This window comes from Adiantum capillus-veneris, chromosome 16, assembly GCF_014529385.1.
Source record: "Adiantum capillus-veneris isolate H3 chromosome 16, ASM1452938v2, whole genome shotgun sequence".
Classification (NCBI taxonomy): domain Eukaryota; kingdom Viridiplantae; phylum Streptophyta; class Polypodiopsida; order Polypodiales; family Pteridaceae; genus Adiantum; species Adiantum capillus-veneris.
In genome coordinates, this window is record NC_140946.1 from 84,617,351 (window position 1) to 84,689,439 (window position 72,089).

A 72,089-nucleotide genomic window follows, 5' to 3' on the forward strand; every position below is an offset into this window, starting at 1 on the left:
TCCTTATAGTTACCACTGTCAAACTTTGGTAGCGTCCATGTTGTCCTCGGTAAAGGTAGCTACTAGTCTGATAGGGGTTGCTACCAATCTTCCATGGTGTTCTTGGTAAATTTGATGGCTACCACATTCAACCTGCTAGTTTACAGTCTCATAGTCATGATAAGTTAGCCACCAGTCTAATAGCGCTTTCTACCAGATTGCCATGGTAGTATTGGTAGCTATTATTGTCAACTTGGTAGCTATCAGTATCCTAGTGCTAGCTAGAGCTATCACTCTGAGAGTAATAGCTTACAGTCTGCCATGCAATCCTGGTGGAAGCTACCACTCTACCATGGCAATCTTGGTGGAAGCTACCAGTTTTCCATGGCAATTCTGGTGGATTGGTAGCTATCACTGTCAACATGGTAGCTATCAATGTCAACTGGTAGCTACCCTTAGGTAGTCTGATAACAACCAGCCTTACAATGCTACTCATGGTAAAGGTAGCCACAAGTCTTAGAGTGCTTCCTACTATTAGACTCAGGCTCTTGTAACTTTTCTCCTTCTACTCATCACAAAATATTAGTTACCATTCTGAGAGTAATAGCTTACAGTCTGCCATGCAATCCTGGTGGAAGCTACCAGTCTGCCATGGAAATCTTGGTGGAAGCTACCGGTTTGCCATGGCAATCCTGGTGGATTGGTAGCTATCTTTGTCAACCTGGTAGCTGTCACTGTCAACCTGGTAGCTACCACTGATAACCTGGCAGCTACCCTTAGGTAGTCTTATAACAACCAGGTCTTAGAGTGCTTTCTACTATTAGACTCAGGCTCTTGTAACTTTTCTCCTTCCACTAATCACAAAAGTAGTAGTTACCATTCTTATACTAGCTTCCACCAGATTGATCTCAGTTTTGCATGTCAACAATAAGTTATGATTTTGCCAATAAGTGTACTGAATATCATTATTTAATGCAGGTAGAATTCTTTCTTGCCTTCAATCAGAGTCACCCAGAGGTACAAATTCACCAAAGGACATTTGAAAAGTTGAAACCTTATTTTGTACGCAGCTTCGAGATCGCTACAGCTACTGTTGCATCACTCATATTCAAATGTCATTCTTGAGGGATGTTGTAAACCACATAAGCAACATTTCTTATGGTGTGCATGGGAAAGTGTGTAGTTGTCAATGTGATATTTGTGGTGCAAATTTGAAATGTAGTGCTCAGACAAATCAGTGCCCTAGCCTTACAAAGCTTTGGGAGTCAGTTTTATGCTCGAAGGCTAGCGGGTCAAATTTTTTTGCACTGAAGTGTTTGATTGGTGAATGCTCTTTGTGTGGACCTTCAAAGAAGCTACCAATTTTCCCGATTGAAGAGTTAAATGGTGCACGCATGGTAACAATTACGATTTTTGAAGACCTTGAAGTTGGCGAAACAGATTTAGGAAAAAAGAAGAAAAGAAAGTTCTTTCTCATAAGGAGATGCAGTGCAGGCAGCTTTTCATACTGTTCAAGGATCATTTGAGTAAGTTTATAAAGCACAATTTTGTTTACAGATGGCAGGCCGAGCAGTGACAATCTTCGTTCACATTACATATGTGAGGATTGCAGGTAGTGTCCAAAAATACTATCATTTCTATATATCTGATGATAAAAGCCATGATACTCTTTTTGTCCAGCATTGCTTTATGCTCCATTATGGTTGGTTGAAAGAGGTAGGCATATCGCTCAAAGAACATTGGGTATGATCAGATGGAGCAGCCTCGTAGTGCAAAGCAAAGAGTCCTTTTTATTTTGTTGCTCAATATGGAACTATGACAAGTTTGAAAATGACACATCACTTTTCAGGTTCAAGTCATGCGAAGGGCGAACATGATGGTGCAAGTACTATTATTAAGAGGCATCTCACTCAGGAGCAGCTAAAGCCAGGACTGTGTGAAATTACAATGTGCAGCAGATGTGGTGCCATTTTTGAGAGAAACCATGTCCAATGGTGCTACAACCACGTATTCTTTGCAGGTACGACCAGTTACTCGACTGTTCTGGGAGGTCAAAGTAGGTGATGTGGATAGAAGCCAACATCGGGATTGTAAATCTGTCCCTAATGCATGTGGGTTACATTGTGTCAGCAGCTACTCCTTAACAAATGGAAAACTTGTTAGGTATCGGCAATTCTCATGCTTTTGTAGTGCTTGTTTGCAAGGCAGCTGGAGGAGGTGTTCGAACAAATCACACGTTTCTGCATGGAATTATGTTACCCTTGAACCTACAAATGATGTCGAAGATGATGATGAGATTGAAGAGTTTGCATATGAAGGACACCATGATGCGTTGAGTGATGCACTTCATGTTGGTGACAATTTTGCTGTTATAGCTCCTCATGACAATAAGGAGCTTGTGGATTTCTATGTCTTAAAATGTACAACAGAAAAGACTCAAACCAAAGCTTTGCTAAGAGATGCATGGGGGAATGTTTGCAATGCCGGCTCATTTTGTCAAAGGAGTTTGGTACGAACAAGCAAAAGAAAATCCCTATGAATTCAAGCTATTAAATTCTGAGCCTGAAGCCACCTTGCAATCCCACCTTGTACGAGCTATTAAGTTCCCAATGCAGAAAGTGGGACGTACAAGAAAATTCTTACTTTCCTCAGAAACATATGAGGCTATTTACAATAGCACTCCTTTTGATGCATAGCATTCCAAGTTCTAATCTAAGCTGCTTTTGATGGCCCTTCAACATCTTTTCTTTTTTTTTTCTTTGGGGGAATCTCTGTAATCTCTGTGCTGAGAATCACCCTATTTTGCAATTGCTCGAATCATGTCTAAAATGCCTACGTGATATCCTGAGGCAGATGGCATGAACAAACATAGAAAAATTAAACAAGTGTAGCTAAGTAGCTGCAAGGGTAGCTACTATGCAGATTGGTAGCTGCCCTTAACATTTCCTGGTATTGGAAGCGAAAACATAATGAACAACACGAAAACGTAAACAAGTGTACAAGTTAACAAAAAGCTGCTTTACTACAGTAGGCATTGGAAGCTGCTTTACTACATTGTGTCATCATTACAAGTGAGAAAAATACTCCATAAGTCAGTAAATGGTTGACTGTTTACATCGCTTATCATGGTTACATGTTAGGATAATATATCTAGTCAACACCTTGAATTATGTTCTTCACAATAAGAAATTAAGAACAAGTTTTCAAGTTACATGCAGGGTCAGCATGACAATAGAAGCTACCATGCAAGCACTAATAAGCTACCCGTACTACCAAATGATATCCTAGTAGCTACCTTGCCCCCTGCCATCATGGTAGCTACAGATGCTATCATGGTAGCTATCAATGTTATCCTAGTAGCTACCTTGTCACTTGCAGGACTTCCTTGGCAGAATGGTAGCTACCACTATTATATTGGTAGCCACCTTGTCAATTGCAAGACTTCCTTGGCAGAATGGCAGCTCATGGTAGAATGGTAGCTACCACTATTATACTGGTAGCTACCAGGGTTGATAGTGAGACTTCCTTGTCACCAGCAGGAGTTCCATGGTAAAACAATACTTGTAATTGTGCAACTGTGGAGGTGCAGTGATGAACAATGCGAAAACTTAAACAAGTGTACAAGTTAACAAAAAGCTGCTTTACTACATTGAGCATTGGAAGATCCATTACTACATTGTGTCATCATTACAAGTGAGCAAAATACTCCATAAGTCATAAGTCAGTAAATGGTTGACTGTTTACATCGCTTATCATGGTTACATGTCAGGATAATATATCTAGCCGTAATACTCTAGACGCCACTGCTTTGAGATCCTAACGCGTAGGTCATTGATCGGTCTTGGCAGTGCACAGTCCTCGGCATACTTGAGGCGATCTTCCGCACAAAGCCAAGCCGTGAGCCAAGATCTTACAGTTGTTGTAAGATATCCTTGAATCTCGATGGGAGTCTGATTTTCGATATTCTTCACAATGCAGAAAGTGCCTGGAGGATTCCACAATTGCTTGTAATGTGTGTCATCCACTAAAATTTTGAACATAGCAATGTATTGACCTCTTTTCTCCCAGAAGTCACTTAGCTTCTTGTAAAATACAGGCTTTCCACCAGTTATCTTGATTCTAGCATCTCTTACACAATCCCGCTCTGCAAGAATTTCCTTGAATTGGGGAAACTGATCAGGAAAGCAGACACTCAACAGGTTTCTTCTTTAGTCTTCATGCAACACGTCCACACAAATACATCAAAGTGCACAAGGCACCAATCCAACAATGCAGGTGCATCCCTTTATACCCAGCAAACACCCCTCCTATGTATACAATTTCTACATCACTCTAGTAGGCAGGCTTCCGTGAACGGTGCCTCTTGTCTAATGAAGTCAGCAGGACACTATTAATATCAAGGATTAGCGCTGGCTTACTCTTAAACAATATGTTCCCAGGATACTCCCATGGATGAGACACCGTCCCATCATTGTTCCTAACATAATCTACAACACCACCTGCACCTCCTCCATCCTTCCTTTGCCGAGACACCGTCCCATCATCGTGCCTTACATATTTTGTACCACCTGCACCAACTGCACTAGCTGCACAACCTGCATCACCAACTGCACAACCTGCATCACCACCTGCATCCCCAGATGCATCACCATCTTCCTGAGGTGGTTCAGACTTTTCATTGGTAATCTCCATGTCCTCACCTACACCAACTGCCCCACCTGCACAACTTGCTTCACCACCTGCATCCACAGATGCATCACCATCTTCCCAAGGTGATTTAGACTTTTCAATGATAATGTATGTGTCTTCACCTGCACTGCCTACACCAACTGCATCCAAAGATGCGTCACCATCTTCCCGAGGTGGTTCAGACTTATCAATTGTAATTTCCATGTCATCACCTACACCAACTACACAACTTGCATCACCACCTGCAACCACAAATGCATCACCATTTTCCCTTCCTGGTTCAGACTTTTTCATGATAATTTCCGTGTCCTCACCTGTACTGAGGACAAAAAAATCAGTGTTTTTATCCTCTTGGTCATCAATGCTGCTAGCACATAGGACTTGGCCCTCAACTCTAAATGAACCATCTACATCAGGAGGGTCTTCCATAGTAGACTGTGCTATCATACTTATTATGTGATAAAGATTGTCAATGTTGCTAGTGGCAGCATTTGAACATAAAAACAATAATGAGATAAAAATAATGATGGACAGGACCATTTTTTTTTTATTTTGGCTTTCTTAATTCATAGGAATTGGAGAATTGTTACAAAGCCCAAAAAGGTGACAGGATTTAGGAAAAGAGCCAAAAATGGGGATAGGCTACAAAGCGAAAATATCAAGACTATGTTTGGAGTCTTTTTCTGACTCTGGTTGCTGTAGCACCTTTTCTTCTAGATTCCATGTTACTGTTTTCTCCAGTCTCTATGGCTAATTGGTCCTTTGACGTCTTTGTTTGCCCTTCTGCATCCTCTGTAGGCTTTTTGGCAGCTCCATCTGCAAGAGAGAAGAAACAATCAACAAGAACGAACCTTAAACAATATTATCTACCTTTAGGAAGAAACAAAGCCAGAAATAACACCTATCATCTTTCTCTTTCTTTCCCTTTGCATCATTTTTATGGTCTGCAGGATGGAGGGACTGGTGTCTCTGGCTGACACTTCATTGTCCTTCATTGATGAAGGAGCATTTTCTGCTTGATCTCCATTGGAGGGACTTATGTCTCTGGCTGACACTTCTTTGTCCTTCATTGATGAAGAAGCACTTTCTTCTTGATCTCCATTCTCAGGACTATACTTCTCTAACACACCTTCCTTCTCAACTGTAGTCTCTGGCTCAGCCTCTACAGTTATGAAAAGTATTCAAGTTACATGTAGCTACAGCATGACAGTGGAAGCTACCACGCATGATAGTGGAAGCTACAAGGCAAGCAATGATAGCTACTAGCAGTATCCTGGTAGCTACCAATGCCATCGTGGTAGCTGGCTGACTGAGAGCTACCAAGATGACATAGGGGACACCAATGCTATCCTAGTAGTAAGCAATCTAACAGTGGTGGTTAACAGAATAAAAGCCTGGCAACAACCTTTATCTAAAACATCTTCCTTCTCAGCATGTACCAACACCTTGAATTCTGTTCTTCACAATAAGAAATTAAGAACAAGTTTTCAAGTTACATGCAGGGTCAGCATGACAATAGAAGCTACCAGGAAAGCACTAATAAGCTACCAGTACTACCAAATGCTATCCTAGTAGCTACCTTTCCCCCTGCCATCATGGTAGCTACAAATGCTATCATGGTAGCTACCAATGTTATCCTGGTAGCTACCTTGTCACTTGCAGGACTTCCTTGGCAGAATGGCAGCCCATGGCAGAATGGAAGCTACCAATGCAATCCTGGTAGCCACCTTGTCACTTGCAGGACTTCCTTGGCAGAATGGCAGCTCATGGCAGAATGGTAGCTACCACTATTACACTGGTAGCTACCAGGGTTGACAGTGAGAACTTCCTTGTCACCAACAGGAGTTCCATGGTAAAACAATAGCTAATGGAAGAATGGTAGCTACCTTGCCACCAGCAAGACTTCCATGGGAGAATAGTAGCTCATGGAAGAATGGTAGCCACAGCCATACTGGTAGCTAGCTGTACCAGGATTAGCATGACAACTGCCTCTATGAGAGTGGTAGCTACCAATATTGTACTAGTAGCTACCAGTCTTGTATTAGTAGCTACAATTAGCACGGTTCCCTTGATAACAGAAACACAAAAAAACAGATAAATTTAAGCTCAATGCTACAAAATGCAGCAGGGTGTATACCATGGTCCATGCTTAAGGGCACTGATGAGGGTTTGGTGTTTGATTGCACTCCTTGGAAATTGGGATTCGTATTGTCGAGGATCACCAAAGACTGCATGGTATGCGAAATCGGTTGCATGCATCCCATCTCCATGCATGTTTCTTTGCTTGCAACAAGATGGCCAAAACAGTACATGTGAAAGGCATGATTGCAGGGCAGCAAAAACATGCCAAGTGCATCGTCGTCGTACATAGTCAACCCACAAGCACTGCAAACTTTGTCCAAAGGCAAGGTGCCCATATCCACAGGTGGAACTTTTGGCGGAGGTGCAAACAACAAAACTGTACTTCTTTTGACCTCCATGGTCTTCACAAAATCCATCTGCACCTGTGCACACTCCTCCACTTCCTGTGTAAAATCTCTCTCCTTTAGAGCACTATCCACAACATCAAGTGGTGCCTTCTCCTCAACTACCACTTGCAATGTTTGGAGTGTTAGCGACAACCTGCCGACAGTATTTTTAAGCTGCTCCACCTTCATTGAATCCACAACATCGTCGCTACCTTCTACCTTTAGTAATGCAGCCTCTACATCTTTCAACTGGCCTCTGAGCTTTTCCACTAGGAGGTTGGCACCTTCATTTCGGTGCACATCAGCCTGAAGAAATTCCAGATTCTTAAAAGATTCATTATACTCTGACGATGCAAAAGAATGCTTGCTTACAACCATGTTGTAAACAGTATCTAACTTTGTAAGAGACGGTGGACCAAAAAATTCTTTTTCTGCACATCATCCACTGTATTGATCGGAGTTTCCTGGGGTGCCTCCAAATGATCTGGAGTCCTCGTCATTCACCGCGAGCTGTTAGGGACAGAGGAGGAATGGAAAGCTGCCCATCGCTGCTTCTTTGCATGTAATTTTCTTGGATCCATATTTGTGACAATACTTTCTGAAAACAAGGCCCAATCAACCTGTCCCTTCAATTGCTCATATAGAAAGCCTCTAGAAAATCCTTTAGTCACCTCCATACCATAATTTCCAGGAGGTTCTTGATACACGGATGTGAACAATACATAAAACCTGTTCCAGAGCTCTAGCTTCACATCTCTACATTTTACTTTACTGCCCCTCTTTGGCACCTCCTTAAAGCATTTCAACCAATCTTTATTGGTGAAATCTGCCTCAGTCAGAAGTCGAGCATCCACTCCAGAGTTGGGGAGGTCGTATACTTCATGTGCTTGACGCTTTGTCATGCAAAAAACTGTCTTCCTTTCAAATGGCACATACGGAGTGCACCAACGGCCTTAATTTGCCCTGTAAAATACAAGGAAAAACATAAGACCATAGTTGTTTCCATACGGCAAACACATACGGGTATGGAAGTATGATTGGAGTATGGTTCAACACTTAAGCTTGAAACATACACGGCCATAAATTTACTGAAAACTTAGATAACTTATTCATGGTGAGCATTTATAATATCACAATTTTACAGAAGTTTTCACATTAAACATCAATTGTTGCATTGAGCAGGAGAAGAAGCAGGCTGGGCATGTGCATGAATAGGTGGTACAACTACCTGTGTCCCAAACAGATAGATACCATGTAACTACCACCTTGGTATTTCTTTGCTAAATGAACTTTTTGATTGGTAGCTGGCTAACATAATGCTACCAACTTGTTATGTTTTTTGCAGAATGCTGAATGCTACAATCTTGATGATCTCTGATGCACTTTCCCTATATTAAATGAGTGTTGCAAGTGGTAGCTACCACACTGATAGAGTATCAATGATTCATGCTTCTTCATATCACTATGATTTGCAATCCATACGAGTACGGTCCCAACTATGGACAAGACATGAATGCATGTGCAGCCAGCCAATTGAAGTTCAATAAAAAATGCAATGTGCACAAATATATCTGCTTGAATGTATGCATGCATGCATGCCTCATGCATGCCTCTACATAGGTTTTCAATGAAAGATTGAATGCATGCATGCATGCCTCTACGTGGGTTTGAATGCAAGCTTGAATACATGCACATTAGCTTACGGAGCTTGAATGCATCTACAAACATCTGCCATTTTTGAATGTTTCTTTGCTATTGGAGTGCAGGCCTTTGGTGAAGGAGTCAAGACCTTCTTCTTCCTCTTTCCAGTAGGGGAGTCCGAGGGTGGATCAGGCGAGGGAGATGAATGACGGGCCCTCTTCCGCCTCCCAGTAAATTGTGGCTGATTTTGCTTCAGCTGCAGGAGATGCTTGGCCACCTGAGTCGCCCCCTCCCCCCCCCGCTGACGAGTAGGAGGTGTCATGATTGTGGTGTAAGGTGCCCCCCCCGGGGGGGGCACTACTTTCACACACACAATTGAAACTGAAAAGATAATTTTTGAAGTTTTTAAATCCAACTCGCTGCTCAAGCCTTTTGATGAACAATGTTCAAATAAAACCTTATAAAAGATTCTCAATGTTTACTCACCTAGCTACCAACCAGCCCACCCCCTTGCTACCACCCCCAAAAATGGGTAGCTAGTGTACCACCTATTCATGGATCCACCCTGTGGACGAGTGTGCCAATATGATGGGGAAATTGCTTCTAAAAGCGTATGTTTTTGCGAGAAGATCCAGGTATCCTTAATAGGGCTTGCTTGGCACAGATCACCGCAAAGAACGACATCCAACCCACCGAACGGTTTATCGTGAATGTGCTTGATTGCTCGCAAATGAGAGTCAGCCATGGAGAACACGCTTGAACCTATCAAGGAGACCTCATCGAAAACTACAAGTCTCAAGTCTTTATAAAGGAGAGAAAGCGCATTCAACTTTTCGGCACTCAATTTTGTTTGTGTAGAAGTAATTAGAAGCAAGTGAAGTGCTGAGTGGATTGTGGCGCCACCAATATTAAAAGCTGCCTTTCTTGTGTATGCCATTAGCAATGCTGTTGGAGATTCTGGACTTGGTGCGCTTCTCTGGTTGTAAAATCGTTGCAATGCTTCTACTAACAATAGTAATGTGAATGTTTTTCTTGTTCCTGTACCTCCTGTGAGAAAGAGGTGTATTTGTTTGTTGGGTTGAATTCGTTTTTTCAACATTATGTCGTCAAATATGTGTCGTTGTTGGTCATTTAATTTGTCAATGGCTGCATGGAAGTCATCATTTTTCATGGAGGTGTACTTGAAATGTTGCAAGTGGAAAGTATTTTTAGAGTGCATATTAATGTGCAAGTCATTAAGAATGTCTGCATCATGCGAGGCATGTGAGTCATTGTTGGTTGTACTAGTTGTGGTTGGGGAGGAAATGTAGTGCATTTGGTTTTTTTCTATCGGGCTTAGGTCTTTATTGAACTTGAGTTCATTTGATTTTATGGCTTGTATATGTTTATTATATACATCACTCCATGTACAGGATTCTGTCAAATGTGGGTCTTCGTTATTGGTCCAAGGAAGGTATAACAAGCATTGTTCTCTATAGTGGTCTTTTGGGTTTTTAAGAATGTTATATTTCACGAATCTTATGATCTTAGCTTTGCGCAATGGTTTGTCAGTCGTTCCATCTTGTTTAATTGTTGATGCATATTCAGCCAAGCATAGATGATGGAGACTTTGTGTTCTTTTAGCATATTTATCAATAATGTTTTGGAATAATATGTTTATGTCAGATGAGTGTAGTTTTTGTAGAGCTGCTTTCCTTTTGAGAACTAATGTACGTTGATCAGGAGGGTTAGTACTTATGTATACAAAGTCACGAGTTGTAGTATGGAGTGGTAACGATAGCGCTATGTAAGATGCTTGTTGTGCACTAATTTGTTGTGTGTTGAGAATAGTGTTGCCGACCTTACGTAGCCGCTCAATTGTTGTTGCGTTGTTGGCCACACAAATATCAAATTGAGATTTTATTGCTGATATCAATGTGTTGTCGATTTTTGTCATGTATGATGTGCAATAACTTGCTGCACCATGTGCGTTCAAGACGAATTGAATATCAGTGTTTGCGTCCCATAGTGTTGTAATTGTGGGGTTGAAATTGTTTGTATAAATGTCCTTCATGTTTCGTTTCAAGAAGATTGTTGCTGTGGATAGTGAGTTTGTTATTGCCAAAGTATATTCTTCGAATGTCAAATGCAGGCTTTGTAGCCATTCCTAAAAGGAAATGCTAGTTTCAGTGGGAAGTGTATCGAGGCTATTCTGAATGCATTTAAAAGTTTTCTTGCTTCTCATCCGGTTGTCGTAGTCATTGCTAGTCGGTCTGAGAATGATTGTGAATAGCATGGGGAACCTTGGGAAGGCAAAGCGACAAGATTTGTCTTTCTTGAGGCAAGTTTTTCTATGATGGTGCCCTGGGGGATTCACTCTATATACAAAATGGGATGCCACTTGCAAGCAGACAACTTTGATAAAACCCCTATATACGACTCATATTAGAGAATATGACCCTCCTTTCTACGCTTATACGATAATCAATGCAGAAAACTATCATACCACTATCTTACATATAAAATGTAGGTCTCACATGATCTAACTGAGTAAAACTAGTCAAAGAGCGTGTAGCATAGTGATTGGCAACGTACAAAGGAACCACTTCTGTTGATAACTAGATGTATCCTCAATGTGTCTTAATTTGACTTTCAAACTATGTGCCCGTTCAGCTTGCACTCTAGCTACTCGTCCAATTTGGATTTATATAAATTACTCAAAAATCATGGTTATAAAGTTGTGTTAGGTTCTCTGTGTAAATTTGCATCTATACAAGCTCTTTATAGCTTTCATCCCTCAACAAATGAACCATAATCACAAAACAAGCAATTGATACAAAACAATGCTAGTTCTTGCATGTATATTTGTAGCTATTGACTCACAAGTTTGAGGGAAGACTCTTTTGGGAAGCCATGATTTTGAAACACAAAAACTTCCTCTTATCCCCCCCCCAAAAAAAATAAAATAAAAATTTAAATGATATCCCTTCGCTTATTTTTAAGTTTGGGAGATAAATTATTAGGGGCCTTCCCCCTAACTTATACGCTTATGTAACTTGTAAAAAAACCCCCCTCCCCTGCACTTACGTGGTGCGGTAAGTTTTCCATGGTGAATCCCCCGGGGATGGTGCGTTTGTATTTCAGAAAGGTCTGATGAAAGCTTGGAGCTGTCTGTACTTATGTACCTGTCTACGAATGCCACAATAGCATTATCTGTGTCATGTTAAGTAGTATTCTTTTCATGGCCGTGAAACGATTAAGGTAAAAGCGAGTTGTTGTTATTGAATCTGCTCGCACCAAACGTCTACAAAAGGAGTTATTGCTTTCATCGCTATCTTATTTAAGCGGCACTATTTGTTCCAAGACATCAACAAGTTTTCTCCAACGTTTTTCAACTAAAAAAAATATCACAAAGAAAGTTGGTGGGCCCCTAGTTGTCGAATCATGCGAAAAACCTTTTTTTATTATTTTTCTTTGTAATCTGACGAGGTTCGAAGCGCTTCGAAGTCTTTGTATCCTAATTGTGACGAGTTCACTGCGTGGTCCGATGGCCGAGATTAAAGCTACGTCACGTCCCCAAATTTGAGCCCTAGATCCTCCCTGACTAGAGCCGTGCCATATTGTGACGAGGGTCTGTCTCCCTAATGTCATAGTACTTGAATGCACGTGACTTATCTATGGACATGAAGGGAATGGCAGTGTCAGCTGGCAAGTCATGAATACCCTAGGGAGCCACGTCGCCGCAGGTGTCATTTGTTCTTAATTTCTCAGCCACGTTCATTTAATTTGGTGAGGCTGGAGTAAATAATAAGGCGTTTGTTTTCTGTTGGAGACGTGACCGATGGTGTCGCTTGTAGATATGGAGGGCTTGTGGTGGGATATATGCTGCTAAAGGGGGGCATCAATCTGTGCTGATGATAGTGGCAGCTCTAGCAGTTGCGCTCCTGCTGGCATCTATCGGTGCAAAAAGCCGGAAACTATCAGCTGGACAGAAATTCCCAAAAGGCCCACCAGCATGGCCAATCCCGGGGCACCTGCCAGCCCTCCTGACAGGGAAGCCAACTCATCAGACCCTTGCAGATCTCGCCTGTGGGAAACATGGCTATGGCTTCATCATGGGGCTCCATCTGGGATGCCGGCCCACCATTGTACTCTCAGGTAAAGAGGCTGCCAAGGAGGTGCTTCTCACGCATGACAAGATCTTTGCCAACCGCCCTCATTTCCGACTAGCTGACGATCTCTTCTTTGGCTTCAACAACGCAGTGATTTTGAGCTCCTACACACCGCGCTTGGTATGGCTGCGCAAAGTTTACACGCAAGAGCTCTTCACAGCCAAGCGGTTGCAGCAGCTTTAGCACATTTGGCAACATGAAGTAAGGCGCCTGCTGGCAGCATTGCTTCAAGATTCGGGTGGCGGCAGGGAGGCTGTGGATGTAGGGAAATTGGTAGCAGAAAAACGACCGCACGGCTGCTGCACTCCTCGACACTTGCTGAAGCGGCGCCGGACTTGCCAGAGCTTAGTAACTCTAAGCTAGACACTGTTGGTGTCCCTACTATCGGTGATTTCATTCCCTGGCTTCGGTTTCTGGATGTGTTACAGGTGCAACGCATGCGAGCCCTCCATCGCCGGTATGATGAAATCATGGATTCCATCATTTCCAAAAGGAGAAAGCTTATGAAGAACACACCATCTGATGAGCTTCCCCATGACTTTCTACAGATAAATATGAGATGCATCAAATTTTACAGGTCCTTGATTTCAATGAAATTTAAATCCATTGTAAAGATGGTATGGTTCCCCTACCACTTTCTGCAGCATGTAGGTTTCGCTAGCTCTCAGAAGATTCAAAGCAACATCTCCTATGGAGGTGGTTGTGAGTGTTGTTGACGAAGGTTCCTTTAAATGTGAATGCTGAGAAGCATACATGAAGGATGCCTATTATTGCTACTCTTGCCACTGGTTCATTTACCATTGCTGCCTTTGTTGTTGAAGGTTTGGACTTGATTCTCTTTCTTGGTGTATCATATCAATATTGTCAGCATGCCATAGTGCATGTAGGTGCGTTTGCGCACGGACACGCACACATGCATGTGCTCGTGCTCTTGTACACACACACACACACACACACACACACACACACACACATCAAGTGGTCTAAATATTATTAGTTGTCTATCCCCTTAGAGATTCGACTCAACTTCCTTGACCTTCCTATGGTGCTGGTCATTTTTATGAGCCCCATTGTAACAAATGTGCCTTGGGCAGTTGATACACATGACCCTTGACTGGCTGCTAATGTGATCTGTGTCCAAATAGTAGTCATCCAAGTGGTAGGAGCAAAGTCTCGTCAAAGTCCAAGCCAAGGTATTGAGCAAAGCCCTTAGCCACAAGTCTTCCATTGTGCTTCTCAATGGAGCTGTATGCCTTGTACTTCTTCTTGAAGGTCAATATCGCCCTATCCTGTCCGACTCTCGATGTATGGCATGCGTCCAAGAGTCATGCTGAAGGGCTTCTTCCACTCATGAAGAAGGCTCACTAAGTGCAGCTTGAATATTTTGTGATGTGAGGGCGAAGTTAAGGAATTGGTTTCCCTCAAAATTACGCTTCTTGATTTTGAGCGGTTTACAGAGCCGTATCAGACTCAAGAGACAAGGCTGTCATGGGCTACATTCAAGTAGGTATGCCCTTTCCTTGAAGGGGTGCCACTGATGTATCCTCAAGAAACATCGTCAAAATCATCCTCTTAACTAGCATGCTTTGGTGAGTATATTGGCTGTCGTTTAAGTAAAGCCTATGCGGATGTCCAAGGTGTAGCAAGTGCAGTCGTCGAGCATGGAGTGAGGCGAGTGGCCAATTGTTGCTGAATGACGCACACCAGTGTGCAATCTCCTTGGAGGTGAACTCACCCCTCCTGTTTGTGTGCAGAGTGCCGACCTTGAGATCCTTCTCGTTCTTGACAATAATGTTCCAATTTTGAAAGCATGCAAAAGCTTTCAAAAGCTTTCGAGTTGAGTTTCGTGAAGAAAACCCAAATGTACTTGTTGAAATCATCCACAAGCACAAACATGTACAAGGACAAATCAAACGATGGGAGCGACCTATGTCCACACAAGTTCGCAAATGAGTGCTAGGGACTTTGAAGCTTGATTTTGTGTTGCTTGCCCAATGTAAGTGTTGCTGTCGGGTGCAATGGAAGGGTTTAAGGATTTTAACTTAGATCTAGTACTTTGCACAAAGACAAGGCTACTTTATTTCACTTGAAAGACAAACTGAACTGAAGAGAGATGACGTTGCATGTCGGGTCCCAACCATCCTCAAGGGTCCCTGTGCTAATTGCTAGAGCAAGAACTTGCTTTGATTCCTTGATACATGAATGGCTAAATGTTGAATACTGAATGCTTCATGCCGATGCTGATGTGGTGCAAAAACGTTAAGGCTGATTTGGTGGAAAAACACTGGGATGAATTGATGCATAAACAGTGGGCTGGATTGATGCAATCTTCAAATGCTAGGATACTAAGGTGTTGTGGCACTAGATCTGCTACCACTGATGGGACTTATTTGCTAAAGGCAAGCAGGAGGAGAGCGATTGCTGGCTTCTTGTAGGTGAGGGATTGATTTGTTGCCCAACGCCAAGGTATTGCCAGAACCACAAATGTATCCTACGGTATGTTGTCTGCAGTAGTATGTATAGTAATCCTACCAGTAGTAGTAGGGGATACCGGCTGGGGTAAATTGAAAAAACAAAGAGAATCAAGGGAGATGTGATCAGTGTGCCACACGGCAGGCAAACGTGAGCAACGGCAAGTCGGCAGGCAGAAGCACAAGAAGTTTTGGACAAATTCTCACAATATTTCTCACATTGTGATTTACCCTGCCCCCAATCGTACCTAGCTAGGTATGCGGCGCCTCCCTCACAGAAGCTCATGATGTTATGCATTGTATGAAAAACACTTAGAAAGACTCCGTTTTCCTACATGAGAAAATTTCTAAATCTTCTTGTGAAGAGAAGGGTGGGTGCGGAGGCTGAGAGTGGCGGTCATACGAGAAGGGGGACAGGGGAGGCAGGTGGACGGACGCAGAGAAGGAACCTCTCTCTCTCTCTCTCTCTCTCTCTCTCTCCCCCCACATGTAGTGAAGGCAGTAGCTGTGTCTCCAGATGCCTCGTTTTGTAACAGATAATTGCTCTTTTTAATTTGGGGCTTGTGTGTGTGTGTGTGTGTGTTTAACCCCTTTCTCTAAGAAATGTCTAATGTGTTGTCTATATGTAGTTTTATTGAAAGAAACAGCTGAAGATCCTCAGGAACGCCTCAGTGTGCAAGAGGTTAAAGGCATGATTGCTGTAAGTGTAATGGTTAATTGCGTCTTCAAGGACCTTATGTAATTGAGTGTGGATAGCAGCTGAAGATATATATTGATGGCAATTTTGGGTGATTTCAGGACATGTTTGGAGGAGGGATACACACATCAGCAGCAACAATAGAGTGGGGGATGACGGAGCTGCTACGGAAGCGAGTGTGCATGCGGAAGCTGCAAGAGGAGGTGGATGGAGTGATGAAGGGGAAGGAGGGGCAGCGGGTGATGGACTAGGAGGCGGCGACGATGCCTTATCTGGAGAAGGTAGTGAAAGAGATATTACAATTGCATCCGGTAATACCCATGTTACCACCGCGGATGAGCACCCAGGACTGTAAGGTGGGCGAGTACAGTATACCGAAGGGGACGCAGGCATTTGTGAATGTGTGGGCCATTGCCAGGGACCCTGCCTTGTGGGGGGACACAGCACAGGAGTTTATGCCAGAGAGGTTTGATGAGAAGCAGGTCGAGTTGAGTGGCGGCCAGCACTTTGAGCTGCTGCCTTTCGGCTCTGGTCGCCGCATTTGCCTGGGCCTCTGCCTTGGCCTTTCCATCGTGCATGTCACTATCGCTAACCTCGTGCATGCTTATGACTGAGTCCCCCTCCTTCCGCCCTCCTTGCAGCCTCCTCCCTCGATCTCTCTGAAAACCCCGCTGCAATAACTAATACCAAGGCCACTCCCTTGCTCGCTATTCCTACACCTCGCCACCCCCCTCCATCCCTCGTCAGCCTCATCTCAGCTGCCTAATCAAATGCTCTGTCTGCAAGCTAATTAATCTCTCTTTGTCAGTATAGTACTATGTACTATGGGTGCTTTCTCATCATCCGGTAATCATATCAGTAAGAAGTCTTCATGCACTTTCTCATCATCCCGTTCATATCGATCTCCTTTCCACATGTTGGGTGTGGCTGGCATATCTGGCGGCTCTCTATTCAGTGCTATGCATGGTCCAGACCAGTTCGAGAGAGAGAGAGAGAGAGAGAGAGAGGAAGAAGAAGAAGACGACGAGGGACGAGTCTTGAACTCGAGGCTTATTCCGGAATCGGCAGCTCTCTATCCAGTGCTATGCATGGTCTAGACCAGTCGTATGAGAGAGAGAGAGAGAGAGAGAGAGAGAAAAGCTGAAAAAGCAAGGGACGAGTTTTGAACACAAGATTTAATGCGTCAAAGGGAATTGGGATAACCAACACACATACTCACACACGGATGATATGCATGTTTAATTAAGGTCGATTCGGAGAGAATATGTTGTACGTGTAATAGAATAAATTAAGAAACGTACTAAATAAGAATCATGTGCAACAATAAATTAAAGCTATCACAAAAACAAGAGAGATGAGTGAGCTTTGTTCGCCACCGAACAATATCAAGCTTCACACACAATAATAGATACGTTGTTGAAGCTTCCAATATCAAAATTGACCCAAGATTTTGAAGATGAAAAATAAGAGAAGTGATTGAGACTTGTCGCAACAGTACCACTCAATTATTTATATAAAGGTTTGGTGTTTAAGGAACTTTGGACCTTTAAATGATATTTCTCCCTAAGTTACGGAGAGAATCTACTAACACAATATGGCGTTGGGGTTTCTTGGGCCACGTGTCGTGCACTGCGAGCTGAAGGCTTGCGACAAGGAAAAAGGGCGCTGGGCCACGACGGCTCTGCCAGTTCACACAGCGGCTCTGCAGGGCTTGGTACATGTGACGGCCGCCTTGCAGCAGTAGGACCCCACCCTCGCATTGGCTTCATGAAGTACAAACGAGAAAGAGAGAGTCCTCAGACTACTTGGACGTGAAGTACAAACGAGAGAGAGAGAGAGAGAGAGAGAGAGCGCAATAGAGAGAGAGAGACAGAGAAGAAGAAGGAGTGCGTACATCTCCTGCATGGTATTTTCCTGCTCTCTCTCGCAGTCCTCAGAGAAATGCCTCTCCTCTCTCTCTCTCTCTCTCCCTCTCTCGCCCTGAGCCTGCCGTCAACTTACATCCTGCAAGGTATTCTCCTGCTCTCTCTCTCGCAGTCCTCAGAGCAACACTTCAATTGCAATCATCTACTTCGAGCTCCGTTCGAAGTGCACTATGGGGATTGGCTATTGTCAGACTTCATCTGGTGCGAGCTGCGAGCTGGGAACTTGGGAAGGCTAAAATCCAAAGCAAACCTCGCAAAGTGTTAAAAGGGGTTTGGGTTTCGGGCTCCACCTCAGCGCATGGAGCAACATTCCCCCTCCCCCCCCCCCCCACCCCCCCCCCTCCCCTCTTCTCTCTCTCTCTCTCTCTCTCTCTCTCTCTCTCTCTCTCCCTCTCCTCCAGCTCACCTGCTTTGAATGGTCACTAATCTGAACCTTCGCTGAGCTTTCCGAAGACATGAAAGTGAACCTGAGATGCAAGGATCGAGGCATGGTGGAAGCAGGCGATCTTATTATCGCTATTCCTGATATAGCTCCATCAAGCCAATCATACATGCTCTGATCTATACAGGTGTGGAGGATCCCATGAGTTTAATATCTCAGCTTTGTAGGCCGTGTTGCTATAAATGAGAGTGTAGTCGACGCTTTGAATGTTGTCTTCTCAAAATCAAAATATGCTAAGTGGACATCATTTAGGCAAAGCTTCATGATAGCAGTCTTTGGAACGACCCATTTTCTCAGTTTGAAACAGTTTTGTTATTATGCCTTGCAATTTTCTTCTGCTGATAATACCGAGCTGTGTCAACTGTCCAATAAAGCTTCTTTCTTTATTGATGTGCACATATTGAGTTGCATCTGTAAATGTGCACATATTGAGTTGCATCTGTAAATGTTATTTAGTGCACATACATGAGAAGATTTTTGACTTTGTGAGGGGAAAAAGGGTTTTAAGAGTAGGTGGGTTATCTTGCTTTGCTCTTGAGTAAGAGATCTTGAGTTCAAGACTCGATAGATCTATGAGTTCTCTTGGGATTGTTGTGAGAGAGAGAGAGAGAGAGAGAGAGAGAGAGAGAGAGAGAGAGAAAAGATGGCATCTATGGCGGCACTGCAAAACTACGTTGGAGTTTATATCATCTAATTCTAATGATGAGAAGGGGGAGTATGCATGGAAGGTGGGGATGGAATCATGGTCTGCCTGTGTATGCTCGATTGAGCCCTGCAAAAGGGCAGTGTAAAGGGAGGTGTCGTTGGGCAGGGAGATGGAGAGGGAGCGAGATAGGGGGTAGGAGAGCAGGAGCTGGTAATCGGCGAAGTGGGCATCGAAGCCATACTACTGAAAGGCGGAGAGGACATACGAGGCGGTGGTGTAGAGGTTGTGTGCAAAGCCAGCCACATGGGGATGGCGCGTGAGGTGAAAGAGGTGGTGGGCGATGGTAATGCTACCCTTTGATTAGTGCAATCTCTTTTGGCTCTGTCTAAGAAGAGCTAATTCCTCCAAAGCAAACCATCTCTGACACTCTCATGGCCTGTTTAACCATTTCTGAGAAAGATAGGTTGGACCAAACCCTTTTTAATGCTTTTCATCTGCAAGTAGTGGAGGAGGGGAGCCCTGCCACCTGCCTTTCTCTCATAGTAGTTCTCTATGCTGCATTTGTCTCAAATTTGCTGTGTCTGGTTACAACTTGACAAAACAAGCCTTTAATATTAATAATCTTCTTTGTAGGGAAGGTTTGCAACCAAATTACTGTGTCCAAGGTAAGGAAACACATGTGACCAACAACAATGAGAGTCACATTGTCCAAAAGATTAGATGGCAGCTAAGCATTTCTGCATCAAAATACATAAATCCCTGCTCACTTGTCTACTAACATACTATGGCGGAGAGGGGTGCACTTTACACGTGGTGCAAACTGCGGCGTTCCAAAAGAGGGAGAGAGAAAGAGAGAGAGAGGTGCCCTCAGGCACGAGTGTGCTCTGCATCAACACTATGTATGTGTGTGTGTGTGTGTGTGAGAGAGAGAGAGAGAGAGAGAGAGAGAGAGAGAGAGAGAGAGAGAGAGGATTCAAAGTTCAACGGTTGCGTGCTCTTTTGTCACTACGTCGGAGCCTCTGCACCATCTTCCTCGCTATCAATGTTGCTGCTTGCCCACCCCACATGGAGAAGGTCACCCCCTCTTTCCCTATGCCACCATGGTACAGCTCATCAACCCCACCCAAAAAACTCCTCGCTTTCTTAACAGCTCTAATGCGGATGTCTCCTCTTCTATCCGAGCTCATGCCTCCAATAGCTCCCTTCTCTCCTCGCAGGATCATCAAAGCTCATCTCTCCGACAATGAAAAATCCTCCTCCCTCATCGGCAAAGCTCATCTCTCCGACAACGATACCCGCCCTCCCTCCACCAAACTTCACAGCTGCAATGGAGAGCTCAGATGAAGGAGTGGGGTACTTTGAATTGATGATCAAGGTGTGCTTCAAGGTAGTTTATTCCAAGTTTCCAGATGGCAGCTTGATGTCTCAGCATTTGGATTCATTTGAAGTGGGGGTAGGTGCTGTGGATGTGAAGGGACCATTGGGACACATTGATGAATACATGGGGAGTGTGCAATACCATATTGAAGGGAAACCCTCCTATATGAGGAAATGTGCAATGGTGGCAGGAGCGATAGGCATTGCGAACAGAACGGAGGAGGATAAAATGTTGAGGAAGGAGCTAGATGAGTGGGCAGTTATGCACAAAAGATTGTAATAAGTTGTCTATACTATACAGTGCAAGGGATTACTTCATTATTGTCAAGCATGTAAGGCATGCCCACCTATATGTAGTTCCGATCCCTCTCCTTCCTCAGCTTATCTGTGTGAGTGCAATGCGATGGCTAGCAGAGTTGTTGACATGAAGGAGTACCCCAATTCACAGCTGGCCTCAAATCCTCAGACATTAAGGTGATTGTGGAGAGTGGAAATCTGTTGCTACTCTCATGGGAGCGGAAGGACGAGGAGCAACCAGCAGATGTGAAGGTGAAGTACTTATTGCTGGAGCGGAAAACTCTCAAATACATGAGGAAATTCAATTTTCCAAGTAATGCAAATGTGGAGAACATCTCAGATGCATGCCCGCTCTCAAGGGAGTGGAAGGAGGAGGAGGAAGCAGCAGATGTGAAGGTGAAGTACTTATCGATGAAGCGGAGAACTCTCAAATTCATGAGGAAATTCACTTTGCCAGGTGATGCAAATGTGGAGAACATCTCAGTTGTGTGCCAGGATGGAGTCCTCACAATGATGACTGCCCCTAAAATCCTTGATGACTGCCCCTAAAATCCTTCCACCTGCTCCACGAGTCATTTCTATCAGTGTCAAGTAGTAGTTGTCTGACGGCCTCCTTTTATCAGCTTAAAACACCTAGAAGATGGCGTTTGTCTAGGCCTTTCAACTTTGTGGGTTCCTTTCACCAATGTTGCCTGGGCTGTTTTCAACTGATGCAAAGCGAGGGTGTCTCTCTAGATGCAACATTGTCTGATGGAGTGCATTGATTGGCAAATATGTCCAGCAGGGTCAGGTCAAGAAGAGAGTTGTTTTCAGATGATGCAAAGCGAGGTGTCTCTCTAGATGCAATGGAACATTTGCCAATGGGATCCTAGGACGTAGCTACATTCATGTGCGGACCACCTCCGTTAATTCAGTTTGCATGCTTGCCCAATCTCGACAAGATGAGCTCAGATCAAGAGGTGGGGTGCTCTGAACTGCTGATCAATGTGTAATATAGTGAAAAAAGCTCCAGAGAATTGGAAGTATAGGGTTGGATTTATAACAGAGAGCATTTTGAGGGAACATTTACCAATGGGATTGCCGGACGTAGCTGCATTCATGTGCTGACCACCTCCGATGATTAAGTTTGCATGCTTACCCAATCTCGACAAGAATGTTATGACAAGAGCCGATGCTATTAGTTTTGAGAATTTTTTTTGCCAAATTTCTAGACGATAGATTGGGGCTTCCAGATTCTTGACTTGCAATTTGAAGAGCTCTAGATTATAATAGAGACTGTGTATGTGGCATACGCTCATGTGGACCTTGCAATTATAGCCATGTGTGATGATATGGTCTCTTACAGTGTATGCACAAAAGACTGCAATAAGTTGTCTATACTAGACAGTGCAAGGGAATTACTTCATTATTGTCAAGCACGTGAGGCATGGCCGCCTATATGTAGTTCCGATCCCTCTCCTGCCCGAGCTTACCTACGCGAGCGCAATGTGATGGCTAGCATAGCTGTTGACATGAATGAGTACCCCAATTCATAGCTGGCCTCAAATCCTCATACATTAGGGTGACTGTGGAGAGTGAAAATGTGTTGCTGCTCTCATGCGAGCAGAAGGATGAGGAGGAACCAGCTGATGTGAAGGTGAAGTACTTATTGCTGGAGCAAAGAACTCTCAAATACATGAGGAAATGCAATTTGCCAAGTAATGAAAAGGTGGATAACATCTGAGGTGCATGTTTGCTCTCAAGGGAGCGGAAGGAGGAGGAAGAAGCAGCAGATGTGAAGGTGAAGTACTTATCGATGGAGCGGAAAACTCTCAAATTCATGAGGAAATTCACTTTGCTAGCGATGCAAATGTGGAGAACATCTCAAATGTGTGCCAGGATGGAGTCCTCAGGATGACTGTCCCTAAAATCCCTCCACCTGCTTCAGGAGTCATCTTTATTAATGTCAAGTAGTAGTTGTCTGATGGCCTCTTTCATTAGCTTAAACACCTAGAAGCTGGCGTTTTGTCTGGGCCTCTCAACTTTGTGGGTTCCTTTCACCAAAGTCATCTGGGCTGTTTTCAGCTGATGCAAAGTGAGGGTGTCTCTCTAGATGCAACGTTGTCTCATGGAGTGCGTTTATTGGCAGATATGTCCAACAGGGTCAAGTCAGGAAGAGAGTTGTTTTCAGTTGATGCAAAGCGAGGTGTCTCTCCAGATGAAACGGAACATCTGCCAATGGGATCCTAGGACGTAGCTCCATTCATGTGCGGACCACATACATTGACTCAGCTTACATGCTTGCGCAATCTCGACAAGATGAGCTCAGATCAAGAGGTGGGGTGCTTTGAACTGCAGGAGCGACAGGTATTGCCCCTATGTTCTTGAAAGAACGTCGTGCTTGGCTCTACCTTGCTGTACATGTATGCTATATGTGGGAACTTCTTTAAGTACAAAAGTGTTTGAGGAGCTCCCGTCCGGGGTGTGGTCTCTTGGAATGCACTGATTGTGAATATGCCCAACTTGGGAAGGGCCAAGAATCTCTGGGCTGTTTTTGGCGGATGCAAAGAGAGTATGTCTCTCCAAATGCAATCACATACACTTGCATCATGAAGGCATTAGGGTGAGGAAGCTCTAGACTGTTTTCAACAGATGCAAAGTGAGTGCATCTCTTAAAGCAATCGCGTACACTTGCAATTTTGTGCGAGATGTCGTCTAATGCATTGATTGGGGGTGGTGCCCAAGATGCTGATGTGGCCAAAAGGATTCACGATAATATTGTAAGCTAGTGGTTGTTGAAAAAAAACATTGTGCTTGGCATTGTCTAGGTCGACATGTAAGCCAGATATGGTGCATTTCATAAAGCACAAAAAGTACTCGAGTAGCTTCCTGTCCCAGGTGTTGTCTCTTGGAATGCACTGATTGCGGGACATGCCCAACTTGGGAGGTCCAAGAAGCTTTGGGTTGTTTTCGGTAGGTGAGAAGCAAGGATGTCTCTCCAAATGAGATTACATAAGCTTGACACTGCCTTGGTCGACATTTACGCCAAATGTGGTGCACTTCATAAAGCGCAAAAAGTGCTTCAGAAGCTCTCTGTCCGGGATGTCGTCTCTTGGAATGTGCTGATTGTGGGATATGTTCAACTTCGGCAGGGCCAAGAAACTCTAGTTTGTTTTCGACAGATGCGAAGCGAGGCTTTTCACTCTAGCAAGATATATGGGTTGAGCCACCAAGGGATGTTTGTAAACAATCAGTCATGGGAATGAGAACCATAATGTAATAGCATTCGTGGCTTGCCGTGGTTATACTGCCTTTATGCATAAATGACATGCATACTCAAAACACATGAGCGTGTGTTGTGTGTATGTGTGTGTGTGTGTGTGTGAGTGAGTGTGTGTGTGTGTGTGTGTGTGTGTGAGAGAGAGAGAGAGAGAGAGAGAGAGAGAGAGAGGCATGGTTCTTGAAAGAAACATCATGCTTGGCTCTGCCTTGCTGGACATGTATGCCACATGTGGTGCACTTCATTAAGAACAAAAAGTTCTTAAGGAGCTTCCTGTATGGGATGTCGTCTCTTGAAATGCATTGATTGTGGGATATGCCCAATTTGGGCAGGGCCAAGACGCTTTGGGCTGTTTTTGGCAGATGCAAATGAAATCACATATACTTGCATCTTGAAGGTATCAAGGTGAGGAAGCTCTAGGTTGTTTTCAGCAGATGTAGAGTGAGGGAATCTCTCCAAATGCAATCACATACACTTGCAATCCTTTCTGGGATGTTGTCTCTTGGAATGCATTGATTGTAGGTGGTGCCCAAGATGCTCATATGGCCAAAAGAATTCACGATGGTATTGTTAGTTAGTGGTTGTTGAAAGAACATGTCGTGCTTGGCATTGTCTAGGTCGACATGTATGCCAGATGTGGTGCACTTCATAAAGCACAAAAGTACTCGAGGAACTTTGTAATGGAAATGGCCTATGAACTTAGATAATAGCGGAATTAAGAGAATTAGAGTGAGCAACTTTGAGAGCATAGAGGGTGAACTTAATTGGTAGTAGCAACTTTGTCATAACACTTAATTAACTAGGCATGAGCAATACTTTTGCAAGAGAGAGAGAGTTTAAAGAATATGACAACAGTTGAGGACCGGATTTATGTGGAGCTGGTCCCCCCTCCAAAAGGCATTTGTATTATAGATTCTCTCATTAAGAGAGACTTGGTACAATACAATCTTTGTGTTCTTTGAGACCTCTTTGGAAGTATGGAGATGGAAGGTTCATACACCAAGCTTTTGCATAATATCAACAATCAATCTTAGCTTGAAAACAATCAAGAACTTGTGAACATCATTAGTCTTTGTGTTCCCTGCATCATTTGAGTGCATGAAGATGTATACTTTTATGCATCAACTTGTGCCTAAAGCAACAATTAATTTACCTTGCAATACAATTAATCTACTTGCAATAAACCATTAGCCTTCTTGCAATAAGCATAACATGCACTTTGTAGAAAGCATTAACTATCCCAAGCCTCAGTCCCAAGACCTCAAACACCTTCGAAGGTGGAGAGAGCTGGCAGGGAATGAGGGTAGGGAAGAGGAAGAAGAAGTATTCCATAGGAGAAAGACATAATTCCTCTCTTATCATCACTCTTCTTGCTTAGCATACATAACAACATAGTAATGAGATGGAGGAGATGGAAAGCTTAAGCATTGAAGCATAGCTCTTGATTGGATTTGCATTCCATAGCCAAGAGAGTTGGTGTAGGCTCTCAACTTCTCAAGGAGCTTGGAGAAGGAGATGGAGCTCTTGCATCTTGCATAGCACACAATGAGAGTGTGTGTGGGTGAGTATACCCCTCAAGCAAGCCCCCTCCTTGCTAGGTCGACCCCTCCTTCTAGCTCACAATTGAAGCTCATTGGCTCTTGCCAAGCCTAGCCAATCACAAGCTTGGGCCATTTCTAGCATTAGGTGTAGGCTTGGGACAAGTGTCCCCCTTTCCCCTTTGAGAGAGAGGACTTGATAAATGCAAAAAAAATTAGATAATTCAAGTAATTTATCATTGGACCCCTTTGAAGCTTAGCCAATAGGCTTCAAGCAACACATGAAGGTAACATGGGTAGGGACCTGACATGTGTCCTTGCTGCCTCTTCAAGCTGGGGCTTCCCTTGTGTGTGTGAGTGTGTGTTCTCTATCTAATCCCTAGGAAAAGGGCTCGCCCCTCCTCTTGTAGGGATGCTTTTGACTCTAGGTGCTCAAGCACTTTACTCACCAAGCATGACAAAGCACTTGAACTAGGGGGTATTCCCACAAGCATCTCAGGCAAGCATGTCAAGGCACCTCAAGCACCTTTAATCAAGCGGCAAGTCAAGCACCTCAAGCACCTCAAGCATGACAAGCACCTCAAGCACGACAAGCACCTCAAGTAAGACAAGCACCTCGAGCTTGGGCCGGGTTCCCACCTCAAGCTCAGACCTAGCTTACCTAAGGTCAAAGGACTTTTTCACCCATTATTGGAGGTCTTCAATGAAGCTAACCCTAAGGTCTTATGCTCCATTGGTTAGCATTGCTCTTTGATAGACCATCTCTCATTTGGGCCCCTTTACCATTGGCCACGTGTTGAGATAGATCTATAAGCCATATTTATACCTTAACACTTGTTCTCGTTTATTCTCCCACATTAAGTGATCAATTTAATATGAGAAAATCATTTGGGTTGGTTAGATATTAGATTTTATGACATTACCTCTCTCTTGAAATCATAGTCGTCCTCGACTATGAGGTAGAAGAGATATAGTCTTAGTCATTAGTCAATTTTACTTAGCGGGTAGAGGATCCCTTTTACCCTACGACATCATTCGAGAGTGGATGACCAATCCACTTGGTGCTTGAGAGACACTGTCTGCCGCAAGCATGTCTGTTGTTTAGTCCATATCATACTTCCAAGGTAGAATGACAAGTTCTACTTGGTGTTTGGGAGACGTAGTCACCACAAACATGATCCTAAGTATGTATACTTCTTAAAATTTGTGCACAAGACATAAAAAGAGAGTCGTATAAGACAAAAACATTGATCATTTAAATGCATTTCTTTTACATTTTCTTACTCTTTTGTGTCATTGTAAGCATCATTAACAAGGTTCATATTATCCTTAATCCATGTTCTTTGCATGCATTTAGCATCTTTGAAAGGATAATTAAATAAGATACTGTCAGTAATCTTACCAGTTCTTAATACCTTGTCTTCTTGTTGAAGGATGAACTTGGGTTGGAGCTCCTTTGCTTCATCCTCGATTTGTGGCGGGTCTTCATTTGTGTGTAATTTTCCTTAGATGAGCCTTGGGGAAGTTTAGTAAGACCCAACTTTTTTTTTCTTTAAAGGATAAGGCTCTTTTGTGCCTAATGGCAAGAGTCTCTTTTGCTTATCTAATATATGGATATAGCCTGTTTAATCTTGTAAAAAGATTCGTTTTGATCTTGGCTATACTCCTTTATAATGAAGATCTTCCCAGGTATCTTAAGGTACAAGGGACTTTTGGATCTTCCATCTTTAATCTCGAAAGGTAGTTTCTCTTTAGAAGTATGTTCACGTTAATAGAGACATACTCTTGTTAGGATAAGTACTTGTCCCATTTTGAGCATTGATCTACTTCGAATCACAGGCTTTTAGTAGATCAAGGATCATTAGTTTTGTGATTTTACTTTTGGCCATCCGTTGGATTAGTAGGCCAACATAAGAGGGTTACTTTAGTTCTGATAGAGACTCTATCAAAAATTAGTGGTCATGGTAGGATTTCTATTCGACACAATTAGATGTTGGCAAGCCATGGTCCTTCTATCATACTTCCTCTTTTGGTATACCATACATTTTGAAACATTCTCTTGTATGTTATTGTTTCTTGGTAAGTCAATACAAGTATGCTTTTACTCCTTAGCAGAGTAAATTCGAATTTCCCTTTGCCCCGCATATGGGAGGAGCATGGGAAGTGAGGAAGATATAGCCTATTGAGGTATGAAAGATAACCATCCTCTTACGTGAGTGGTTCTTTTTCTTTCATTTGTAAAGGCTATTATCATATCCCTAAATCCTTGGCTAGAAGCATATTTAACTATCATAAAACATAGCTCATTGTAAGTTGCTATTGATACCCTATCTACCCTTGGCCATTGGGAAAGTGCATCGGCTACATGATTGTGCCTGCCAGCATTGTGAGCAATGTAGAATTTAAATTGCAAAAAGAAAATTTTCCCACCTCATTTGATTGTCCAAGAGCTTGGTTTGCATCATGAATGGAGTCCGCAAAAGTACTTCCATGTGCCTAGGGCATATAAAATAGCTCGTAGGTCCTTTTGTATATGACCAACATTCGCTCATGGGAGTTGAGTCTTTGAATCTCGTATGCTATGGTATTCCCTTCTTGAAGCAAAGTTTTGCTCCAAAGGCAATCATCCAGGGATTACATTGGACCTCAAATAGCTTTGAGAGATCCCATAAGTTTGAGAAATAAGTTTCTCTTTGCAGTCCAAGTCCATGTATACTTAACGTTTTTTTTTTTTTTTTTTTGTTAAGTCATGTATTGGACTTGCTATAAGCATGGATTTTTCCTATGAAGCATCTCTAGTATGCACTCATACCTTTAGAGCTTTGCAACTTATGTAGACTCCTTGGATTAGGCCATCTTTTTATTACCTCTACTTTTTGTGGATCCATACTAATACCACCTTTAGAGATAATGTGACCTAATTAATGAATCTCTTGAAAAATTCACTTTTCTTTTGGTTAGAGAAAAGCCTAATCTCTCTTAAAACTTACCAGTCCATGTTATTGCCTTTTGAACTCCTCTTGTGGAGCTTATAAAGCTCAATAAGGAGGTTTATTAGGCAGTGAGCTTCGTGGTAAATGCTCCATTGCATGGCCATTGTCCCCTCATTGTGGAGATAGCTCACGGGGGTATCATCAATAAAAACATTTTGGAATCCATTTAGGAATTTGGACAATTCTAATTCCACTTGATTCCCGTTTTTTTAATTATTATTTTATTGGCTGAATCATTAAATTCATTTACAGACTTTGTAACAAAAATCATGTATATGAAAATATAATTTTTCATTAACTTGTGAAAAGCATGCTTATTTACAAGGGATAGGATGCTACCCGACTCATAAACATGTATGTACATATCTCCTAGCATAGGAAAAACAAAAGCCTTTTTCTATGAGCATCCTCTTTTGGAGTTTCTAGCATAGAAACTCAAGGCGGCTTGTTGCGTGCATTTCTTTGGGGACAAGCACGATAGACGTGGTCTTGATGTCCACACTTGTAGCATTTATTATCCTTACAATAACACTCTAGCTCTATTGGAGAGAGTTTATTCTTACCTTTGTAGATTCCTTTCTCCTTAGCTTTGTTATCGATGTTGCTAGAGTTGCCTTTGGAGGAAGTTTGAGCATTATTCCTCCCTCTAGGCTCATTTTGATCGTTCACTTCCATGGGCTTAGAGTTTCTCTTAACCCCTTGTTGGGAATTGATTTGAGAGGCGACCATAGTATGGTGTATGACCGCCGATATGGTATTAGGCCTTTGTGAGTTAATATACTCGGTCTTCCCTTCAAAATTACTCGCACATAATTGTTGCTCTTGCTCCCCAAAGTCTATCTTTTTGTAGACAGTGGCTTTGAGAAGTAAATCCCAAAACTTATCTACATACTTCTGGATAGACTCGTAGAGAGAGAGTTTCAAGCTTTGCCATTCTATGAGGACATTGTCTTGAGCGTTGCTTGCCAGAAACTTTTTCATGATGGAGGCTCTTAAAGCCTTCCATGTTCTTGGAGCTTTTCTTTGTGCTCGTAGGCTAGCCCAACATTGACGAGCGGAGCTCTGGAAATGCATAGATACCTGATGCAGCTTAGAGGACTCTGTGAAGCCCTCATCACCAAAGGCCGCATCAAGCTGTTGGATGAAGGCCAAGATATTGTCCATAGCACCAAAGGTGCCATAATAGGTAAGGAAAGTGGTGTTCTTCCCTCCTTCCTTGAACTTCTTTAGCTTCTTGGACCTTCTCCATACCGGATAGGACTTGCGATGGCCTTTCCTCTTGGACTCTTTGAGAGAAGAGCCGCTACCTTCATTGGAAGATGAGGAAGGTGATGAAGATGGAGAAGAGGGTGACCTCTTTCTCTCCTTTTCCTTCTTTTGGTACCTCTCTTCCTTTTTGTGATAACTAAGAGGAGGACTTTGCAGTGATCTTTTCCTCTTGGGGAAAGTTGGAGATCGTAGGCCGCCGTCTTCTTGGAGCCACATCTTTGGAAGTATTGGGAGAGTCGCTTCTTTCTCCTCCCCTTGGTGAAGGCTCTATAGTAGAGACTTTGCCTTTCTTCTTGGATGGAGGTAAGCTCGCTAGTAAACATTTAAGCGCTTCGTATGGGTTCTCCTCTTCTCTCACCGTAGAGAGCCCTCTCTTGGAAATCTCTTGAAGAGACTTCTCAGGTGCTCTCTCTTTTGGGGGAGTTTGGAGAATCCCATAACTATGAAGTTTTTGGAAAACTTCACCTTGTAGGGCTGGGTTTGCCATAGCTTGTTGCAGCTTAGTAATAAGACAATTGATAAGCATGGGAGCATCGTCATTAGCACCTTCATGTGCAAAATCAAAGCTATCAATGTTCATTCTACTCTCATGATTATTGTCAGCCATGTTAACAAAATTTTATGTATGTATTTAGTGTATGCTTTGGCAATTCAAAACCTTAGTTGCCACTCCTCTTAGCCTTTGAAAATTGGCTCTTAAGTATCTACACCCACGGCTCATAGTTGTCAATTATAGAGAGTAGAGGAGTAGGTCTAACATAGCAGAGTTGTCGAGGGCTAGCTCCTTTCGGACTTCTTATGGCTCAATAATGGTAAAGCCATAGGCAAGTCTAAAAAGACTCCATTATTAAGTCCAAAGCTCTCGAGGTGTGCACCATCTCCCACATAGTGGGTTCAACAAAACCGATAATAGATCCCAGTTCCACTTACCCTAATATAATTAACAACATCAAACATTTATAGGCTACTTAAGGACCTCTCTTCTTAAGCAAGAAAAGAGAAACCAAATGCTCTGATACCAATGTAATGGAAATGGCCTATGAACTTAGAGAATAGCGGAATTAAGAGAATTAGAGTGAGCAACTTTGAGAGCATAGAGGGTGAACTTAATTGGTAGTAGCAACTTTGTCATAACACTTAATTAACTAGGCATGAGCAATACTTTTGCAAGAGAGAGAGAGAGTTTAAAGAATATGACAACAGTTGAGGACCGGATTTATGTGGAGCCGGTCCCCCCTCCAAAAGGCATTTGTATTATAGATTCTCTCATTAAGAGAGACTTGGTACAATACAATCTTTGTGTTCTTTGAGACCTCTTTGGAAGTATGGAGATGGAAGGTTCATACACCAAGCTTTTGCATAATATCAACAATCAATCTTAGCTTGAAAACAATCAAGAACTTGTGAACATCATTAGTCTTTGTGTTCCCTAAATCATTTGAGTGCATGAAGATGTATACTTTTATGCATCAACTTGTGCCTAAAGCAACAATTAATTTACCTTGCAATACAATTAATCTACTTGCATTAAGTAATTAATCTACTTGCAATAAACCATTAGCCTTCTTGCAATAAGCATAACATGCACTTTGTAGAAAGCATTAACTATCCCAAGCCTCAGTCCCAAGACCTCAAACACCTTCGAAGGTGGAGAGAGCTGGCAGGGAATGAGGGTAGGGAAGAGGAAGAAGAAGTATTCCATAGGAGAAAGACATAATTCCTCTCTTATCATCACTCTTCTTGCTTAGCATACATAATAACATAGTAATGAGATGGAGGAGATGGAAAGCTTAAGCATTGAAGCATAGCTCTTGATTGGATTTGCATTCCATAGCCAAGAGAGTTGGTGTAGGCTCTCAACTTCTCAAGGAGCTTGGAGAAGGAGATGGAGCTCTTGCATCTTGCATAGCACACAATGAGAGTGTGTGTGGGTGAGTATACCCCTCAAGCAAGCCCCCTCCTTGCTAGGTCGACCCCCCCTTCTAGCTCATAATTGAAGCTCATTGGCTCTTGCCAAGCCTAGCCAATCACAAGCTTGGGCCATTTCTAGCATTAGGTGTAGGCTTGGGACAAGTGTCCCCCTTTCCCATTTGAGAGAGAGGACTTGATAAATGCAAAAACAATTAGATAATTCAAGTAATTTATCATTGGACCCCTTTGAAGCTTAGCCAATAGGCTTCAAGCAACACATGAAGGTAACATGGGTAGGGACCTGATATGTGTCCTTGCTGCCTCTTCAAGCTGGGGCTTCCCTTGTGTGTGTGAGTGTGTGTTCTCTATCTAATCCCTAGGAAAAGGGCTCGCCCCTCCTCTTGTAGGGATGCTTTTGACTTTAGGTGCTCAAGCACCTTACTCACCAAGCATGACAAAGCACTTGAACTAGGGGGTATTCCCACAAGCATCTCAGGCAAGCATGTCAAGGCACCTCAAGCACCTTTAATCAAGCGGCAAGTCAAGCACCTCAAACATGGAGCAAGTCAAGCACCTCAAGCACCTTAATCAAGCACCTCAAGCATGACAAGCACCTCAAGCACAACAAGCACCTCAAGCAGGACAAGCACCTCGAGCTTGGGCCGGGTTCCCACCTCAAGCTCAGACCTAGCTTACCTAAGGTCAAAGGACTTTTGCACACATTATTGGAGGTCTTCAATGAAGCTAACCGTAAGGTCTTATGCTCCATTGGTTAGCATTGCTCTTTGATAGACCATCTCTCATTTGGGCCCCTTTACCATTGGCCACGTGTTGAGATAGATCTATAAGCCATATTTATACCTTAACACTTGTACCCGTTTATTCTCCCACATTAAGTGATCAATTTAAGATGAGAAAATCATTTGGGTTGGTTAGATATTAGATTTTATGACAAACTTCGTGTCCAAGATGTCGTCTCTTAGAATGCATTGATTGTGAGATTTGCCCAACTTCGACAAGGCCAAGAAGCTATTTTTGGCATGTGTGAAGCGAGGATGTCTCTCCAGATGTAATCAAATAAGCTTGGCACTGCTTTGGTTGACATGTATGCCAAATATGGTGCACTTCATAAAGCACAAAAAATACTTGAGGAGCTTCATGTTGTCTCTTCAAATGCACTGATTGCGGGATATGCCCAGCTTGGGTAGGGCCGAGAAGCTCTGGGCTGTTTTTGACGGATGCGATGTGAGGCTTTTCACTTTAGATGCAATAACATACTCTTACATCTTGAAGGAAAGGGTCACGGTCAGGAAGCTCTGGGGCTGTTTTTAGCAGATGCAGAAAGAGGGCATCTCTCCAAATGTAATCACGTACGCTCGCACCTTGAGAGCATGTGGCATTACACAAGATGTTGATACGGGCAAAAGAAATCACAATGAGTTGTTGAAAGAAAACGTGGTGCTTGGCATTGCCTTGCTGGACATGTATGCTAGATTGGTGCACTTCATAAAGTAGAAAAAGTTGTTGAAGATCTTCCTGTCTAAGATTTCATCTCTTGGAATGCACTGTTTGTGTGATGTGCCCAACTTGGACAGAGCCAAGAATCTATGGGCTGTTTTTGGCGGATGCGAAGCGAGGATGTCTCTCCAGATGAAATTACATACGCTTGCATCTTAAGGGCAAGGCAGGTTGAGGAAGCTTTGGGCTATTTTTAGCAGATGCAGAGCGAGGGAATCTCTCCAAATGCGATCATGTACACTTACAATCCTGTCAGGGATGTCGTCTCTTGGAATGCACTTTGTGGGATATGTCCAAGATGCTACTATGGCCAAAAGAATTTAGAATGATGATGTTGAAAGAAAACGCCATGGTTGGGCCTTGGTCGACATGTATGCCAAATGTGGTGCACTTCATAAAGCACAAAAAGTGCTCGAGAAGCTTCCTATCTCGGATGTCGTCTCTGTGAATGCATTGATTGCGGGATATTCCCATCTTGGGGAGGGCCATGAAGCTGTGGACTGTTTTCGGTAGATGCAAAGCGAGGGTGTCTCTCCACATGCAATCACATATGCTTGGCACTGCCTTGGTTGACATGTATGTCAAATGTGATGCAATTCATAAAGCACAAAAAGTGCTTGAGGAGCTTCCTGGCTAGGTTGTCGTCTCTTGGAAGGCACTAATTGCGGGATATGCCGAACTTGGGTAGGGCCAAGAAGATCTGGGCTATTTTAGGCGGATGTGTCATACTTGGCATTGTCTAGGTCGACATGTATGCCAGATGTGGTGCACTTCATAAAGCACAAAAGTACTCGAGGAAATTCCTGTCCAAGATGTCGTCTCTTGGAATGCATTGATTGTGAGATTTGCCCAAATTCGACAGGGCCAAGAAGCTATTTTTGGCATGTGTGAAGCGAGGATGTCTCTCCAGATGCAATCAAATATGCTTGGCATTGCTTTGGTTGACATGTATGCCAAATATGGTGCACTTCATAAAGCACAAAAAATACTTGAGGAGCTTCATGTCATCTCTTCAAATGCACTGATTGCGGGATATGCCCAACTTGGGTAGGGCCGAGAGGCTCTCGGCTGTTTTCGACGGATGCGATGCGAGGCTTTTCACTTCAGATGCAATAACATGCTCTTGCATCTTGAAGGCAAGGGTCACGGTCAGGAAGCTCTGGGGCTGTTTTTAGTAGATGCAGAAAGAGGGCATCTCTCCAAATGTAATCATGTACGCTCGCACCTTGAGAGCATGTGGCATTACACAAGATGTCGATATGGGCAAAAGAAATCACAATGAGTTGTTGAAAGAAAACGTGGTGCTTGGCATTGCCTTGTTGGACATGTATGCCAGATTTGGTGCCTTTCATAAAGCAGAAAAAGTTCTTAAAGATCTTCCTGTCTAAGATTTCATCTCTTGGAATGCACTGTTTGTGTGATGTGCTAAACTTGGACAGAGCCAAGAATCTATGGGCTGTTTTTGGCGGATGCGAAGCGCGGATGTCTCTCCAGATGAAATTACATACGCTTGCATCTTAAAGGCAAGGCAGGTTGAGGAAGCTTTGGGCTATTTTTAGTAGATGCAGAGCGAGGGAATCTCTCCAAATGCGATCATGTACACTTACAATCCTGTCCGGGATGTCGTCTCTTGGAATGCACTTTGTGGGATATGTCCAAGATGCTACTATGGCCAAAAGAATTTAGAATGATGATGTTGAAAGAAAACGCCATGGTTGGGCCTTGGTCGACATGTATGCCAAATGTGGTGCACTTCATAAAGCACAAAAAGTGCTCGAGAAGCTTCCTATCTGGGATGTCGTCTCTGTGAATGCATTGATTGTGGGATATGCCCATCTTGGGCAGGGCCATGAAGCTGTGGACTGTTTTCGGTAGATGCAAAGCGAGGGTGTCTCTCCAGATGCAATCACATATGCTTGGCACTGCCTTGGTCGACATGTATGTGAAATGTGATGCACTTCATAAAGCATAAAAAGTGCTTGAGGAGCTTCCTGGCTAGGTTGTCGTCTCTTGGAAGGCACTAATTGCGGGAAATGCCGAACTTGGGTAGGGCCAAGAAGCTCTGGGCTATTTTAGGCGGATGCAAAGCACATGTCGTGCTTGGCATTGTCTAGGTCGACATTGTGCGCTCCTTGCCGCACTGTCGAAGCAAGGGCCTTGCCTAACACTGTGTGCGAGCCACAGACGGCTCCAAGCACACAACTAGATTAACTAGTAAGCTCTAAAGAGGGCAATGGTGTGTCACTCACCGCTCTATGCTTCTGTCGTGGAGGATTCCTCGCCGCGAAGAAGAAGGAGACACCGCTACGTCGTGCTCAACCGCTTCACCGCCGTCGTGCCGCCGCAATGCTCGATCGCACTCTCTCTCTTTCTCTCTCTCACATACACACACACACAAGGAGGTGAAGAAGAAGAAGATGGAGATGCAGATGGAGCAAGAGCACTCTTCTATTGCACAAATGAGAGAATGAGCGAATTTTAGGTTTAGTTGGCTTTTATATGAGCTCACCCCATTCACACTTGGGTGCCCATGCTTAGCCAACTAATCCCTTGAATGTCCCAGTTAGAGTGCGCCTCTCATCGGCGATCACTCTTACCCTTTTCCTATTGGACCGACAAGCCCGGTACCTGACTCTACCAAATAAATAATACAATGTCCACCGTTGGTTAGAACGTCCGTCTCGTAGGTGATAGGGTGTCCGTGAGCCGTGAGGGTTAACATGCCCCCCTTCCTGATGTAGATTCCGTTCTCAGAAGCTATTGAGTTGAAGCTCGTTCGTTGAGGTGGAAGAGCATTTGAGATGAATGTCCTTAGCCTTCTTCAGTCACTGCAAAATCAAACAACATTGGCACAGTAATTGCATTCTCATAAGTGATTAAAAAGCATATGCAGTTTTAGGTAGACAAATTGATTGGTAAAAGAATTTCAAACAATTTGTCAGCAATGAACATTAAATTGCAATGTAATCAAATGCATAAACAGATGTAAAGGTAAAAAATTAAACAAGTCTGGGGTCGCTAATTTGACGGTCGAAAGGCACTAGAGATCGAATATTAATACCATGGGTAAGCTTCTTAATTTTCTGTGGTCAATTAAGTTGTTTAATCGCGAGAGCCAAGTATTCATGTTCGAGGGCTGACTAGAGGCTATATCTAGAAGACCTTGTAGTTAAGCTACCATAAAAGAAATTTCTCATGAAATCATCGCCTGACTGATTACTTTTTCTTTGACTCCCCAAATTCTTTTCACAGTGATTCAATTTTGATGTGTGTGCTTATTTTGTACGCCTTGGGTTTTTTGCTTTTCGAGGAAAAGCGCTCACACTGGGAACCTCTAGGGCTCTAGTACCATAGGCAATACATGTGAGTGAAGTACCAAATCAAGCTGAGATTTCTCTTCCAGCTTAAGATTTTACATTGTGGAACTTTGATTTTTTGTTTGTTCATTTTCAACATTTTAATTTTGTAACTTTGGGGGGTCATATAACACTGATACACCTCCCAGGCTCATCACACTAGTAAACTCCCTTTATAATACTTAAGCGAAAGGTCAATAGGGTCAAGCCCACTAGAAAGCCCCAGTACATTTCACACAATGCTGCCTAAATCGGATTAAGAACCTAAGTAACCATTGATTATTAGGAAGGCATTCCCCATGGTATTAAGAGAAGATCTCTAACACCTAACTTGGTCAAACTAGCTTAGTCGGACTGCTTGATTTTTAAACCTAGACAAGTGATTATGACAAAAAATTACATTGAATTAAATGTTTGATACTAAGCAAATGCGGTGAATATTAGGCTACCAATCACAATTAAAGCAGACAATCATAGATACAAAAAAGATAAGGGGCAATGCTAATGGACAAGAAACACCTGTTTGTGTCGATGGTGGCGCTTGATCTGAAGTATGAACGAGAGAAAGGTTCCATGAAGGTCCAAATCCTATCAATAGCAACACGCTCCTGTACACACTAGGAAACAAAAGGAATACCTCCAGGAGGCACATTAGTGGGAAAAGGTACCAACACTTATTGAACACAACAAAAAACATAAGGAACCCTAACCTAATTATTTGCACTTCCCTAGAGAGTCAAGGGAATAGGATATTGTAGAGGTTGGGGGAAAACCCTAAGGCTAAACCCCTATCCTCGTCGTCGAGATAAACAAAGTCATCATCCATGAGAATATATGTGCCATCCGTGTAGTCCTGTAAATTTTCTTCTTCATCATAGGTGCCCATGTTTACTAAGAAGGTCACTAGACGCCTATAGTCATCTTGGTCAAAAGGGTAGGCTGGTGCAATGGGAGAAACGCTCTCTACTAAGTATGGATCAGACGTGGTCAAGAGACGTATTAGCCATTCTAACTCCTCAAAATTCCTCTCACATGCTAGCGTACCTATCAAATTCCATTCACATGCAAGCACTGGAAAGACCATGTGAAATATTTGTGAAAAGTAACGAGGATACCTCTCACCCAAGGCAGGAGTGGATGACTCTAGCGTACTAGCCATATCTGTACACGCAAATAGATGATGGTTAGAGTGCAAATATTACAAGGGTCGTGTTCTTGTGCATAATTTGTTTTTATGATTTTGTGTTATGGCTCTTGCTCTTTTACTTTTTTATCTTGTTTTTGTGAGTATAAGGCTTTATATATACATTCCCTAAGATTGGAGATTAAGGGGTTAGGGGGAAAGGTTGAGAGGAAAGTGAGTGAGTGATGATTGTTAGCAAACACTCCCCCCTTCCTTGGGTAGATCATACCGTTTGAAATGAGCTCGTCACCCTTTGAAACCAATTCTTCCAGTTGGTAATAGGTGAGGATTTTTTCCAGTAGTTTTCTATTACCCTAGGTGCCTCGTCAAGTTGCAAGGGTGGTAAGGTACTCTCCCAGGATCGAACTTGAAGTGGTTCATCAGGTGATTCTTGAACACTGGGAGGTGTGGATTCTTTTGTAGCTTCATGGAGGTCCACTACTATAGATGGAGGCTGTGTAGAAGCTTTTACCTCTATGGATGAATTACATGAGGAGCTAGAAGCTTCATGGAACTCCCCCCTTCCTGAGCTAGGTGGAATAAATTGGTTTTGCCTTGGAGCCCAAACTAGCTCTGGACTAGGTGTGTAGCATTCTGTGATCTTTCCCTTCCCACGGTCTGCCATTGGCTTTAGCGTTACACTGTTTGACTCATATGGGTTTGTTGTCGATAGAGAAGGACACATTTTACGTTTAGGTATCCAAATTTGCTCATTTCCATCATAGTAGCCTTGGGCTTCTAATAGTTGTTTTGGAATCCATCGTGATTTGGTCTTGACTCTCCTAGGGCGTGCTCTTGGTTTTCTAGGGAAATTTTTTCTTGGAATGGATGGGAGGGTTGAGGTAGTTGAAGGTAAGGCCTTGGGGACCCATTGATATGTACTCTTAGGTCGTGCAGGTTGAGTACTTACAATATTACTGCTTGCTGCAACTAGAAGTGTTGAAGTGCTAGGTTCATGGGTAGCCGGCAAAGACGAGTTAACCACCTTGGCTTGTGAATGTTGGCTATCCTTCAACTTTGCTAGAGTTTGCAACGTAGGTGAATTTGCTTGAATGATAGGGGTAAGAGTGGTCGCGTCGTGACACTACCAGTATCCCAATCAATAGTGCATTTGGTTGCCAACATCCACGTGCGTCCCAGGTTTACGTTGCCTTCCATAGCTCCCGCAGGCATGACTAGAAACCTCTGCACTATGCTTCCATTGTCATAGACAACAGGGGTCTGAAGGACTCAAAGAATAGCAGTTTTCTTTTTATTAATGCCCTTGACTTGCATCGTAGTCGGGGATAGGGTCGGTTTCCCTAATTGACACCAAACTCCATAGGATAACAAATTGTGTTTAGATCCCGTATCTAATAAGGCATTGTATAGTACTTTCCCATAGGGGCTATTTAGCTCAATTGGGTATCGTAGGGGTGGCTCAGATTCTAATGAGTCTTCATCTGTGTCCTCGAAAAATACTTGCGTGATTCCCAGATTAGCCTCTCGTTGGCGTCTAAGACATTGTTGTGGTTCTCGAGCCTCAACTCTTGCTTGGATTTTTTAAAGCTCTGTTGGTTCCTTGGTAGCCTTCTTTTGATGGATGGCTTGCAACTCTTCCTGGCTTAGAGGATCATAATATCTTTTGAATTTACTCCCATTAAGGAATCCAATGGTTTCAACTCCATCTAGAGTCTCCACACGAATGGTACCTTGCGGGGTAATTTCACACACTCGATATGGTCCCTTACCAGCGTATTTCAATTTCTTCTTTTCATTACGTACCCCGTACATAAGAACTTTATCACCAACCTTGATGTCTTTATCCTTTAAATGGCTATCAAACCACTTCTTTCTCCTATCCTTCTACACCAGAGCATTTCGCACAGCTAATTGCCTCTCTTCATCTAGCCTTTCCAGGATATATAATCGCTCCACTAAGGGGTTACCATCCCAACCTTCTTGAGAAGCTACTCGAAGACTAGGAATGACAAACTCCCATGTCATAATTGCTTCTTGGCCATACACCATCTTAAACGGTGTGCAATTTATAGAAACTTTATACGCAGTACGATAAGCCCATAAAGCTGATGTAAGCTTTAGGTCCCAATCAGTGCGATGAGCCTCAACTGTCTTTGTCAAAATGGAGATGAGAGTTTTGTTGGTACTCTCAGCTTGGCCATTTGCTTGGGGATAATAGGGTGTAGACTTGTGGTGAGATATCATGAAGTTTGATGTGAGTTCTTTTATTACTTCATTTATAAAATGAGTTCCATTGTCACTCACAAGTTCAAAGGGACATCCAAAATGTGTGATAATGTTCTCAAAGAGGAACTTAGCTGTTGTTTTTGCATCCGGCTTTCGTGTTGCTTTTGCTTCAACCCATTTGGTTACATAGTCGGTAGCCACAATGATATATCGTGATTGCGTGTTACGTGCAGCCGGACTAATTGGTCCTACAAAGTCTAAGCCCCACTTTTCAAATGGTTGGGTTACCTTGATGGGATGTAGAGGCATCCTACCACTTCTTTGTGGCTTCTTGAAGTGTTGGCATTCATCACATCCCTTTGCAAAAAGTGATGCATCCTTAAACAGAGTGGGCCACCAATAGCCTGACTGTAAGATCTTTCGAGCAGTCAACTTTCCTGAAAAGTGACCACCAGCTACGCCCATGTGTGCCTCTTGTAGAATATATAAATACTCATCCTCGCGAGCACAGCGTCTAAGAACATCATCTTTTCCTCTCTTATAGAGAGTTCCCGCCAGTAAGCAATAGGGTTCCCATTCCTTGATTAATTTTCGAGCTATATCTTTTCGCAGCTCTTTGGGTGGAAAACCATTAACTAAGAAGTTAACAATCTTTTCACTCCATTTAGGCATTGTCTCAACAATGAACAAAGGAGTACCAGGCAATTCATCATCAACCCCCGTAGGAGCTTCGCCATTAGGGATACGAGATAAATGATCCTCCATGACATGTTTCCTCCCAGGCCTCACAACAACGGTGAAGTCAAACTCAAGAAGAATTAACAAACATCGTGTAATTCGACCTGTGGAACACGGCTTGTTTACCAAATATAGCAATGCTTGATGATCAACATAAAACACAAACTTGGTAGCAAGAAGGTAATAGCAAAATTTCTTTACTGCGTAAATCATAGCTAGACCTTCGCGCTCTGTAGTAGTGTAGTTCATCTCGGCATCATTTAATTGACGACTTGCAAAGCTAATAGGGTAGTCCAATTTATGTTCTCCTGGTTGAGTTAGAACACACCCAATAGCAAAATTTGATGCATCAATATGCACATGAAAAGGTACATTCCAATCAGGTGTTCGCAGGATTGGAGCACTTGTTAGGGCCTTCTTTAATAACTCATAAGATCAATGACATTCTTCCGTCCAGTGAAACTCGATAAGAAGCTTGTACAATGGACGCGCTATCTCGCCAAAGTTTAAAATAAACCTTCGATAATAACCAACATGGCCCATAAATCTTTGAACTCCTTTATAGTTAGTAGGTGGTGGCAAATCGGCAATGGCTTTAATCTTACTCTCATCTGTGGATATCCCGTTCTTGGACACTATATGCCCTAGAATGACTCCATGATTAACCCAAAATTGGCATTTGAAAGGGTTCAATGAGATGCGATAAAATCTGCACCTTTCAAATATTTTTCGTAGATATAACAAATGCTTCTCCCAAGAAGAATAAACACAAAGGTCGTTTAGGAAAGCTTCACAAAACTCCCTTAGAAATTCTTTAAACGCAGTGTTTATTAATCGTTGGAATGTAGCAGGGGCATTTGTTAAGCCAAAAGCCATAACACGAAATGCAAACACTCCAAACTCTGTGATAAAAGCAGTTTTAGCTTGGTCCTCTAATGCAATTGTGATTTGATTGTAACCAGAGTACCCATCTAAAAAGCTATAAGCTTCCTTGCCCGCAACTCTTTCAAGCACATGTTCTGAATATGGCAAGGGATAATGATCTCTCCTAGTAGCTGCATTAACTTTCTTGAGGTCCACGCACACTCTTAGTTTCCCATTCTTTTTTGGCACAATGACTATTGGAGAAACCCATTCTGAGTGCTCAATAGGGTATATGAATCCACATTGGATAAGTTTTTCAATCTCCTCTTGTACAATTTTGGCGTACTTAGGATTCATTGGATAGGGTCGTTGCTGGACGGGTTTAACAGTGTTGATCATGGGAATTGTATGTTGCACCACAGAAGGTGGAACGCCCTTAATGTCATGATATGTCCAAGCAAAGATATCCTTGTATTCCTTGAGGAGCTCCTTAAGTACAGCCTCTTCAGTTTCGGTAAGGTCTTGAGCAATATAGACTGGTTTAGACTCCTCACCTGGTTCTGCTAATTCTATCTCTTTAACTACCGCTGGACCATCATAGACTCCACTACTTCCATTGGTAGGTATTCGTTGGGCTTTGGCATACACAACCTTTCGCTCCCCCGTGGTATAAGATTTAAAATATTCAGGAGCCGTATGTAAGTCAGTAGGCTCTTGTCCTGACAGAGACCTTTCTTTTAGTTCTGCCTCCTTTTGTTGTTGAGCTAACTCTCAATTTTGACGTCTTCTTATAGTTCGACTCAATTTTGGCTATGTAACCTCCAATTGAGCAAGGTCAATGGATCGCGGGCTGCACCACATGACACTCTGGAGATGTTCACCCCAATTGTCTACTAGCTTTCGATGAGCATCACATGCCCCTAGATAGCTAAGCCATTCTGCAGTAGATCTTTCCTTGTTTATCCTAGCTCTCACATTTACTCGATATCGTCGTCTCTTATATGACCTTTGTTTCTTGTTAAGGTTTTGATTTTGGTAAATGTTTGAACTTGACTTGCCTGATAGGTCTTCGCTTGTATCTTCTTCACTCTCATATAAATTACCATAGATGGTCGTACTAGGCCTTGAGTGTTCAGTTTCTATACTTGGTTCACTCGATGTTTCCTCAGGTTCTGAATCCATTTCTCCTTGAGATTCTGTTTCTGATGTGTATTGGCCTGAAGCCTTTGAGGAATCATCGGTTTCACCCTCAAGTAGGTGTGCCTCTTTCTTATCATCGGATGTTACATGCGCTACACCTAACATGTTTACTAGTGCAATGTGTGGTATCTCTTCCCCATTTGGTGTTACCTAGGTTGTTCCTCTAGCTCCCCATGTATCTATAGTTGCCGCTAGGTGTACCCAATCGACATTGTCTGACTCAGCCATTCCGGGTAGGATATCCATATAAGGAGAGTTCTCCCCAATATCCGTGTCTTCGTTACATGTGTAACAATACTGTAATGGGGCTAAGTGAATTGTTGTGTCTGATCGATTATCAATGATGAATTTATTTCCTAGAGGATGCGTTCGACCACTTAAAAGATCAACTCGAATGACAGAGTCTTGGAACTGTAAGTAGACGTGGTTTTTGGACCAATCATGCACCATTTTTGCTTCCCTCATGAATGGACGCCCTAAGATCATCTCAAATGACATAGGATGCTTGGAAAAATCCATAACAATGAAAGTCTGCCTTACCTTGTGTCCCAAGACCTTGATTCTGAGATCCTTTAGCATTCCAATAGGCGTAACAATAGATCCATTAGCCATTTTTACCACTACGCTTGTGGCTTCAAGGTGAGGTCGCCCCATAGACTCCCAACAACTCTTTGTCACCATGCTGACTCCCGCACCACCGTCAAGGACCCCCTTTACAGTTAATCCTTTAGTAGTGATTGGTAGACTAGCATTAGATTCATCACCTTCAAAGTATTGCCCCAACTTGTTAACGGGTACTTCAATTACAGATTCATGTCCCGCTAGGTCAGATGGTGGTGCTAAATGTTCCTCATCATTCATTACCGAGTCAAGTTTGTTCATATGTGCAAACTGTGGTAATCCGGCCTGTAATTCTCCATTCAGGAAGGCTCGAAGAGCTGAGACTAGCTCGGGGTCTTTATATAGTTTGGACATGATGGTGGTTCTAACTTCTGAAGACATGAAATCCATCAATTTGGCAACATTTAATGGCATCTTGTGGGACGTAGGACCCTGACAAGAGAATGATGAAGATGGAATCTCCACTTCCTCAAGGGGGTCGGGCATTCCCTCACCAAACATTCTCTCTAGTAGGAAAGGTGTGTGTCCACTTTCAGATGTCCTACCCTAACTCTCTTCCCGAATGATACTGGGTATAGCTAACGGCCTGTAGTTCTTGTGAGGTTGAACTTGTGTGGGAAACACTGTGTCCGACATCTGGATATGTTTGGGTTCAGGTTCTAATTTTCGTTGAGTTTCTTCCACCAAACCCTTCAGTTGTTGGACTCGTTCAATTTCCAATGTTGGGTTTGGATAGGTTCCAATCTTTCTCTTGCAATCCTCATTTTTTGTCTCTCGTGGCTTATCTTGGGGGTTCGCAACTGGGTGGTTTAACTTTGAATACTCTTTTGGTGTTCGTCGTAATTCCCTCTCGTGATCCTCCTCATGGATTTTTCCTTTGTAGTAACAGTTTTGGTCTCCGTGGTCTCTATAGAATCTGAGTCATCCTCAGGGTCGTTCATATACACGAGATCCTCTCCTGTCCCTATGTTAGTCTTTGAACTAGGTTTTGAGCTAGAAGCATTAAGGGATTTCTTTCTTCGTGTTTTCTTCTTTCTCGCTCGGCCAATGGATGCAACATCTCTCTCTTTGAGGATGTAATTTTTCTTTTGGAGCATCGACCGTGTGAGTGCATTCACTGGTGCTATGTTTATAGTTGGTGGTGTCCCATCAACAATCTCTATTATGTTCAATGGTGTGATTTTTGGTGCGTTTGGATTGTTAGGACACTGTGCGATCAAATGATCTATGCCACAACGATTACAAGTGAGTATTGGCATTGCCAATGCACTCCCTTGACTTGTTTGCATTAGTGCGGCATTCTTTTGCATTCTAATGGGGCACTCAGCTACTCGATGTGGTCCACCACATTCGTAGCACTGAAGAGGTGGTCTCTTGGAAAAACTATTAATGTTTTGGCCTCTTGCTGCTAGCGCAGTAGCTTGATATACCGGTTTGATTTGTCCCCAATGGTCTTCCATACATTACATGGGACACTCCTCAAGCATGTCGACTCCATAGGTGATACTAGAGTCTATGTCCTCTTCGCAATCTACATAAGTACTAGATGACTCGCAACCTATTTGGTTCATAGGTGTAACTCTTGGATGAGGGGGTTGCGGTCCTAGCACTGGAGGTGGCAACGGTGTGGTTTGGACCACATTTTGGGTTCTAGGGACCATGTGCTGTAATGGCAACTGTTGCTCCATGGGTGGGGTAGGCATCAATGCAGTAACTTGAGGTGAGTCTGCCCAAGCTATAGGCGGTCTATTTTCCATGATGCGTTTAAGCACTAGGCAATCCTTCGCTTGATGGCCATACCTACCACACGCGTTACAAGTCCCGTTAAACTTTACTCTGAAAGTAGGACATTCACTCGTAGTATGTGGGCCCAAGGAAATTGAGCACCATTGTTGCTCCCTTCTTGGATACATATGAGTGTTTTGTGGAGCACGATTACCCCTAAGGCTTTCTTGGATGGCCTTGGTGAGATCTGCCAAAGTCATCTCAGATATCGTTTGCTCTTTCACGATTGGCTTTATCTTCATTGGCTCATGCCCTGACGCTTGCGAGCTACTAGACTTTGGCTCAGCGGACACTCTTTCTCCTACAATCATTAAATTATCCTCCAATTGGATTGCATTCATGGTGACTGCTTCCCAAGTAGTGATACCTCTAATGACTAGGCCATTATAGATACTTTCATGTCGTAGTCCCCTAATGAATCTATCGAGCAATTGGTTGTTGTTGAATCGCTCGTTTGGATTGCATCGAGGATTCAAATTCTTTAGGCGACTAATGAAGTCTCTCACGGATTCACCTTCTTCTCGTTGGGCTTTCTGGAGCTGAGAGGCTACACCCCAAAGTACTCCCTCTCGTATGTATTCTTTTAAGAACAGTCTCCTAAGAGTAGAGTAGATCGTTTTCTCTTCTTAAAACTCTTAAGGTTCTATACCAATCTCCAGCCTTTCCGCTTAGGGTCAAACTCAAAGCCTTACACTTATGTAACTCATTGTGCTCTTCCAAGGAATCGCACACATGTTCAAAGACTTCCATATGCTTTCTAGCATCTCCGTCTCCACTGAATTTCTGTGTGAGCTTAACTACTTGAACTGCCTTGCTCCTAGGCTCTCTATCAGGTGCACTACGCATGTTTTCCGCAATAGAGCGACCGATAGTTTGAGCAAATGCTGCCAAATCTCCTATTTGAGCAGGTATAATGGGTGTATGTGCTCCTGGAACTACATGTGAGATGGGAGTTGGCCTTGGCCTTGGCATATGCGCGGCTCTTGGGTCCCATATTTCGTATGGTGGTGTACCAGACGGTGGTGCAAAGTTTACAGGCGTGGCCCTAGGCATAGGGGGTGCCTGATATGGCATGTTATTATTAAATGGCATGGATCCACTTGTATAAGAGCTTGGATAATGCCATTGTGGATTGTAAGCTCTTGGAATAATCGGAGGTGTAGGAGCTACATGAGGCTGAGGTACGACAGGAGCACACGATTGATACATACATGTAGGTATAGTTGGGGGCACTGTGCTACTAGGCATCGGCGCAGTGTTAACAAATGAACTCCATGGTGTAGTTCTTGTCATGCTCACCACTGGGATATGCATGGTAGCCGTAGTGTCATTAAGAGAAAGATGAGCTAGATCTGGGAAGGTAAAGCTGTCACTTGTGGGCTCAGATTGTACTGAGGCTCCTGGCGAAACAACATATGGAGGATCAATGGGGCTCACTGAGGGAGTCTCCATTTGTGATAGGGTTGGTTGGTTGGCCTTTCCCGTATCCAAGAATCTCATTAGGCCTGTTGAAGGCATGTTGATCCCTGTGTTCTGTCTTTCTAACTCGACAATCCTATGGAGGACATCACAGACTTTCTGTTGTTGCTCATCTATGCTAGTAGCACCCGATGTAGATTGTAGAACATCTAACCAACCCACATGATAGGTGTGTCCAGTGTACCGATCAGTTAAAGATTCTGCTTGTAGGTCATACTCCCAATTTTTGTTTAGGAATATCCCATCTAGGCCTGGCGTGCTGGAGGTTTCCCTCGAAGTGGAAGCATTATTGCTCCCCATCGCTTGCTCCTCCGTGACTGCTACCTTGGGAGCACTCTGTTGCTCGGCTGGCATGATTGTTGTCATAGGAGCCTTTGCTTTCAGGGCTCGACTTTGTTCTAGCCTTCGTAGGTTCTCAATTTCCCTCTCCCTTGTTGCTTGCATATAGAGTTCGATCTCTTGTACTTCGGCAAGACTCCTACCATCGGGTAGTAAAACCTCAGAGGGAGATAGTCCTAAAGGATCAGGAGGTGCAGTGGATGGAACATTCACATGCACACTCTCAAGAAGCATAGGGTCTATTTTAGGCATGAATGACGAATTTACTTCCCCACTCCCTTCATTTATTTCATTAACCGCATGTTCGGAGCGAGTAGCTCTACTAAGGGTCTCTTTTGAGCGGCTAAACACGCTGGACCCGGGCCGTGGGCCCATGGCATGCATGTCTTGACTTAAACTATCAGGGTTTGGTGTAGGATACCCCTCCATGAATTCGTAGTCAGAGGAAGAATCACTAGACGCGATATGAGGATCTTGGGTCGCACTACCTTGAGTCCCGGCCGAAGGTCCAGAACCTAGGGTGGAGGAATAATGGGTGCCCACGTAAATGGAGGCACTACCAATATGCTCGTGCTCTAACACTCGTCCAGAGCGTAGGTTCATATGACTTGGATCCCCTAGAAGTGTCAGTGAGTGCCCGTGAAGACTGCTCACCTAGTATTTTTGGGTGTTTTGCAACCCAAGTCTTTTCTTATTTTTTTTTTATTTTTTGATTTTTTGGTCTTTTTTTTCTGACCCAGCTATAGAATAGAACGTATGATAGCTCAAAACGAGCGTCTCGGTCAGAGGGACGTGCCGTGCTTTACAGCCCCCCGTTTGGTCACTTTATGTCCTCGGAATCCCTAAAACCGTCAATTTCTAGTAGGGAACTAGGCCCAAATTAGAAAGTCTAAGGGTGCAAGTGGGAAGAGAAGGGAGGAGAGTGGAGGACTTACCCCACATGCTCTCATTCCCTCTTGAGGGGGTAGGGTATATATATAAGAGTGAGTCTAGTATATATCATAAGACTGAGGACTGAGGCCTGGGCCTAGGCTTGGGCTTGGGCTTGGGGAAATGATCCCGATCAAAATTTTAGTGTAGCCCCCCAGTCACTCACGCTTAAATATTTTCGGTTATTTTTTGTTTTTTTTTGGATTTTTTTTTTTTTGAGGCGACGACCGCGCGCGGTTTAGGTGACCTTTCTTGGCCACACACACTGTCAACACCTACCTATCCTCTCTGTCAACAGCTCACAAACAGCTCACTACCTTATCTACTTACTAATAGTGCTGCTAACCACTAACTAATCTGTTAACCACTCTGCTAACTGCTTACTGACAGTGGGCTAACTGTCCACCTACTTCCTCTCTCACTACCTTACTGTGCAAAGACTGTGTGCAGGCAAACCTTGACAGAAAACTGTGTACAGACTGTGTGCAAACAGAAATTGCTAACTGGCTTCCTACTTATTCATTCACTGCGAACAAGCTAACAACTACTATGTGCAAAGACTGTGTGCAAACAGAAAACACAACATTATGCAGAAATCACAGAACTTGCAGACAATACAGAAATTAACAACTTGTAGAAAAATAACTCATTCCTCTTCCTCTTCCTCTTCTTTCCTACTACAAACAACTCATAGGAGAAGCACAAAGTGCCTCTTGGGCTTAGTGCAGGGCGATTCCCCGGCAGCGGCTCCAAAAATGTGCGCTCCTTGCCGCACTGTCAAAGCAAGGGCCTTGCCTAACACTGTGTGCGAGCCACAGACGGCTCCAAGCACACAACTAGCTTAACTAGTAAGCTCAAAAGAGGGCAATGGTGTGTCACTCACTGCTCTATGCTCCTGCCGTGGAGGATTCCTCGCCGCGAAGAAGAAGGAGACACCGCTACGTCGCGCTCAACCGCTTCACCGCCGTCCTGCCGCCGCAATGCTCGATTGCACTCTCTCTCCCTCTCTCTCTCTCTCTCTCACATACACACACACACGAGGAGGTGAAGAAGAAGAAGATGGAGATGGAGATGGAGCAAGAGTACTCTTCTATTGCACAAATGAGAGAATGAGTGAATTTTAGGTTTATTTGGCTTTTATATGAGCTCACCCCATTCACACTTGGGCGCCCATGCTTAGCCAACTAATCCCTTGAATGTCCCAGTTAGAGTGCGCCTCTCATCGGCGATCACTCTTACCCTTTTCCTATTGGACCGACAAGCCCGGTACCTGACTCTACCAAATAAATAATACAATGTCCACCGTAGGTTACAACGTCCGTCTCGTAGGTGATAGGGTGTCCGTGAGCCGTGAGGGTTAACAGACATGTATGCCAGATGTGGTGCACTTCATAAAGCACAAAAGTACTCGAGGAACTTCCTGTCCAAGATGTCGTCTCTTGGAATGCATTGATTGTGAGATTTGCCCAAATTCGACAGGGCCAAGAAGCTATTTTTGGCATGTGTGAAGCAAGGATGTCTCTCCAGATGCAATCAAATAAGCTTGGCACTGCTTTGGTTGACATGTATGCCAAATATGGTGCACTTCATAAAGCACAAAAAATACTTGAGGAGCTTCATGTCATCTCTTCAAATGCACTGATTGCGGGATATGCCCAACTTGGGTAGGGCCGAGAAGCTCTTGGCTATTTTCGACGGATGCGATGCGAGGCTTTTCACTTCAGATGCAATAACGTGCTCTTGCATCTTGAAGGCAAGGGTCACGGTCAGGAAGCTCTGGGGCTGTTTTTAGTAGATGCAGAAAGAGGGCATCTCTCCAAATGTAATCATGTATGCTCGCACCTTGAGAGCATGTGGCATTACACAAGATGTCGATATGGGCAAAAGAAATCACAATGAGTTGTTGAAAGAAAACGTGGTGCTTGGCATTGCCTTGCTGGACATGTATGCCAGATTTGGTGCACTTCATAAAGCAGAAAAAGTTCTTGAAGATATTCCTGTCTAAGATTTCATCTCTTGGAATGCACTGTTTGTGTGATGTGCCAAACTTGGACAGAGCCAAGAATCTATGGGCTGTTTTTGGCGGATGCGAAGCGAGTATGTCTCTCCAGATGAAAGTACATACGCTTGCATCTTAAAGGCAAGGCAGGTTGAGGAAGCTTTGGGCTATTTTTAGTAGATGCAGAGCGAGGGAATCTCTCCAAATGCGATCATGTACACTTACAATCCTGTCCGGGATGTTGTCTCTTGGAATGCACTTTGTGGAATCTGTCCAAGATGCTACTATGGCCAAAAGAATTTAGAATGATGATGTTGAAAGAAAACGCCATGCTTGGGCCTTGGTCGACATGTATGCCAAATGTGGTGCACTTCATAAAGCACAAAAAGTGCTCGAGAAGCTTCCTACCTCGGATGTCATCTCTGTGAATGCATTGATTGCGGGATATGCCCATCTTGGGAAGGGCCATGAAGTTGTGGACTGTTTTCGGTAGATGCAAAGCGAGGGTGTCTCTCCAGATGCAATCACATATGCTTGGCACTACCTTGGTCGACATGTATGTCAAATGTGATGCACTTCATAAAGCACAAAAAGTGCTTGAGGAGCTTCCTGGCTAGGTTGTCGTCTCTTGGAAGGCACTAATTGCGGGATATGCCGAACTTGGGTAGGGCCAAGAAGCTCTGGGTTATTTTAGGCGGATGCAAAGCACATGTCGTGCTTGGCATTTTCTAGGTCGACATGTATGCCAGATGTGGTGCACTTCATAAAGCACAAAAGTACTCGAGGAACTTCCTGTCCAAGACGTTGTCTCTTGGAATGCATTGATTGTGAGATTTGCCTAACTTCGATAGGGCCAAGAAGCTATTTTTGGCATGTGTGTAGCGAGGATGTCTCTCCAGATGCAATCAAATAAGGTTAGCACTGCTTTGGTTGACATGTATGCCAAATATGGTGCACTTCATAAAGCACAAAAAAATACTTGAGGAGCTTCATGTCATCTCTTCAAATGCACTGATTGCGGGATATGCCCAACTTGGGTAGGGCCGAGAAGCTCTGGGCTGTTTTCGACGGATGCGATGCGAGGCTTTTCACTTCAGATGCAATAACATGCTCTTGCATCTTGATGGCAAGGGTCATGGTTAGGAAGCTCTGGGGCTGTTTTTAGTAGATGCAGAAAGAGGGCATCTCTCCAAATGTAATCATGTACGCTCACACCTTGAGAGCATGTGGCATTACACGAGATGTCGAAATGGGCAAAAGAAATCACAATGAGTTGTTGAAAGAAAACGTGGTACTTGGCATTGCCTTGCTGGACATGTATGCCAGATTTGGTGCACTTCATAAAGCAGAAAAAGTTCTTGAAGATCTTCCTGTCTAAGATTTCATCTCTTGGAATGCACTGTTTGTCTGATGTGCCCAACTTGGACAGAGCCAAGAATCTATGGGCTGTTTTTGGCGGATGCGAAGCGAGGATGTCTCTCCAGATGAAAGTACATACGCTTGCATCTTAAAGGCAAGGCAGGTTGAGGAAGCTTTGGGCTATTTTTAGCAGATGCAGAGCGAGGGAATCTCTCCAAATGCGACCATGTACACTTACAATCCTGTCCGGGATGTCGTCTCTTGGAATGCACTTTGTGGGATATGTCCAAGATGCTACTATGACCAAAAGAATTTAGAATGATGATGTTGAAAGAAAACGCCATGGTTGGGCCTTGGTCGACATGTATGCCAAATGTGGTGCACTTCATAAAGCACAAAAAGTGCTCGAGAAGCTTCCTATCTCGGATGTCTTCTCTGTGAATGCATTGATTGCGGGATATGCCCATCTTGGGCAGGGCCATGAAGATGTGGACTGTTTTCGGTAGATGCAAAGCGAGGGTGTCTCTCTAGATGCAATCACATATGCTTGGCACTGCCTTGGTCGACATGTATGTCAAATGTGATGCACTTCATAAAGCACAAAAAGTGCTTGAGGAGCTTCCTGGCTAGGTTGTTGTCTCTTGGAAGGCACTAATTGCGGGATATGCCGAACTTGGGTAGGGCCAAGAAGCTCTGGGCTATTTTAGGCGGATGCAAAGCAAGGGTGTCTCTCTAGTTGCAGTCACATATGCTTGGCACTACCTTGGTCAACATGTACGCCAAATGTGATGCACTTCATAAAGTACAAAAGGAGCTTCCTGTCCGGGATGTTGTCTCTTGGAAGGCACTAATTGCAAGATATGTCCAACTTGGGTAGGGCCAAGAAGCTCCGAGTTGTTTTCGATGGATCCAAAACAAGGGTATGTCTCTAGATGCAATTACACACTTGGCACTCCCTTGGTCGACATGTATGCCAAATGTGGTGCACTTCATAAAGCACTTTTAAGTGCTTTAAGAGCTTCTTGTCTGGGATGTCATCTCTTGGAAGGCATTGATTACGGGATATGCCCAATTCGGCATGGCCAAGAAGCTCCGACCAGTTTTCGACGAATGTGAAGGGAGGTTGTCTCTCTAGATGCAATCACCTACGTTTGGCATTGCCTTGGTTGACATGTGTGTCAAATGTGGTGCGATTCCTAAGGCACTGAAAGTGCTTGAGGAGCTTCCTGTCTAGGATGTCGTCTATTGGAATGCATTGATTGCGGGGTATGTCCAACTTGGGCAGGTCCAAGAAGCTCAGGACTATTTTTAACATATGTGAAGCGAGGGTTTTCACTCTAGATGCAATCACATATGCTTGCATCTTGAAGGCATGGGTTGGTATGTGGCTATAGGAAAAAGAATTCACAATAAAATTGTTAGTCAGGGGTTGTGGAAAGAAAATGTTGTGCTCTCCAGTGCCTTGGTCGACATGTATGCCCGATGTGGTGCACTTCATAAAGCACAAAAAGTGCTTGAGGAGCTCTTCCTGTCGGGGAGTTTTTCTCTTGGAATGCATTGAAATGGGCCCATCGAAGGGAGAGAGAGAGAGAGAGAGAGAGAGAGAGAGAGAGCGAGAGAGAGAGAGAGAGAGAGAAAGAGAGAGAGAATACCCCCTCTCTGTGTGCGCGCATGAGAAAGGTGTGTGTGATGGGAAAGAAATGAAATGATATGTTAACATCAAGATTGAGGCCAAAACTTCAAGAGGCTGTCCAAAATAAACAGCTAAAATTACCAAAATTCCCGTCTACTTTGTGGATTCCAAAATACCCCTCAAATTTCAAAAATTCCCAAAGTCGTGGTTGTGAAATTAAATTTCTCAAAAAATAATTTTTTTTGTAGCTTTTCATAAGAAGATTGATTGTCTATCAATACAAGATGCTATAACAAAAATTTGAGTTGGTTATGTAGGCTTTGGAGATGAATTGCTTCATTATTTTCAAACATAATTGCCTTTTTTGAAGGATAATTTGTGATAAATTACATGCTAAGTACTCAAAAACAGATCTCAATTGCCAAAAAAGGATAATGATTAGAAAATCTTGATCAATCCAGTCAAAATAGATACAAGGGTGTTTTGGGGATTTAAAATTTCAGGGGTATTTTGGAAATTTCTACCAATATGAAGGGTTATTTTGGTAATTTTTCCAATAATATATTAACGTCTTCAAGAGGCCAAAATGACCTTTGAGACACAAACTGGTGAATCTCATACCATGTTTGGGTACGAAAGAAATATAAAATGAAACAAGAAGTGCTACTAGCGCAGAGAGAGAGAGAGAGAGAGAGAGAGAGAGAGAGAGAGAGAGAGAGGGGGGGGCAAAGAGCAGCAAGACAGAGCGCACGAGACAAGAGACAGATTGCACTAGAGAGAGAGAGAGAGAGAGAGAGAGAGAGAGAGAGAGAGAGAGAGAGAGAGAGAGTGACTACAGACGTGTGCGCACACTTATAGGGTCCATGTTCATGATCTATATGAAGAAAGTTGTGAACTGGGTTGCTGCTTGGAGGATATCGAGTTTGGAGTTTGTAGAAGTTGTACACATGTTCCAGATTGTGAACTGGGCAGTAGGACGGGGTCATGGCTTGGGATTCCTTATGTTTTATCCCTTATGTTTCTGATGATTACTCTCTTATCAAGAAGCCTCTTTTTTTTAACAGAACGATTGGCTCCTATCTGGAATGAAAACCATGTTGCACTCTTTGTGTGTGTGTGTGTGTGTGTGTGTGTGTGAGAGAGAGAGAGAGAGAGAGAGAGAGAGAGAGAACCATGAAAAAAACTAATTAAGATCATACAAGCACAACTTATGAATACCATGTGTGTATTAATTTAATTTGTGTCATAATAAGAGCGAGCGAGACCCGCCGATAGGCGGGTCGCGCAAGCTAGTATACTCAATAATCCTATAAGTAGAGACAACTTGGTGAGACTAGTGTTGTGAGCGGAGGTAGGGTGGATGATGGTGAAGAATTTCCATGGCTTGGAGGTGTGTAGAGGAAGAAAATGGAGAACGGGAGATTTGACATTGCACAGTAAAAAAACTCGCTATGCTATATTATTTTTCTTTGTAAAGAACTTACAATATATAAAGCAAAAGTGCCATGCACACTTCACATAGACTATACTTTCCTCCCCATGTTGTAAGGGGAGTTTTCCACGGGCTTAGACCATTAAAACCGGGCTTGAATACTTAACAATCCCCCCTCAAGCTTGAACTAGACATACCACTCTCATGACATCGCGGGTTTTTGGTGTACTCGTCAATCGTGAGTTTTAGGTTCGCTCACAACCAAAGAATTTTAGTGTATCCACAGCCTGGTGCTATGGTAGTAAAACCCCCCCTTGAACACTTAAGGTGTAGGTCAAAAATTAGTTACCAATGAGTGGAGTTTTTGGTTCATTGTCAAACCTTGGGTTCAAGGCGTACCTAGTAACCTCATGAGAAGCGAGACAAAAATGGGTTGAGAGCAAATATTTTTGGGAGGTCTTACCACTTATGTGTGGCAATGTCTAACCTGTACAAGCTTTTATCATGGCATGATGATTGACATATGATGAGAGAAAACAAGGCTTTGATTGATTTTATTGACAAAAGATAAACTTTTGAACAAAACTATATCACACTTTTATCATGGCATGATTGACATATGATGCGAGAAAACAAGGCTTTGATTGATTTTGTCGACAAAAGATAAACTTTTGAACAAAACTATCACACTGAACTTGTAAAACTAGTTTGTGAAGTTGTGCATATGTTGATGGATCAAGAGCTCGAAGTAAATTGTCAAGATAAAAGAAAAAGTCATTACTGGCTGTCTTTCTATCGTTTTGATTTTGGATGCCACTTTATTCTGCTGTATAAATGGATAGGTGAATGGAATAAACATAATACGAAATGACCATCTCCAGCTCAATGGTATCATCTCAAGCGTTTGTCCTTTTGACAAAAGATTATCAACTACTTGCTCATCATCAAAGGTAATAAATCCGAAACCCCGAGATCTCCCAGTACCATGCTCTAGATCGACCTCTTAATCTCTACCGTTTGACCATCAATGAGGTGTGTCTTTCATCACTTTATCGATTCTTGATGGATCTGCATAGGTAACAAACCCAAAATCTCGGGGTTGTTTGGGTGAGTGGTTCCGCATCACCACAAAGCAGTGTTCGGGAAAAATCATTTTTTCAAACGCACAAAATTCCTTTTATTGAATTTGGCAAGAGAAAATTTTCAAAAATTACATTTATTTTTTAGGTTTTTACACTATTTTTCACTATTTTGGGACGGAATTCCTTTTCTCCTTGCTCTCGACGGGCATTTTTGGAATTGAAAACGGCACGATATTAAGCTAAGACACATTTTCCCCGAACATTGCCACAGAGTCAATTATCTCCCCTCACTTCTTAAAATGTTTGGTAAGCTTCTCTATTGACGTTTTCCATGAGAGTCCTTCGATGAAAATTTTCCCTGCATTGGTCTTGCTGAACAATGTGTTGAATGCATCATCGGCTATTCCAACACTTCTTGTCATTGGGCATGAGACAGTGAAGGCAAATTCCATGTTTGAGGCGAAAGAGTTCCTAGCAAACATTACTGACTTGCATGCTGGCCTGATCTCTCTCATGGCGCAGACCTCAGAACCATGCAAGCTTAAACACACAAACGGTACCCTTCGTTCACAAAGAGCTGGAGGGTGTAAAGCAAAGGGAGATGAGCCAAGTCGACGACGTGCGAGAGGTCGGTCTCTACGTATTTGCGCTGCATGTAAGGATGACGAGCGAGTTTAATACCACCGGTTGATGGTGATGATACCCGCTTGCTCTCCGGTGTGCCCTGAGCATGAAACCATGCTCTGATACTAGATGTTGTGAGCGGAGCTAGGGTGGATGATGGCGAAGAGCTGCCATGGCTTGGAGACATGCATAGTAGGAAAAACGGAGAGAGAGAGAGAGAGAGAGAGAGAGAAAGAGAGAGAGAGAGAGATTCGACACTGCACAATAAAAAACTCGCTATGTTATATTATTTTTAGTTGTAAAGAACCTTATAATATATAAAGCAAAAGTGCAATGCACACTTCGCATAGACTAGACTTTGTATGCTATAAGGGAGTTTCTCACGCGCTTAGACCACTAAATCCGAGCTTGAATACCTAACAACTACTAGTGCCAGCTTTTGAAACGTTGATTAGATAAAAGCCAAAACATCCAAAGGATATTCATAAATAAAGTTTGATAGGTGTTTCTAAAGTCAAAGTGACACAAAAATGAAGTTGACACGTGTTTCTAGTTACAAATTTTACTTCTTAGTACAACACAAAAACAAGGCCAAATGGAGAGACAGAGTAATGATTAAAAGCTTGGGGGATTCACTATCAATACTAGGGACATGGCACTTGTTTGCACCAAAGTTGCATATTTAATTCCTATATATGGGACCCTTCTTTGTTCAATCTATCTTTTTTGCCCTATAAAGCCCACTATTATACACTCATGTGATACCGTACGGTATCCCTTCTATCTTTTTTGTCGTATAAAACCCATATACACTCATGTGATACCATACGATAATCCTTGGTTAGTAGCATTTTGTTACAAAGGAGGTCTCTACATTATGCTTCCTTGCATGGATTGTGGCATCCTTCCCCCTCTCAACCTAGTCAGCCTGTTGGCTTGTCGGAGAGGTTTCCTACAAGCTCCCATCGTGAGCTTAGGCTATTCTCGAAGTTCTTTCCAAGCTTTCAGTTTTGAAAAAGTGCTTATGTCTAGGCATGCAATCATTCGCTAGCAACACAAATATTCAAGGATCGATGTTTGTGATACCATTTTCTAACATCAAGACAATGTTCGGGAAAAATGTGTCTCAGCTTAATATCGTGCCGATTTCAATTTCAAAAATACCGGTTGAGGGCAAGGGGAAAAGGAGAAATTCCGCCCCAAAAGAGAGAAAAGTAATGTAAAAATCCGAAAAAATAACCTAATTTTCTACAATTTCCTCTTGGAAAATTCAAGGAAAGGAATTTTGTATGTTTAGAAAAATGATTTTTCCCGAACAGTGCGTAAAGACAATGGGACACCAGCTATAACATGTAATTTTATGAATCAAAACCTGTGAGATACAATTGATGAAATATGTGACAATTCATGTAGGGTTGTTTCATGTAGTACAATAGCGCATGCATGTATCAAAGATTAGAAGGGTACTAGTACTTTTTGAAGGAAGGAGAGAGGACCTAGCCTATCCAGTATGGAAGTAGCAATGGCTAGCCCAAACCTTTGCATCATAAATTTATCAAGTGAGCACATACGAGCATGCTCCCATCAACAACTCTATGGACCAAGAACCCATCAACAATAAAGATCAGATTAGAGTTATGTTACAAAACATTGCAAGGCGTAGTTATTTCTAATTTTTTTTTGATAGCTTGTAAGAAAAGTAACAAAAGCTTTCTAAAGTATTTTTGAGACTTTGTAAGCGGTGTGGGTGAGTGGGCGCAATCCCGTGAAACTAGCTCACGCAAGCGAGACGACAAAAAAAAAGTTGACAAATTTGTTATTTTTGACCATGAAGATTCACCCAAAAAATGTAGGTGTATCTCATGAGTACAATAAAAGGGGTAGAGAATTGTAAACATTAATATAGGAAAGGTGTTACCATATACATGTGGTAGTGATGTGTGTGAACACACTAGGACCATCATGACATTGTTTCTCTGTTTAGGAGGTTTTTCCTCCCATGCATTGTATATACGCCCATCACTCTAGGGCTATCTATCTTTCCATTGTCTGTGAAACGCACCATTACTCCTCACATTCGTTCAACAAAATCTACAAAACAGGCTTGGGATATTCTAGCATGTCTTTATGCAAGCCGGCGAGCCACAATGAGGCTAAAATTGCTTTGCTACGTAAAGAGCTGGAATCGAAGATTATGCATGAGGAAGATGATATGGACACTTTCCTGACTGGTGTCAAGGATATCAATGAGAAACTTATTTCTGCAGGTGAAGTCATTCCAGACAGTTCCCTTGTGCAGACTCTTCTTGATACCTTACCAGATTCTTACCAGACTTTTGCTAGTACTTGGAGACTTATGACCCCAGGAAATCCTGAAGTTGTCAAGTTTGATGCATTATGCACATTACTGTTGCAAGAATCACTTTCCAGAAAAAACAGGACTAGACAGCGTGCAACTGAACATGCGTTTATTGCTTCTCAAAGAAAGGGTGGTAATAGCAATGCAGCCACTTCTTATGGTTCTGCTGCGCGACAAGTGGCAAAACTTCTATTCCTAATGCTTCTGTTGGTAGCAATTCATATGGAAATTCTAGTGATAAGGGAAAAAAGAAGATGCGTTGCCATTATTATACAGCTAATGTAAAGCTAATGATCACTTGATCAAGTAGTGTCTTAACTTGAAGGCCAAAGAGGCTAAGAAGAAAGAGGGTGGTTCCACTGCAAATGCTAGTTCCACAACAAATGCAGCCATTGTTGAGTCTTCTGTGAAAGGAGACTGTGATGCTGATGTTAATGCAGAATGGGCTTTTAGTGCTGAGTACACTTACAATCCTATTGTCTATGATGCATGCATGTCAGTTGCTGCAGATTCACATGTGTGGTATTTCGATAGTGGTGCTACAAAGCACATTACCTCAGATCATGAATTGTTCACCTCTCTTTACTCTGTCCCTCATGGGAATTCAGTCACTTGTGTCAACAATGCCTCTTATCCTGTTCAAGGGGTTGGAAAGATTGTGCTTACTACTGCAAATGGCAGTTCTTTCACACTTGTTGATGCACTCTATGTACCTGGGATAAAAAAGAATCTTTTGTCAGTATTTGCACTTGCTAGACTTCGTCTTATAGTCAAATTTATGAATGACATATGTACAGTACATGATCTCAGTTTCGGTGATGAACTTGTTGCATCTGGCATTTTACGTCGTGGGATGTATAAGGTCACTTTGTATGACAAGTGTGGGCAGAATTTTGCAAATGCGATTGTGTATTCAAAGGCTATTTCAGATGCAAAACTTTGGCATGCACATTTTAATCATCTAAATTTTGTCAGTTTGCTACGTTTGCAAAAATCTGATATGCTTGTTTCTTTGCCGCCTCTTGAAGCACTTGTCAAACATGTTTGTGAAGGCTGTATTTTGGGTAAGATGCAGCGTTCAATGTTTCCAAAGGATGGTTCAGTTAGGGCCACATGCAGGTTGCAGCTTGTGCATAGTGATGTTTGTGGGCCCATGCAAACTCCATCCTTGGGAAATAACTTTACTTCGTGACTTTCATTGATGTTTACTCCAGGCATGCATGGATATTTCTGCTTAAAGCTGATGCATGGTTTTTAGGACCCCTTCTGAAGATGCAATAAAGACACAGTCAGTTGTTGGGGAGATGAGGATACTCTAGTCCAAGGGATCTCGAAAGAGAAGAAAAATCTACTTCACAAGCACCAAAGAGTAAAAAGTGCCATGGACAGAAGATACCTGGGAACGAGCTCTTATGCATGCGTACAACCTATATCTTACAGAATAGCCCATTCTAGGTGTGAATTTCTAGTGAAATTTACACGAGGATGTTCATGTGGACTCACAGCACAGCATACTCCGTTTTCACTTTTTTACCGACAATAAATATTTTTTACCACAGTAAATATTTTTCACCTACATGGTAAATACAAATCACTTTTTACCTACAGTAACTTTTTTTACCCATGGTAAATATTTTTACCTGCACCATAAGTATTTGGTAGGTAACAGTTCACTGTTACTAGAAGCAGTGATTGGGCATCAACAATGCAGTTACAGGAGGAGAAAAGGGGAAAATCTGATGGTAAAGGTGAGTCAACAGGGATAAAGACTTTTGAGTTGAAAAGAGACATGCTGATTTTTTCAAAGAACACATGTCAAAAGAAGCCATGGTTGAGGATTTTTTGAGAATTTGATATTCAAGAGGACCCAGCAGGTCCCCCCCTGACATGTGCAGAACCTCCAGTTTCAACAGCCACCTACCTGCTCTTAAATGCTGGTCAAGGCCTTATCCCCATGTGTCACAATCAGAAAAATCAGCATTTACCCTCCCCTCTCACATCACTCTAGAGAATATCTTGATGGTGACATATCAGGTGACCTCAATCTGTTGACCACCCTAAGCAAAAAGTAACCCCAATCAGCGGATTTAAGCATGTTTATCCCTAATCCTAAACCCTCTCAGAAACCTATATAAGGAGGCCTTCTCTCACTCAAAACACAACACTTCACCCACTTCACCAAGCAATGAAGCTATGACGACATTGCTCACAACGAGGAGCTATGGATGGAGCTCTACTCTCTCTCCCTCTCTCTCTCTCTCCCTCTAGTATGCTACATTACTAGCCCTAAAACCTAAATAAGGAGTCTTCTCTCATGCTCCATGGCCACCATCCTCGCCATCATTCTCTAAGGTATTGATGTGTTGCTAGTAGGATCATACCTACTTGCTGGGTTGATTGTTTTTGACAAGGGATTATGCCATCCTTGGCTTGCTTCTCTATATCCTTGTTATGTATGATCAGATGCCGTTGTATTGCTAAGCTGATGTCTTGTGTATATATATGCTACATAAGGTCCCTAAGCTTTGTTTCTATGTGTTTTGCCATATGTTTTAATGCCATCATAATGCCAGAAGTCTCACTTGCCTATGTGCACTATGTGTGAGGTCCCTAAACCTCTTAATTTAGGGTGGTGCCCCCTTTGTTTTGTTCTTTGCTTGTTTGCATGAGGCGTGGTTTGTGGAGTGTGCACGAGTACAGAGGCCACCCGATTGCACTGCTCTTTTTCCCGTTATCATTTTGGTGCCCCCACGGAGGAGGGCTACACAGACCTTCAGTCCACAAGCAATGAAGATGTGCAATCTACAACATGGACGAATGGCGTGAGGAGTTTGCAAATTGGAGAACAGAAGAGGAGGAGGCTTTAGAGGCCTTACAAGCTTTCATCAAGGTCTTGTTACCAGGTTGCAGTGTCATTGAAATTCAAGAAGTAAGTTCTTCTACATGCCTTGTTCGTGATCGTCGCCAACGAAGGAGAGTAAGAAGAAGAGCTTGATATACCTCTCCTCTCAACCTATGAGTGCTCCAGAAACCTCCAACGCACACGAGCTTGAAATATTCTACATCAACATACACGAAGGTACTGTGACACACATTAAGGGAAGAGAAAGCATCACCAGACCTCTCTTTCCTGAGGAGCCGACTAAGAGGAGGAAGATCACCTCTACACCTAAGTGGCCCAAGGCCGCAGCGCGTGCTCAAGCGTAAGGTAACATTTGGCTTAATCTCATTAATAAGGGATTACATGACCACTACAGGCAAGAAAAAGGCTAGTGAGCAACCAACTTCAACCTCCAACTTGCAACCACGACTCTCACCCCTAAATCCTCCTGAAGCAAAGAGGCGAAGGCTTGCCTACAAGATTGCCGCCCGTCTGCGAATGCTCCCAGTGCACTTTGTGAATCCAGACACCACCAATCCCAAGCCAACCTCCTGTCCGCGTGAAGATCACTTTGGATATTGTCTAAAGTGCTTTGGAGACCGGGTGAAAAGCCTCCCTGCCCTACCTTTGCTGCTAATTTTCAAGAAGTTATCTCAATCTAAGGAAACTATCTTAGTTGATGATGTGCTGCACATTAATGGTGTCACTTTCATTCGTCATGCTGATTATGGTAATAGCATCCAATTGTTGCTTGCTAAAAGGCTCAGCATTGTACAAAGTGTTGCCATCACGCCTTACGTCTTCATAGATGCATCAGGAAGAGTCGAAGTGATCCGAGGTGCTGACCTTCTATGGCTGATCAGGCTCATTGGTCCCAAAGTGGTGCAACTAAGCTAGGCTCTTGTGTGTAAGTATGGATGCCAATAATGAGAATGATGATCCCCGCATGTTTCCTTTCCATTTTGTGCGTCATATCCGTGTGAATATTTGTATTGATAGAAAAATCTTTTATCAGCAAAGAATAGCCTTGTTGTTTGGAGCCGAGAGACTTGGGGAAATCTTGCGCTCTCCTCATCCTATCATTCTACCCTTACTAGACTATTACCATTCCTTTGATGTGTCGATCTTCATCCTATTTTGAGCTAAGTTGTGCTAAAGCTCCAAATTGTAATTACCATACTCTATTTTAAAATAAATTGGAGCTGTTTGTGTAATTGTTTACCCTCTCACTTATGGCCTTCCCTAATTTTTATGGTAAGCCTGGGGAGGTTGCTCCAAACTTTTTGGATAATTTGGAAATGGCCTTTCTAGTATCGGGAAGGGATGACGAAGCTACTAAGTTAAGGGCCTTTCCTTTGGTCTTGAGGGAAGGCATATGTAAGAAGGCTTCGGATAGGTTGAAGCAATCTCTTCATGCTTGGTATGAGAAAGCTGACACTCATTTGGTCAAACGAGGCATTCGTAACAGTCCAATAGAAAGCACATTGTATGTAAAGCGTGAGGGTGATGTACTTCTCATTGTGGTTCTTTATGTAGATGATTTGCTGATCACTGGACCAAATGAGAGACATATTGTTGAATTTAAGGCTGATTTGAATGCTACTTTCAAGATGAAAGATTTGGGGATGTTGCTTTGTGATGGTGGTATTGCTTTGTGTCAGAAAAGTTACATAGAGACATTGCTATGTAAGTTTGGACTTGAGGATTGCAAACCTATTGCCACTCCCATGGAAACACGTTTAAAATTGAGTCTTCATGACGTTGCTGATTCTGTTGATGTCACTATTTACCAAACTACTGTTGGATGCCTTATTTATGTGCGCAACACGAGGTCCGATATTCAGTTTGTAGTTTCACAGGTCAGCAAATTTATGCATAGCCTAGGGTCTAAGCATTGGCAGGCTGTCAAGAGGATTTTTTGCTACCTTAGTGTCACTTTACATATTGGCTTGTTTTATCCCAAGGGGGGATCATTGTCGCCAGACTTACATGCTTTTTCGGACTCAGATTCGGCTGGTTGTTTTGATAAGCGAGTGTCCACGAGTGGTTTTTGTTTCATGCTTGACAGTTCATGTAACTCAGATTCGGCTGGTTGTTTTGATAAGCGAGTGTCCACGAGTGGTTTTTGTTTGATGCTTGGCAGTTCATGTATATCATGGTTGAGCAAGAAGCAACCTACTGTGGCCACTTCGAATTGTGAGGCTGAGTACAGGGCAGTCTTCACAGCTAGGGTTGAGTGTGTATGGCTCAGAAGCCTTATGGTTGATTTGGGTGTTCGATAGAACACCGCCAACACTATCTACACTGACAGTTAGAGCGCATTGACAATTGCGAGGAACCCAGTTTTTCATGCTTGCACAAAGCACATTGAGGTGCATTACCACTATGTCAGGGAGAGGCTCCCAGCAGGAGAGATCAGCTTGGCTTATGTGCCAACACAGGAAAACCTTGCAGACCTTTTCACAAAGGCATTGTCTCGTGAGAAGCTCAAAGCTTTCCGCAAAGCTTTGGGTTTACTCCCCTTTGTGGACTGATCATGTCCTTAGGGCATGGCACTTCTCTTTACTCATGTGCCAGCTCTTGTTCACTGTATCACTCCAGGGGGGATTTGCAACCATATACATGTGGTAGTGATGTGTGTGAACACACTAGGACCGTCGGGGTATTTTTTCTCTCTTTAGGAGGTTTTTCTCCGTGCATTGTATATACGCCCATCACTCTAGGGCTATCTATCTTTCCATTGCACACTAAGTAATACACTCTCAGTTGTGTGCCTTGAGCATCCTTCGTCTTCTCCAAGATGTGTGCGTTTCTCTCCAACCCTAATTCCAACAAAGGGTTTTTAAATCTTATTTAGAAAACAAATTGCAAGTGTCTTCAAGGATGCAAGGTTATTTTATCCACTAAATTATGTTTTGTGGAGAGTTATTTTTATCACCCCTTGAGAAAAGTGATAGATAAAATTTCTTAATACGTGAAGCATTACTTAATTCATTACTAGGTGCGTATGTTGTCCAACAAATCCATCCAAGCTATTGCCACCCATTCACAATTCCTCGAGTCATCCTAATAACTTTGCTATATTAATAATTGTCCTAGAAGAGACCTTGACACAATGAACTCTCCTAAACTTCGTTGATAACCATAATTGTATATAAAGCTAAGTTACGAGAGGTCAATTTGGTCACTATGTGTGCATATTAAGGGATTTCTATTTAGGTTACTAATCAGCACATGATGATCGTTCATCATTGTCGATGCAAGGATCCTTTAGCCAATTGCAAAAAAAGTGGCTTGATGGTTGATCAACATCGACATCTTGCTCTCTCTCTTTTCCTCCTTGAGTTGACGATTCACATTGATCCACTTCTTTGAGTGTAGACGGTTCAACTTCCAGCTTTGAGCATTATGAGGATGGGATTAAGCTTGTGAGAAGGGAGGCCTACACCAACAACTCTTGGCTTTGTGGTGCAAATCCAACCAAGAGCCAAGCTTCACTGCATGCTCACCTCCTCTATCATGCTAATTACTAATCTAAGCTATGATAATATGAGTGATTATGTGAAGAGATGTACATCTTTCGCATAAGACTACTCCTTCTTCCTCTCATACCCCGCTAGCTCTCACCATCTTCAAAGGTGTGTGAGGTCTTGGGTCTGAGACCTTGAAGGAATTGAAGTTGTGTTTGATAAGTGTTTTTCTTAGTGCATGAAGTTTCCATCTTCATTGCACTAGCTAGTCTTGAAGGAACACAAAGAATTATATTGTACAATGTCTCTCTTGATGGGAGAAACCATAATACAAAGCCCTTAGGAGGGGGGACCGGCTCCATGTAAATCTGGTCCTCAATTGTTGTCAATAGCTTGATTTCCGTCTCTTTTGAAAGTATTGTTCATGCTATCTAACTAGGTGTTATGCTTTTTGTTGCTCTCTCCACCCAAGCACTCCTGTTATTCTCATTAGGAAGCTATTCTAATGAAATGCTCACTATGTTCATGCTATTTTCCGCTACACACAAGTTACTAGGCCATTAAATGTTACATTGGTATCAGACCACAATGTTTCTCTTTTCTTGCTCAAGAAGGGAGGTCCTTAAGCTAGCTATAAATGGTTGGTATTATTAATCGCATGTGAGTAAGTAGAATAGGGATTTTTCAGCCTTGCAGTGCGCCTGCCTTTGTGCATTTAACGGGGCATCACCGTTGAGAGCTATGGTCTTAATAGTGGAGTCCTACAGGGCTTGTCTACGGATTAACGACTATTGAACTATTAGAAGCTTGACAAGAGTCGGTGTTGTTTTGGTGTTGAACGACCCTCTCTTCTATTCCTTGCAATTAATGGTATTTGAGCCACGAGTACAGTAGCTTGAGTGCTTTTTCTAAAGGGGTAAAGAGGAGTAGCAACTAGGGCTTGAAGTGCCAAAGTACACCTAAAATGTTTACACCTAAAAGTTGTTAGAATGGTTGACAATAGTAAATAAAGTGAAATTAATGTTGATAACGATAATAATATCTCTCCACACCATAATTTAGAGAGGGATGACGAAAAACAAGAGAAGAATAATTTAGAGAGGGATGACGAAAAGCAAGAGAAGAACAAGGCGAGAAAGAGGACACCCTCTTCTCCATCTTCTTCATCCTCTTCCTCTTATGAAAGTGATGGTGAAGACAATGAAGATCAAGGCAAGAAAAAGGCGATAAAGAGGTCATCCTCTTCTCCATCTTCCTCAAATTCTTCACCTTCTGAAGAAGTGATGGTGCAACCTTTGAACCATAAAAAAGAAGAGGCCATAGGATTTCCTATGCCGCGTGGAAGAGGTCGTCGAAGCTCAAGAAGTTCAAAGAGGGAGGGAAGAGCATCTCTTTCCTTACCTATGATGGCACCTTTGGTGCCACGACCAAAGTCTTGGCCTTTATCCAACAATTTGATGCGGCGTTCGTCGGAGATGAGGGCTTCACGGAGTCCTATAAGCTACACCATGTAGCTATGCACTTTCAAAAGTCCGCCAGGCAATGGTGGTCTAGCTTACAAGCCAACGATGAAGCTCCACGAACATGGAAAGGTTTAAGAGCTTCCATTATGAAGCAGTTTTTGGCCACCGATGCCAAAGACAAAGTACTCACCGAATGGCGAAGCTTGAATCTCTCTCCCTATGAATCCATCCACAAATATGTACACAAGTTTTGGGACCTACAACTCAAAGCCACTGTCTTCAAAAAGTTGGATTTTGGAGAGCAAAAGCAACAATTTTGTGCGGGCTTAACCGAAGAAATGGCAGAGTATGTCAACTCCCAAAGGCCACGCACCATATCGGCGGTAATACACCATACTATGGTGGCCTCTCGAATCAATTTCCAAATGGGGGCTAAAAGAAATAATAAGACCACGGAAAGAAAGGGTTCCAACGAGCCTAAGGGGAAGGACAATGTCCAAAAGTCTCCTAAATCCAACTCCAACAAAGCTAAAGAGAAGGGAGTTTACAAAGGTAAAAACAAACTCTCACCTGAAGAGCTTGAGTGTTATCGTAAGGATAACCGATGTTTCAAGTGCGACGAACAAGGACATGCGTATTGCGCTTGTCCCCAAAAGAACACCCGCCATGATCCTCCTAAAGCTACCTTGATCAAAATCCAAGAGGAGGAAACTCACCACAAAGGATCTCCTCTATGCCATGCTTGGGGAAAGGTAAGAGAACATGACGCTTTTATTCTCTTTGACCCTGGATCTACTCACAATTTTATATCTATAGAGTTGGCCACCAAGCTAGGCATACAAGCCTACGAGATGGGAGATGTTCTACCAGCAGACAATGCTTTCAAGGGGCAAGGAAGATTTAGTCACTCCTTTAATCGGGAAATTGAGGCTCCATGTCCAAAGCTAGGTGGACAAAGAGGACTTTTCTATCCCTCCTCTCAAGCATGAGGCTGTAATCCTAGGGGCACCATGGTTTGATCGCCTGGCTGCCAATGTTAAATTCCCTAAAAGGAGAATCTCCTTTAAGTTCAAGGAAAAAGATATGTATATAGATGCTAAGGAACTGGGTAACACTATACCCATTGTACATACACCAGCTTTCAAAAAGTCAATAAGAGCTCTATTTCCGTGTACATGATTTTTGTTAAAGATTCTCAAAATGAACCTAATGCTTTAGCAAAAGAAAATAAAAGAACCACAAGGAATTAGAGTTATCCAATTTTCTCAAGGGGTTTCAAGATGTCTTTATTGACGACATCCCTTGTGAGCTGCCTTTTAAACGAGGTAATGATGACCATGCAATTGAACTTCTTCCAGGAAGTTCACCGCCTAACAAACCTCCTTATAGAGTTTCTCAAGCTCAACAAGAGGAGATTATGTGGCAAGTGCATGAGTTTGTTGAGAAGGGCATGGTTAGGCCTAGCTCATCTCCATTTTGCTCACCTGTGCTATTAGTGCAAAAGAAAGACGGCACATTGTATGTGTGTCGACTATAGATCACTAAATAGGATCACTATCAAGAATAGTTTTCCCGTTCCACGGGTAGAAGACCTATTTGATAAGCTACAAGGATCGACCTACTTCAGTAGGATTGACCTAAAAAGTGGCTATCATCAAATAAGGATAGTTGATCAAGACATTGTAAAGACCGCATTTCGCACCACGTTTGGTCTTTATGAATACATTGTCATGCCCTTTGGCTTGACCAATGCACCGGCCAAATTCAACCGCTTGATGGAGAAGTTGTTCAGGCCTCACCGAACCTTCACTGGTGATGATATTATCATCTACTCTAATTCATTAGACAAACACAAGCAACACCTCCAAGTAATATTTCAAGTTTTAAGAGAGACTAAACTTTATGTTAATCGAAAGAAAAGTGAATTTTTCATGCAAGAGATTCAATATTTAGGTCACATTATCTCTCAAGATGGAATCCAAATGGATCCATCAAAGTTAGAGGTAATAAAAGAATGGCCTAAACCAAGGAATCTTCATGAATTAAGAAGCTTTATAGGTATGTGTGCATACTATAGACGTTTCATAGAAAAGTTCTCACAAATTGCGGGACCATTACATGACCTAACAAAGAAAGGCATTAGGTATACATGGTCTGCTAAGGAGAACAATGCTTTCAAAAAGCTTAAAGAAAAGCTTATCTCTCAACCTGTGCTTACACTATCGGATCTTTCAAAACCATTTGAGGTCCAATGTGATGCTTGTGGTGACTGCCTTGGAGCTGTTTTGCTTCAAGAAGGGCATGCCATAGGCTATGAAATTAGAAGGCTCGACCCTGCTGAGCAATCTCTAGGCATATATGAAAAGGAACTCATTATAGTTCTACATGCCTTAGACTCATGGAAGCGCTATTTATTGGGGACTCCTTTCATTCTGCGAACGGATCACCAAAGTCTTAAGTACTTCATGACGCAGACCAATCTCTCCGACAAAAAAATGAGGTGGGAAAATTTCCTTTCGCAATTTCATTTTCATATTGCTCACATTGCTGGCAAGCATAATCAAGTAGCCGATGCACTCTCAAGACGACCGAGAGTGAATACGGTTTCCATAGCAACTTACAATGATCTATCTTCAATGATAGATGAGTATGCTATTGATCCCGATTTTAGAGATGTGATTTCAGCCCTTGCATTAAGGAAGAAAGAGGAACCATTTACTTTACAAGATGGTTATATTCTCTATGGCAATAGACTATGCCTTACTAACTCACTACGTGAGAAAGTGATGTAGGAATCTCGTGCTCCTCCTTATGCAGGGCATAGAGGGATTTAGTCTACCCTAAAGGGAATTGAAACATATTTCTATTGGCCTACCATGAAAGCAAACATACAAGCGTATGTTTCTAAATGTGTGGTATGCCAAAAGACAAAAATTGATAAAGGGAAGCAACCTGGATTTCTTCAACCCTTGCCAATTCCTAATTCACCATGGGAGAGAATATCCATGGATTTTATCTTTGGATTGCCTACGTCTATCCACGGGAATATAGGAATATGGACGATAGTAGACATGTTGAGTAAACAAGCTCATTTTATACCTGTAAAAAATACTATCAAAGCCCATCAAATGGCAACCCTCTTCATTTCACAAATTTTCAAGAACCATGGCTTGCCAATGTCCATAGTGTCGGATAGAGATCCTAGAATGACCAGTAATTTCTAGAAGGGCCTCTTTGAGAATTTAGGGACAAGGCTAAACTTCTCTTCGGCCTATCATCCACAAACGGATGGCCAAAGTGAAATAGCTAACCTAACAATTCTCGATCTACTAAAAGCCTATGTAATGGAAGTAGATCACAGATCCCAATGGGAGAAGTACTTACCCTTAGTGGAGTATGCTTACAATAACACTGTACATACTTCCACAAGAAAAGCACCTTTAAGGTAATTGAGGGAAGATCAAAAAGTCTCTTGCTACTTAAGGTATATGGGAGGATCTTCGCTGCAGGTGAGTGTAGCCGAGACCTACAAGAATCTTTTCAAAAGATTAAGCATGCTATCTCTATCTCACAGCAAAGGCAAAAGACTGCTGCTGACAAGCACAGAAGAGCCCAAGCCTTTAAAGCAAATGATTGGGTCTTATTTAAATTTCCCAAGGCTCGATTAAGGCAAGAATCCTACAGGACACCAAAAGTACTATGCTAAACTAGCAAAAAGGTACTATGGTCCCTTCCAGATTCTTAGGCCAATCAATGAGATGGCCTATCAACTCAAGTTTCCCAATCATTGGCTCATACACAATGCTTTCCATGTGAGCCTATTAAAGCCTTACAAAGGAGATACACCTCAAGGACCAACTACTGAAGACCCACCGGAGATTGAGGACCAAGAAGAGGTGCTACAGCCCGAGTCCATTCTCCGACATGAAGACAAGGTACTAAGAGGCGGTAATACTATCCGACGATATCTTATTAAGTTTAAGAATTATCCTTTTGAAGATGCTAGATGGATGTAAAGCATACAATTAAAGGATAACCTAAACCTTGTGAATGCTTACAATGCTTCCCAAGAGTAAGCAAGTGTACAAATGTTACAAATGAACAAATTTTTTGTCTTATAAGACTCTCTTTTTCTTTATTGTGCACAAAAATGAAGTAGTATGCATGCTTAAGTCAAGTTTGCGGAGACGACGTCTCCCGAACACCAAGTAGACCTTGTCACTCTACTATGGAAGATTGAAAGGACTAATGTGCAGACATGCTTGCGGCAACCTTAAGCTCTCAAACGCCAAATGGACTAGTCATCCTTTGTGGAACGATCTCATAGGGTAACATAGGGATCCTCTACCCGCTAAGAAAAGGACTCATGAATATGCTTTATCTTCTCTACACATAGTCGAGGACGACTATGATTTCAAGAGAGAGGTAATGTCATAATAATCAATATCTACTTCTCCCAAATTATTTTCTCATGTTAAACTGATCATTTAATATGGGAAAGTGCCAGGGGAGAAAAAGGTAGAATATTGGTTAAGTTAGTAGAACAGTCACAGTAGGGATCGAAAGCAGTGAAAATAGGGATCCAAAGGGGGGCCATCTGCAAAAGAGCTATGGGCAACAATGGGCTTAAAAGACCCTAAGGTTCAGTCCATTAAGACTTCCAAAATGCGAAGGTTCCAAAATATAAAGGTTGTGTCCAAAGGTCAACATTAGGGAAAATTGGATGCTTTGTGTGTGTCCCAAAAGTCTTTGTCAATCCCTACATAGGAGGGGGCGAGCCCTGCAAGTAGGATATGAGAGAGAAACTCACACACACACACACACACACACACACACACACACACACACACACAAGCTCCTTTTGTACACAAGGAGAAAGAGGGACACATGTCAGCTCCCTAGCCCAGATGCCCACAAGGTGTACTGAAATCCTATTGGATGGCCTTGGAGGTGGACCAATGAGAATTAGGCTAGAGTAAATATAGTTTAATAAATTTAAAAACACTTAATAAAATAACCAATAAGAATTAAGCTCTCTAGAAGACTATTGGACAGTCTCCCAAGGGGACCAATGAGCATTGAGCAACCGAATGGCTTGCGTGATTCCTATTGGCTAGGAGGCAAAGGGGTCCAATGAGGGTTTAGTTGCATTTATTAATTACCTAAATCTCTCACAAAAGGGGAAAGGGGGACACAGGTCAGAAGACTATCACTTATACTGCTTAATTACCATTGGCTAGCTCTGGGGAGGTCCAATGAGGCTGTAGCATGAGCAAATAGCAAGAGGGGTCGACCAAGAGAGAGAGCGGGATGATTTTTCAAAGGAATTATTGAATCACACACACACACACACACACACACACACAACTCATGTGTGGAGTAAGAAGATTCTCTATCTCTTCTCAAGCTTATCACCTACTCCAAGCTTGTGAGAAGGGAGGCCTACACCAACAACTCTTGGCTTTGTGATGCAAATCCAACCAAGATCCAAGCTTCAATGCATGCTCACCTCCTCTACCATGCTAATTACGAAGCTAAGCTATGCTAATATAAGTGAGTATGTGAGCAGATATACATCTTTCTCGTAAGATTACTCCTTCTTCCTCTCAATCTACTCTCATACCCCGCTAGCTCTCACCATCTTTGAAGGTGTGTGAGGTCTTGGGTCTGAGACCGTGAGGGAATTGATGTTGTGTTTGATAAGTGTTTTTCTTAGTGCATGAAGTTTCCATCTTCATTGCACTAGCTAGTCTCGAAGGAGCATAAAGAATTGTATTGTACAATGTCTCTCTTGATGGGAGAAACCATAATACAAAGCCTTTTGGAGGGGGGAC

The 72,089-nt window shown here is 42.8% G+C and overlaps 2 protein-coding genes and 3 pseudogenes across 3 annotated transcripts; 3 read left to right on the plus strand and 2 right to left on the minus strand.

The window, feature by feature from the left end:
- Positions 1 to 7,251: 7,251 nt before the first annotated feature.
- LOC147439377 (uncharacterized) lies at positions 7,252 to 8,038 on the minus strand (annotated as a pseudogene).
- Positions 8,039 to 12,498: 4,460 nt separating this feature from the next.
- Positions 12,499 to 13,111, plus strand: LOC147439378 (corytuberine synthase-like). The gene has a single exon (XM_086485216.1). It carries the CDS (start codon positions 12,671 to 12,673, stop codon positions 13,109 to 13,111), a length of 441 nt encoding a protein of 146 aa, XP_086341342.1. The 5' UTR covers positions 12,499 to 12,670.
- Positions 13,112 to 13,629: 518 nt separating this feature from the next.
- Positions 13,630 to 18,747, plus strand: LOC147439379 (flavonoid 3',5'-hydroxylase CYP75B138-like; annotated as a pseudogene). The gene is made up of 3 exons (XR_015184581.1): positions 13,630 to 13,749; positions 16,029 to 16,099; positions 16,198 to 18,747. The product of XR_015184581.1 is annotated as a flavonoid 3',5'-hydroxylase CYP75B138-like (transcript).
- Positions 18,748 to 18,895: 148 nt separating this feature from the next.
- LOC147439380 (uncharacterized) lies at positions 18,896 to 20,893 on the plus strand. The gene has a single exon (XM_086485215.1). It carries the CDS (start codon positions 19,830 to 19,832, stop codon positions 20,451 to 20,453), a length of 624 nt encoding a protein of 207 aa, XP_086341341.1. The 5' UTR covers positions 18,896 to 19,829; the 3' UTR covers positions 20,454 to 20,893.
- A 1,594-nt stretch (positions 20,894 to 22,487) lies between these two features.
- Positions 22,488 to 24,652, minus strand: LOC147439381 (uncharacterized; annotated as a pseudogene).
- Between the last annotated feature and the right edge of the window lie 47,437 nt (positions 24,653 to 72,089).

Coding starts and splice junctions, on each gene's coding strand:
- LOC147439378 (XM_086485216.1), top strand. CDS start 12,671: ATGATAGTGGCAGCTCTAGCAGTTGCGCTCCTGCTGGCATCTATCGGT.
- LOC147439380 (XM_086485215.1), top strand. CDS start 19,830: ATGGCAGCTAAGCATTTCTGCATCAAAATACATAAATCCCTGCTCACT.